This window comes from Netta rufina (genome assembly GCF_964035555.1).
Source record: "Netta rufina genome assembly, chromosome: 2".
NCBI classification, from domain to species: Eukaryota; Metazoa; Chordata; class Aves; order Anseriformes; family Anatidae; genus Netta; species Netta rufina.
Window position 1 is genome coordinate 125,920,379 of NC_140124.1, and position 71,806 is coordinate 125,992,184.

At 40.8% G+C, this 71,806-nt stretch overlaps 2 protein-coding genes across 3 annotated transcripts; one reads left to right on the forward strand and one right to left on the reverse strand.

The window, feature by feature from the left end:
* Window positions 1-17,143: 17,143 nt before the first annotated feature.
* Window positions 17,144-23,837, reverse strand: RPL7 (ribosomal protein L7). The gene is made up of 7 exons (XM_084283251.1): window positions 23,779-23,837; window positions 23,043-23,145; window positions 22,289-22,455; window positions 21,533-21,670; window positions 21,087-21,196; window positions 19,992-20,202; window positions 17,144-17,205 (listed from the first exon to the last, which is right to left on the reverse strand). Exons 1-6 carry the CDS (start codon window positions 23,790-23,792, stop codon window positions 19,994-19,996), a joined length of 741 nt encoding a protein of 246 aa, XP_084139377.1. The 5' UTR covers window positions 23,793-23,837; the 3' UTR covers window positions 17,144-17,205; window positions 19,992-19,993.
* Window positions 23,838-25,186: 1,349 nt separating this feature from the next.
* On the forward strand, window positions 25,187-50,962 carry RDH10 (retinol dehydrogenase 10). Of its 2 annotated transcripts, none has more exons than XM_084306917.1 (6): window positions 25,187-25,662; window positions 25,976-26,208; window positions 45,671-45,769; window positions 47,087-47,232; window positions 47,586-47,717; window positions 49,618-50,962. In XM_084306917.1, exons 1-6 carry the CDS (start codon window positions 25,377-25,379, stop codon window positions 49,739-49,741), a joined length of 1,020 nt encoding a protein of 339 aa, XP_084163043.1. In that variant the 5' UTR covers window positions 25,187-25,376; the 3' UTR covers window positions 49,742-50,962. The 2 variants fall into 2 exon arrangements, with proteins under 2 accessions (XP_084163043.1, XP_084163044.1); XM_084306918.1 differs by having other exon boundaries at window positions 25,979-26,208.
* Window positions 50,963-71,806: the final 20,844 nt, after the last annotated feature.

Here is a 71,806-nt window from a genome sequence, read left to right on the forward strand (position 1 = left end):
CTGTTTCCCTGTGACACAGAAGAACTTTTTTCTAGGAATCCTTCCTAGAATTTCTAAGACACAGATAAGTAGGTACTATTGTACAACTAACCTTAAACTATCTACGTTTAAGGATTTGACTTAGCCAAATGGTTGTAGAGTGTAGTTTTGATTTATAGGCTGAATTTGATTCTTAAAAAGGTGTTTTTAATGCTACATGTTAGCTGTGTTGGCATAATTAAAAGCTGATGGTTTTAAAATAGTTGCTATGTTGTAATTCATATAGACCAATGGAAAGGGAAAAAAAAAAAAAAGAGAAAAAAAAAAAAAGGATAGAATATTTTCCTACCTTTCTTGATGGAATATAGAAAAATGTACAGTTCTGAACAGCTGTTTTTCAATATTTCAAGTTCTAGTTGATTAAATTGCTGTTCAAGAACATTGAAATTATGGCTTATCTCAAGAAACTAAGCAATATGCTGCCTTATTTGGTAAAGAGTCATGAGTATGTAAAAGCTGGAATTAGGTTCAGCCTTAAAATAAATATGTAAGACTCCAAAAAAATTTTAATGATTTTAGTTTTATAATATGCTCACAGCTCTCATGCTGATTCTTTTGTTTAAAGAGCATTCACTCTAGCTTCATGCATAAGTGCTGTGGCATGTCTCTTATTTTTTTCTTTTTTTCTTTTTTTCTTTTAGTTAAACAAGGACAATCTAGAATTGATAGACAACATCCAAAAATAACTTTTCCTTGTCATTACATGAACTTTTGCATTGACCTATACTAGGCAAATTGTTTTTAAAAAATGCTTTAAAATGCTTAATACATTTTAACTGGTGAAAATCTGGTCAAGTTCAGCCTATCAGTTTCCCTGAATCTGTGCCAGATGCATGAACTGAATGTTTCTATTTTGAGCTATTCCCAAATAAATAACTGGCAACAATATTTAGATTTAGTTGGGTAAGACAGCAAAGTATATTAGAAAGTCACCAATACTTCAATTTTCAAAGCTCTGTTTAAGTCTTGTGACTCACTAAAGAGAGAACGATGTGTGTGAAACGAGAAAAGGTAGGAAGAGGTGCCAAAAAAAAAAAAAAAAAAAAAAGGAATTTTTCACTCTCAAGTTTAGAATGTGAGGGAGAGAATGCCTGAGATGGAGGATCTTCAGGGAATGTGTATTTAGAAGACAATCTCATGACAAACCATCCTGAACTGCTTTTGTTTGGCTTCCGCGGTGGTGGAGAGGAACATCAGGTTGTGTCTGCCTAGTCAGGGTCTTCTGTCAAAGATTAGAGTTCAGTTGTTTGAAATAAAAATTATCTAATTGTCTCATTATCTCAGACTTTAAATAAAGGAAAAAAAAAAAAAGTAAACAACTGTTGGTGTTCCATTTTGACATTTGAATCAAACATTACATGAAGTATTTTGGAATCCTATATGGAAAAAACAAACAAACAAACAAAACCCGTGAAGTTCCTTTCTCCTTGTTTCATAACTTTTCTCTTCCTGTTTTTTTTTTTTTTTTTTTTTAATCAACAGAATAACACACCTCAACCTGATTATCCTTAGTTACCTGTCTTTCACTTTCTTACATTATAACTTTTCTGTCAAGATTGTTTTGTTGTGTGGTTTGTTTTTTTTTCTCAACATGTATTGATATGTATTCTTAATAAATAATAGCTAGACAAAGTTTGTACTTATAAGCTCATCTTAAAAGGAACTTCTTCCAAAGAATAATATGGGGCAATAGCAGGATATCATAGTTGGGCCTGTGGAGCTCCAGAGATTAACCTGTTGATAACCTGGCCTAACAGAAGCATATTCATACCAGCACAGTTCTGTCCTTAGTTAATAAACCTTGGTAGTTTCAGACAGCTGTGCATTTGTCTGTGGTACAGTTAATCTGCAAACCAGAGAGACTACTCAAAGATAATTAAGAGGTTACTTCATATCTATGTTCATTCTTTCTTGCCAAATCTATAAAAAGTTGACTTTGCTGTGTCTTGCTTTTGCAGAGGACACATGCTGGTCTCTCCTAGATAATGAGTCTTGAGTTTATTGGTATTTGTAGCTTTTACACACACGGATTTCAGTGAAACATCAGTAATATCAGCTGGTAACAAAAATAGGCAATATTCATTACTCAGCCTTCCATTATTGAGTTTATTTATGGTGTGCATTTTAACCATTCCCCAGATGTAGAAATGGCTTCACTAAAATCTAACCTATTTCTGGCTGTGCTAACTGCTGCAGCACTCACATGAACTAATAGAGGCGTCCGTCTTTCATTACTTTCTTTTTTACAGATTTAGCATAGCTTTTCCTTAGCTGGTTTCATGCACAGCTGGAGAACGATACTGCAACGGCAGGTTTGATTAATGCAAATGGTTTCTGCATGAGTCCAGTTTGGTGCACTGCATTTTAGTAGGTCAGTCTCACCATCAACTTGCTGGACACCCAGGTGGGAGTTATCCAGATGCCTCCAGGCTGTTCTTCTCTGGCCTTCAGGTTCCCAGAAGGCTTATTTACTTGTTCCTGACACTGTGCAAATTACTGAGAAAACCCTAGTCTGGGATTCTGCACAGACTAATAAATCTTCCCCAGAGTACTGGGGAGCAATAGGAAGAGCCATTAGAGTCACCATACAACACCTACTTCCAAGTACCAACGTTAAGCCAGAATTAACACAAAAAAGATCAAGCTCACCTCAAACCACTTTCTTGCACTGCTACTCAGGGGTTTCTGCATCACACTCTCTCTCTTAGATTCCATGTTTTCAAAGTTTTTGTCTCCATAATTGGAGATAAAGCAGACCCTATTACTGTATATACACAGAGGTCATTGTATATCTCAGTACAAAAATTTGCAAATTTGCAATTTTGGAGGAGTATTTAACTATACTGTAAACATTTAACATTTCCTGTGTAAAGCAATGCAGTTTTCGAAAGAAAACACTGAACAAGCAAAAGGAGTTAACCTGATTCCACTGAGGGAGAATCTGCCTGTGAGAAATCTCTACAGCAGACTGAAATCTAGCTGCTGGTAGTTTATTTGCTGGAAGAAAACCAGACCATCATTTGCCCACATCCCAGAAAAGAGTGTCTGTGGGTGTTCTCTCTTCTTTCTCACCAGTACTAGAGATAAAATCTTGCAATAAGACCTGATTGTTAAAACAGCTACCTCAAGCAAACTGTTGTTATGGAAAACACTGACATCAGCCCAACTTCACTGTTGTTGTGCTTGCACCCCTCTTGTGGTGCGAGAGCATTACAAACTGGGCTGCTTCTTTCTTGGAACAAGAAATGCAGCAAGAACTGCTAAAGCTAGCTCTAATTCTTTGCTGCATTATTTTGTTTGCTTAAAGCCTTCTTTATCCTAGCCTCTAATTATATTTATCCTGAGTAAATACAGATTGGAGCAAAAAAATCTTTAAAAACCACTGAGATCTCCAGGAACATGTGGTATGAAGATGATGGGAAGTGGCTTCTCCTACTTGTATTTGTGTGTCCCAAAAATAAAGTATTCCTCTGTTGTCAGAAGAGACATTTACGGTTGGTATTCTTCCTTCGTCACATAGGAGAGGGAGCCATCAGAGACACTGCAGCACTTTGACCTAGGGTGCTAAAGGGTGCTTAATTCATGAGTCTTTGTAATACTCATTACAGTAGTCGGGTACCCTACATCAGCAAACAAGTGCTTTCAGTCCCTGCCTTTGAACTGTTATGAATCCATTACAGGGGAAGAAAAAAAAAAAAAAAAGAAAAAGAAAAAAAAAAAAAAAAAAAAAGGAGGGGAGGGAAAAGCAACAACATAAACAAGGTTTGTATTCCCTCTATAATGTGTTTTACTTCCTATTGTTAGAAAAGGCCAACTTTAAGCTATCATTGCTATAAATCCTTAGAAAAGTGTCCACTTTCAACTCTAGCTGCACTGCACTTAGCTGGTTATCACTGCCCACCATTTGGAGGTCACTACCTCTACACGTTCTGCAAATGTATGTGTGAGAGTGCTCCCTACTGCCTTGCCAAAGTCAAAGAGGTTAGTTGAAACTGCCTTTGCTAATGGATTAAAATGAGCTGGTCCACTTTGCCTGGGGTGATAAAGGATCACTTCCTTGTATCAGCAGGCTTCAGGGAATGGTGACAAAAACTATTGTAACAAAATTTTCATCTATCCCAACTTCACAAAGCAGCTATCCCTGTGGGTAATTTGATACAGACTTTCTCCTCTATCCATGAAGAATGTGTTCCTAAAAATTGCAGTTATTAGCAAGTCAACAGATAGCAAAGCAATTTTTTTTATCCCATAAGAATGACTGCAATAGAAGGGAGATGCATACAGGGACTTAAGTATGATTTAAATACATGAGGACAGTGCATATGGAGTGGGAGTTGGAAGAGACAGAAGAAGGGTCACCTGGAGATGTTGGTTTTGGGGAAGCTGAGATGTTTCAGAATGATCTGTCACATAGCTTGTATTAAGCAATTAATATTATAATATTATTGTACCCCTGTACATCATAACTTTGTTTTTTCATCCTTCATCCTTGATAGAAAATTCACTCAAGTTGGAGGAAGATGATGACTATGATGAAAATGTAACCATTCAGAAATAGGCAGCAAAAAGACAGAAATAATTTAGGTCAGGCTTTTGGCCTCATAAAGTGACAATGTTTGACAGATGTTTATGTTCCAGAAGAGCTCAGACACAAACACCATCCTCCTGAAAGCCAGCATCTCCTCCAGATGACAAGCCTGATGATCTTACCGCCTTCTTTTGAATAGTTATGCTTTCATCGCTGTCCTCTTCCTCAGATAAATTAAGGTCAATAAAGTGTGAAGGATGGAAATGGGTAACAGAGGTTAGCAGGGAAGGCTGTTAAACTATTAGCAACGAAGCTCGGAAACAACAGCTAAAAAACCAAAAGTGCAGGGTGTTGCTGTGCTGCATACTGAGGAAGTGGCATGAGACACGCTGAGGTTGGTCTGCATTTAGCAAAAAGGCAAAAGTTTTCCTGACAATACTTGTGGTGGGAAGTTTCTGTCTAGTTTAATGTCTTCATAACATATTTCCACTAGAGTTTCTATCATGGAAGTCAGGTTCTTCCTTCACTGACCCTTCGAATAAGCTATTAAGCTGTCATATCATTATGCATTCACAAGCTTTTTATTCAGCAGCACTCTTGCCTCATTTGGAGTAGTGGATGAACAATGCTCACTTAATAAACAACAATTCAGTACTGTTTTCCCTTGGTTACTCAGTGTGTGGCCCTCAAACTGATTTATTGCATATTGTTTTGAGGACAGAGCTATGGATTCTCTTAGGAATTTTCCATGCTAGGGTGCACGCATGTGTCTCACAAAGCAAGTTATTTTACTGTTGTTATAGATGAGGGGCTACACCACAGAGAGATTACATTCAAAATTATTTGCTGGTTTTGGTTGCCTAATCTGAAGCATTCTGGATTTGGTTTCTTCAAAGTATTTCCAATGAATAGCCCTTCATATGCTAAAATATAAACCCCACTGCTCTTACTGTGAGTTCTCAAGGCTTTTACAAGTTATAGGCTGAGATCTCTAGCCAGGCACATAGAAAATCAGAAAGCATGTGGTTACAAACATATAAATGCAGTGGAACTAAATTCTTTAAGGTGGAATGAACTGTGACTTCTTTTCTCTCCCAGCACCCCCATATCTTATTTACTGTCATTAAACTTCAGCAGTAAAACAGATACTCATTCTAAAAACAAAAATGAACTTCTCAACACCAACTTGGTTCATTCTTAGAGGCAAGGGGTACAAACAGACTAGAGGGGTTAGGAGACAATTCACAGGGAAAACGGAGAGGATGCCACAGAACAGAAATCTCAGCTCCCTTCAGCACACAATGTCAATCACCTGCATGTGATCATGTAATTAATACAAGCACAATTAAAAAGCCTTTGAAATCAAGGTATATTTGTGAGGTGACCATCTAGGGTAAAGTGATGTGATCTGTCTCCCTAGTGTGGGGAGTTAAGGCTAGGAGGTGCAGTTGTGAGATGCTGAGGCCCATCCCAGGGCAGAACGTGGGAGGATTTAGCCATACAGGTTTCAGCTGGCAACCAGTGCTGGGTGCTACATGCCAAGACCAGGGCTGGGGCAACAGCAGTGTCATCTGCTACAAGTGTGCCCTGGTCAAGTCACCAAGGAAGCCACCAGGTGAAGGAGTAAGGGAGGAGCTCAACTGATTGTAGCCTCAGAGAGGATAAAAAAAATGGGACCTTAGCAGAGTTGAGAGCTCAGGCCCCACGTTGTGCAGAGGGAGGAAGAGCTGGAAGCTCTGCTTCTAGCAGAAGGCAAGGTGGATACTGGGATCTTGTGACTCCTGGAGCAAGGCAGAGTTCTTTTTCCAGCTGCAGTGGTTTGGTTGGTGACCAATTACAGGACCCTGAGACAAGAGGAGGCAATTGGGCCAGCCATGCTTGACAGATAGAAACCAGTGCAAATAGAGAAAAGAAAAAAAAAAAAAAAAAAAGAAAAAAGCAAGTAATGGGTGATAGTGCCTGGGGGATTGCCTTCTGGGGGAGACAGAAGTACTCATCTGTTGCACCAAGCTGCTGTCTCCAGAGGGTTGCTGTTTGCCTGAGGCCTGCATTTGGTGCACCGTGGAGACCTGACTGACTAATCTTGGTTTTGGTCTACTGTGCTTTGCTTCTCATCCATATCTACAAGGGCAGTAACAATACTATACTGCTAGTGCAGACTTTGAGCAGTTCTCTAGGGACAAGATTGAAAGGTGTGGAGCTTCAGGTGGCATTCTCCTCAGCCCTGCTGGTCAGGAGAGACAGTTTGAGCACAAGTGAAAACAGCTTCATACCTGTCTGGTGTCACAAGAGCTTTGGCATCCATGAAGAATGAGAACTGACAAGGAAAGATAAGATCCTTGCCCCAGAAAAAGAGGGGCAAGGGCATATTTGCCAACAGACCTGCTAACCTAGTGATGAGGGCTTTAAACTAGGTTTAAGAAGCATTTCTTCAGAAAAAGATATGAGGGTCCTGGGGGACTTGAGCCCATAAGTGTGCCACTGCAGTAACGAAAGTTAACTGCGTATTCACCTGTGTTAGCAAGGGCATGTCCAGTAGAACGAAGAAAGGGATTATTCCCTTCTACTGGTGAGGCTACATTGGGAGTTCTGTATTCTTTTGGACCTCCCAAAAAGTATGTCAACAAAGTGGAGAAAATCTAAAGGAGATCCACTGAGATATTCAAGAAGATTGCATACATGATGAGAGACTGGAGGAACTGAGTTTGTTTTGCCTGGGGGAGATACTAAAAGAAAAGAAGAGGGGACTCTGTCTCTAGTTAGAACCTATCTAAGTGGATGGACGTTAGAGAGAAGATAAAGCCATCCTCCATCTTCAGAGAGGCACACAGCAAAAGCAAAATAAGCAACTGCCATAAGGTGCAAGGAGGGAAATTCTTTACATGAGAGTAACTGGGTAACATGGAGAGAGGCTATAGCACCTCCGTCCATGGAGAATTTAATAACCCTACAGAAAAGGCTATGAGCAGCCTGAACTAATTTTGTGATTATCATGCTTTGAGCAGGTGATTGACTTCAAGAGCTCTTGTCCAGACTACTTTTTTCATCTCTATTATCTATCCAAATTCTCATTTACTTTAAAATTAGCTCCTTGTCACTACAGAGCACACTCTTTTCTGCTCTCATAAATCATGTTTCACTGTTGCTTTCAAGCCAGAGATAATGTCCTACTATTTGACATTGCACTATGAATGTTTATCTGCCTCGGTGCTTTGCCAGGGATCATGGAGGAATGCTGTGGTAGAACTAGAGCTGCCATAACATTTAGTGCAGTTATCCACGCTGAACAGCAGATAATGGCAAAGATGCTCTCTGTATACATTTACCACATCTACCTCATTCTCTCTTCTCAGCTCTCTGTGATAGCAATAAATCACTGAAACAGAACATGGCTTTATTAGCGTGACAAAGTTCCTATAACCTCTTTCACATTTTGTGCTGAATGGACACCTTTCATCAGCAACAGCCTGAGCAAAGACAGTTCTGCCCTGCAACTGAGTGTGCAGAGAGATGTACATGCTTGCAGTTTTCCTTCTGTCACATGCTAAGAGTAGGGATCATCTGCTAAACTGAGCAAAATGTTTCTGGGACAATCTGAACTCTTTTCAGGCAATAGTATTCACGTTATCTCATGCAATAAAGGCAAAAATAACATGAGAACTTCTATCTGAGCAACTAAGGGTTACTTGCAGTCTCTGCCAGAGCCATTGCTGAGGATTGGTTGCAACATCACAGGGGCACTTATCAGGAATTAGTGTCAGCTAGGTTCCATGCAAAGCGATGCTCATCATGGTCACCTTGCTTTACTGGATTCTGCAGTATCTGTGAGCACAGTCACTGCTGGGATCTTACCTTTTTTTGGCAAGGTAGGAAGCAATAGCAAGGTTGGGAGCATCCACTAGAGACCATGCAGTCTGGGCAGTCAGTCAGACAGGGTCAGCGCAGAAAGCTATGGAAGCTATAGATTTTTCTTAGTCTCACACAATGTGGCACAAGATCACTGTGTTTTGATACAGAATTGGCTGGAAAGGCCCTGTTCTATAGCGCAGCCACCTTCAGCTCCAGTGGAATAGGAGGACAGAGGAGAAAAAAGATGCCAAAAAGGTGATAGCTAAGAAAATTATTTACTTATTTTTAAAATTCAGTCATTTCTAATACAGATGCTTCTCTATTTTTAGTATAGATGGTTCTCTGCTTTTCCAGATGCAGCACTTACCATTGTGACTCTGTAAAACCACACATCTCTACAAGGTTGTGTGAGGAAAAAATAAAAGTGAAAGCAATTTCAAACAGTCTCTTTATTACAGTATGGTCTATATTATGGAAGTAACTGACAATAGCACATACAAATAATCAAGGGTTATTTTACTGAGTATTACATTTGTACTCAAAAATTTCCCTTCTCAAAAACAAGAAGGCTTTCAAGCATTGCTCTGTAATAAACTATCAATAACACCTGTGGCAACAGCACTGCTGGTGTTCTTAAAACTCTGTGTATAACATAGCTGGCAAGTGCTTTCCTAAAACTGTGCAGGTAAATGACTGGCAAACCAGACGTGACACCATAAACACAGGACCAAAATGCAGTATGTATGACTGGCACTTGTCAATACTGAAAATTCAGAAAATCATTAACGCACAAGATATTTGAGGAGCACTATGAGATTATCATTCTGGTTTTGTATATGCAATGGATGCAAAGGTGCAGACTTAGTCTGAGACGAGGGATTCTATCATGCCACTGGCAGTTAATGTGTAGTAAAGTGCTGTGATATGTAATTGCATTTGTGAAATGCAATTGTTCAGACTATGAGCACTACAACACTCTTGGGTTTAAGGGCTTAAAAAATCAGAAAGAAACCTAAGCGACTTTCAGGTGCTTACAAAGATCATTGTGAAACTAGATGTTTTTTCATAGCTGTAGGTCTTTCAGTAAAAAATCTTATGGTCATTTTTTTGTCTGCAAAACTCACACATTAGATCTGTTTTGGCTCCATCTAGAGATTCGTTTACAAATTGACAGTGGTACAGTCATCTGCCATACCCATGTAGACTTTGTGTAAGACACCAAAAAAGTACAGGAAGCCGAGTACACACACACACAACTATTTTTAATGCTTAGATTACAGCTGGTTCAACAACACATGCCATCCCTTCAGACTCAACAAAACACAGTCTTAAAAGGTAGATTTTTTTGTCCAAGAGAACTTTTAGAAAGTGACTAAAACTTTCTGCAGAGGTTATAGCTTGACATACTCTGAAACATCCTACTTCATAGGTACTCAGCAGCAGCCTACACTGTAGATTACCAGAACCCTACATCACTTTTGAAGGCTCAGATGGATAATGGGTAGTTTTTGGACTGAGGCTATTCTCTCTTCCCATCCAAAGTCTTCTCTGGATGCAGTTCTACTGTACATCCACAAAACTCATAGTGTTTCTGGGTCTTGGTCAAGACACAATTGTTTAAAACAAAACAGTTTCAACATACTACAGCAGTTGCCTCTTTGTAGCCTTTGGCAATCTGTAGCTTTGTACCATGCTGTTACTGGGAGGAACATTCCCACATCATGTTAGCACAGAAGGAGGAAATCAGCCAGAACTATCAGTACCATGATCTTTTCCATCTTGATAGGACCCTGAAGGTCTTAAAGACCAAGGAACGACTCATATAGTAGAGCAATACCATAAAAATACACATGGAAATTCAGCACTTCAAGAGAAAACTTTGCAGATGTTTAAGCAACACAAGTCCCTGACTGTCCAAGCTGAACTCTTAACTCAAAAAAATGATCTGTTGAGGTATAAATTCATTATCCTGGTTCCCAGACAGAGAAAAGTCCTGTCTTTCCTTAGGGATAAACAGACTTTTCCTACAGATCTCCCTTAATTTCCCATGTACAGCAACTGTTACCTGAACATATCTATTGATATTGTTGAAAGCCAAATCATGTAAACAATCAGAAAAAAAAAAAAATCTCTAAATCTCTCTATTTTTTTCCCAGAAGTGACAGCTTACCATTGGGAAAAAAAAAAAAAAAAAAAAAGAAAAAAAAAAATCTATATTCACCTCAAAAGATCAGCTTCTGAGCAGCAGTTTAGAGAAAAGCATTCCCATTGCAAAATTTTAGTTCAGAAACACAGATTAAAAACATGATAAGAAACTAGGTAGTAGAATCAAGATTTACATTCTGAAAAGCATAATTCTGGCAGAAATAGCCCCTTTTGCTCAAGCATGCATGTTTTGTGGGATCCAGTTTCTAAGAGAAGCAGACCGGGGAATGAATGAAATCAGTAATAATCTAGGCCTTTAACAAAACTGCATTTAAATGTAATTACACATAAAGGTTTTTAATGTAACGTGGTTCACTAAGATTGTATTTTAAAGATCAAAGGCCAATACTCAATTTATAAACCCCATTCATTTTAGTTTGTTTCCTCAGTACAATACTCTTCCAAGAAAGTGTTAGTATCTATGTTACAGCATTCAGAGCGAAAACTGCAAATTTGTCTGAGGTCCTGGCTACTCCCACAAAACTGATTGCTAATCCAGATTATTTGTATAGTGGGGAATCAATGGGCTTGGTGAAGAAAAGAAAAAAATAGCATGTTAATGGGAGGAATAGAAATTATTGCATTCCCTTTCCTTGTTTTCCCTGTTTTTTTCACAGCTTCAGTTTCATGGAACAGAGGAAAAACCTGCAAGAAAATAAGCCAATTTGAATAAAAACGATCAACTAGTGACTTTCAAGAGAGGGTCTTGCTCATTTGAACATATGTAAGAAGAGCAGAGCTAAGACGGAGTGTTCCAAGGACAGTGCTCCTCTGCCATTCCAGTCCAGCCCTCACTGCAACTGAAAATTTTGCTGACTCAGACCTAGTTCTGGATCCAGTCCTTTTTTGAAGGTAGGTGCCTGAACTGGTATTTAATGGTATTTAATGGTAGGTATTTAATATTAAAATACCTACAAGCTCAGTCCTGTAGAACGGTAGCCAAAACCATCTCCTAAAATTCTCCTACTGTGCTTGTCCTGAATAACGAACATTTTGGCAGGACAAAGAAACTCAATATTTATATAAAGTTTGAATTTACTTAATGGCCACAATAGATGTCTATACACCAGAAGATATTCAAGCCAGTAAATTAACTCAAACCATATGTAACGCTGAGTTCAAAAGAAAGCATAACCATTACTCAGAAATACTCACTTTTCTAAGAAGTCATCTGTGCTGCAAACTGATAAATGTAAAATTGAACCTATCTCTATCACAGAAGATTACATGCATAGGGGCAAACTTTTTCCAGGTAAGTACACAAGGCTAATCTGTTTTAAAAAGCACAATCCTTTCCGGGTTCCTTTGAAAACCTAAGTCAGGCTTTCACGTTCAGGAAGACTAAATCTGGGACAGGGTTTTGGATGGTGAGCCCCAACCCTGCCTGCAAAAACAGTTCAGCTGGGGAGCTGTGGGGTGGGAGAAAGCATTCACAGCTTTATATTTTATAGGTTTTCAGGTACACCACCCCTCATTTGAGATCGTAGCTTCAGAGCCCTCCCTGGTCACTACACCAGCTGGCACAAATCCCTTTTATAGCCACAGCCACCTGCTCCCTGGCATCACACAGAAGCTTAATTCCAGGCTGTAGATTCCCCTCCAGCTCCTTTGGAATGAGTCTTGGCTCAGCTACTAGTCTGACAGGTAAAACTTGGCAAGTTGTTCTTTCTGTGTATGTCTTGCTCTTAGTAGAAAGAAGATGGTTGTCAGTAGTGAAGTACTTCAAAGTCTGATAAGAAAAGTACTGTCACACACAGGCTTTAGCAATGGAAGCTGTGAAGCATAGTTAGAAACACCTACCATTCATTTCAGAAAGCCAGTGACTAATTCAGGAGTAGAAATGAGCACCAAGACAGTAGAAAGCGAGATGTTAGGGCAGACAGGCTAGGAGACAGTTCAGTCAGTCCTTCCAGGCATTGGAAACAAGCTAGCTTGGAAGCACTATTCAAAATACATGCCTCTGGAGTCATTCGCTGAGCCAGATAATTTGTATTATATACGGTAAATAAAATAAATAAAAAGATTGAAGGCTTGGTTTTGGTTTTGTTTTAGAACTTTTCTCTATCAAAACACGTGTGATCAGTAGTTTCAGAGGGGGTCATGAGAAGTAAAATAGCAAAGATCATGCAGAAGTCCCCAAAGCCATGAGGCTGCAACCTAACAAAGCGATCATTAAAACAGAATAATAAGAAAAGTAATGCAATCTCCTGGTTAATATTGTACCTAAGGAAGAGCTAAGACCCCCTCACCTTCAACACTTCGGGTTGTAAATAAATGCAATGTTTACATCCTGACTCATCTAGTCTTCTAGAGTAAAGAACGTTATAGAGCTAGGCACTACCAAATAATTAGGTCAGTTTCTTCTTAACAGCTAATTAACACTTCCTATGCCTAACTAAAACCAACCAAACTGCCACTCAGTACTTCGTCTGATTTCAAACTTGCTGCCTTCTCCTACAAAGGCTCTATATACTGATAGACTATCTATACAAAAAAAAAAAAAAAAAAAGCCTCACCTAATTTTCCTTTCACTAAAGCATATTCCGGTAGCAGAAGATAATAGCGAAATAGTAGTAAAATTAAGATTATGATAGATTGAATAGATCGGCACACACACAAGTATAGTGCCAGTATCATGATTTAGCAAGTTAGACTTGTTCTGCAATTCGGTTGTGTTAAATAATACCTGGCAAAAGAAGCAAAAAGAAAAAAGGAAAAAAAAAAAAAAGGAGTCCACCTGTTTTTCAAACTAAAATTAGAGATGCTTGGAGCCTTGCTTGAATCCCATTTTCCTGCTTTTCTTGGCTCACTATAATGTATTTGTTTCTAACTTGGAGGCCTTATTATAACGACATGTGATATACAATATTAGTATCAAAATTTGAAACTTGCATTGTGAAGAAGCTATTAGATACTGATGTGGTATTCTATATATTAGATGTTGAGAGTGATCAAGACTTAAAAACTTGAGTTGAATTTTATTGTGAAGAAAGAGCACAGTATTTTCGGTAACAGATGCCCTCAGACATGGCAGTGTGGTCATTCCCACATAGCTGCTAACAAAGTGCAGTAGGAGTGGACACACATGCTACAGGTAGAGCTCAGAGCACTGCTGCAGTGGTGTTGGCCACGTGTTTGCCATGAGATGGTGAGTGCCCTAGGCAGACTGTGAGGCTGGTTGAGTTGTACCAACAACTCTGCTTGGTACCTCCAGAACAGCCCAGCATGATGGGAAGCATGTAAAGCACATCGTGTGCTGATTTGTTAAAAGGGATTTACAGCCCCTCTGCACTGCCAAAGCAGTGCTAAGCAAGTAAAGTGTAATACTGCTGCTTATACCTCCCTCCATATGCTCCCTTTTCCTCCTGTACCCTAGGTACTACTTGACATGTAGTTTCTTCCCCATATCCATCACATGGCCCCATGACAGGCAGCACACTCCCTTATTTCTCACTGTTTTCCTCCAAGTTGTTATTTCATAGTGAAAGACACTTGGTGCAACAACCAGTTTATATGAAAACATACCAGATAAAAAACTGCTTTTGTGGAGTCTGTTATCTTTAAAAAAAATAATTCAGGGAAAATTGCTTACAACTGTGAACCATGAAAATGTGCTTGCTTGCAACATGACCCAAGGTCACAAGTACTCCTGGTTTTCATGAATAAATGAGACTAGAAATGGCTGGTGTACTCATCTAGGGACAGGCTCAAAAATGATGGAAGCTTTGCGTGGAAAATTGTTTCTGAACATCTTCATTCTTAGCACCTTCAGTTCATGAGTTTAGCACTTGATGTTTCAGGCTCTTCTGTCATTAAAACTCCACCATATAAGAAGAGCCTGCTTCAATCAAAAGCTGTATTTAGGCAGATACTTTGGGGATCCAACATGCCTGTGGTAATCTGGTGTGGTACAGAAGCTTTGAAAAGAAACAAATGAGTGAAGAAGAATGGGAACTACACAAAAGACAACTGGAATGATGAGTTTAAACATCCCTGAAGATAAATTCCCACTGCAATTTGCACCTAATTAAACTAGTTGAGCAGAACATTTTTCCCAGGATTTATGAGACTTGACTGCTTTTAGATTCATATTATCTGTCCACTCTGTAGTTTCCAAATCTAAGCTAAAATCATGATCATCTCCCTGCCATAACTTTTCAATAAGAAGCAACGTGCAGATTTTCTCACCTGCAACTCCGTAGAAAGGAGAGCCTTGGGGAACGCGGGAGCAGGCAGCAGGAATGGAAATGGGCAGAGGCTGCAAAGCTTGTAAGAGGTACATGAACACCTACCCTCCCTCTCCTGAGCCCTGTCTATTGCTAAGACGTAGATAAGTCACTTCCTGTTGTGTGCTGCGTTGTTCCAAATCCCCTTGTGAAGAATGGAGCGTCCACCGCTGCAGTTGAGTCCCACTGTGGGTGGCCAGACATCTGAAAACAGGGCTCTAGTACCCTTTGAGTACCTAAAGAGCCTGCACTTAGTAACTTCTGCTGAGTAAGGAAGGCTCTGTCACTGCTGTCTACAAATCTCTTGAAAGTACAGCATATGTTTTAAGGGAAGAAAAAAAATAAACTTCAATTTAGAAATGACCACTGACAAAGAACCTGGCACACAACTGGTTAAGTGTTCCAGCGGCTAATTACCTTCCATTAAAATTGCCTGCTTGAAGCCAAAAGTTATCTGGCTTCAATTGCAAGACATTTCATCCTATTATAACTTTGATAAAAGAATTCTTTGATCTAGCAAACTATTTTTCTCCATAAAGGTAATTATAGGTAGATAATCATTTCATAACGATGTCTGTCTTTAAACTGAATAAATTAAGGTCTCTTAGCATTATAGGGCACGTTCTTGATTCTTGGCACAAGAACTGGATACTACATTTGGCACTAGTGTAAGCACTACTGGAACAAAAGTAATATTATCTCCCCCATACCATGATATTCCCTTTTTAATGCATCCAAGAATTGCATTTGGCCAAGTGGGAGCTTACGTTCAGCTGACCATCCATCACATCTCCCAACTTTCTCTCAAAACACTGATTCCTGGGATGGGCTCCCATTCTGTTTCCAGATGTATGACTTTACACTGGGTGATAGTGAAACAGGCTGCCCGAGCTGGACACCAGCAAAGGAATACCAATTAACTGTAAAGCCTATAAACCCTAGCATGCCTGAAAACTTTATAAGCGAGTTGTTAGCGTTTCATAACTGTCTCCTGTTGCTTCTCCAATAGCTATTAGGTAAAGCTTCTGGCTCCAGTTCTGAGAAAAAAAAAGGAAGATGATTGCCATTCTGAAAGAGGATAAGAGTTCACAGAAGTTTTATTCCAGAACGTGTCAGTCTCTGGCAGTTATGAAGAGTGAAAAAAATAACAGAACATTTGCAAGAACTTGAACTTTATCATAAAATGTTGATAAAGGATTTGCATTATTTATCGTTTAGGGACCAAGTGATTTTCTTCAACAGCTACATTTTTAACTCATATTACTTTGTAAGTGCTCCAACACGTATTATTCATGTGTTGTGTAAGTGGAACGTGCCTCATTTCCAGCGCAAATTGACCTCAACTATCCAATCATGAGCTGTTTCTGTAATTGAATGCCATAGGACATGCCTGAAGAGCAAAACTAAAATCCTCAAAGTCACGCCAGTATAAAAGGTGATCAACTCTTCTAACTACAACAGATTAGACTTTTAACATAGCTATGCTTTTAATACTGGTTTCCACACCATGTATTAACATTTTGAAGTTATCTGAAAGTGGGTTTTAGAGGCAGGTTAAGAAAAAGGAGTTGCTCAAGTACCACGAAAACCAAGTCAAGTTCCTCCTCACTAATGTATGTATTCTTTAAACAAAAATTGGGACCTAACGTGCAATGTTATTGGACAGCAGATAGGTCTGACAGGAGTGTAACTTCGGGAGACAATCTTTTATCCTCTGCTTGTACCTTGCATATGAAGTTTGCTATCCATTTGTTTTGCTTCACTACATGTGTGCAATGCTCTTCTACTAAGAAGCTAGTATAGTAGAATGCGTGTAAGGGGAAAAAAATGAAAATAGTAACAGAAACTGTGTTGGCAGAGTTTTTTTTGTTTAAAAAAAAAATCTTAAGTTGTTCAGAGCTTGAAGTAATTACTATGATGTTAAAATCAGGATCTTAACATCTTAAGAACTGATCTAACCTTGACTCTACGTACAGAAATCTCACATTAAGTTTCTAGGGCACTATAGTGCACTATATTCTAGTGTACTAGAAGTACAAATCTTACCCCCACAGCATACAGCTCAGATAGCTGAGCTCTTAATTCACTCTACGTTTAAAGCAACAAAATTACTTGTTGGCACTCAAAAACTAATCCCTTGCCTGCCCAGGACCTTCACCAAATGAAGCTGAAACAGTATTACCTGTATAATGTGAATTCGAAGGCATTTAGAACTTGAAAGAGATTACCCCAAACTTAACTTAACAACTAACACCACTGTGAGAAAGCATCATAAAAACAACTACTGAGATGAGACTGTTTTGTGCAAGATTTTATTAACAGACCAGATTTTGAAAGACTGCAGCTGGGCATCTGAATCTGAAAGGAAAAAAATATATACATCATTAGACACATATAGATCTGAAACTACTTTGGCCACCCAAAGAGTTCATACACTTCCATTTATAATGTGGGCTGAAAATATTGACTATTTCACCGTATTTAAAACTTCACCAGTCAGCGTACAAGTTACTGTGTGCAAGACATTTCTTTACTCAAAACACTGATCTCCAATGCCAGAACTAACAGAATAAAACAGTTCTATTGTTAAATTACTGGTACCTATTTCTCTATTTGTATAAAAGCTTAGCAGGAAGGAACTCAGTATCTGAAGACATCTGAGGCACTACACATACTCTAACTCCTTCTGCAGTAACCCTGTTTTCAGCAAGTTTCTTTCAGGGTCTGTTTATATACAAGAACTAAAACAAAAAGCAAACTTGAGACAAGTTCCTTTTAAAGTTTGAGGGCTAATGGAATTCAGTATCTTGCCAGTTACGAGTTGTCCAAAAAATCAAAATCAAGCAGTATGCCCTGATTTTTTCCCAAGCTAGACGAAGGACTCTATTTGAAATTACTGCTAACAAAGAGACAAATAGCAGGAAGTCATCTACATATTGAGAAAAATGAGTAACTCTCCTTCAGATAAATGGCCCTTCAGACAAACAGTGCCCAGAATACTGCCATTATCTCAGCTGAGTCTACTGTTCCAGTTTTCATAACCTCAGCAGAAGCTATAACATTCTTCTCTTCTCTACATACAGGCTCTTCATGTTTTAAGCACACTCAATTCTGAACAGCAGGAAAATAACTACAGTGGAAGTGCAGGAGACAAGACCAATCAGCACCCTAGCTTTAAACCAGAAGTATGTTTGTTTGCAGTCCAAGCTGAACAAGTGCTTATAAGCCAGAAACAAGAAACTACAAGCTCCAGTCTTAAAAACTGACAGATGTGGTTAGGCCCTGCTATCTGCTACTTACATGGGGTTCTGAGCTAGAAGTACAATGAAAAAAATACAAACAGCCTTAAGTATTCCTAACTCTTCTGCCAACATACTACTTGCCATAGGAGTTTATAGCCACTATAATAGTGAACTAGAAACTGACCTCCTATGGAAAGGCTCACAAAAATTGAAGACCACTAGAAAACTTCAGATTCTTATCAATGGAGGGAAAAGGACCCACGCTGTCTGAAGAGTTGCCAAGTTTCAATTAGATACAGTAGCTTTCATCTAGTGCTCAAGAACCACATAGGAACATGCAGTGAAAATAGCTGTGCTCAATCTTTATCAAGACTCTTAAGGGAAGCATCTGCCAGCGCTGAATGTGTAGCAGTTTGTGCCACCAGCAGCAAAATTTCTACAGAATGCTAGCACAAGTAACATAACATCACCCCGGGCATCGAACACTGAGCAGCTTTGCTTCTCAAAATTACCCACTTCTTCCTATAGACGAGCTATATAGCTTTATGGGAACACTGTCACCAGTAAGCAAAGATTTTCCTCAAGCACCAACTTTCCACATGCCGTGTAATCAGTGCTTTAAAACTCCACTGCTTCACCCACAGAAACAAAATGGAATAGGTAAGAAGCTCAGGGGAATGGGAGCAGAGCCTGCTTTATATTTCTGCTGCAACCAAACAACTCAGTCAAATGGAAAGTTATTTCATAGGTGGTCCTCGGACAGGGAGTAGACATGACTGAGCTGAACAAAACCATTAAAAAAAGGCTTAAGGAGAAAAAGCAGAGGCTTCCTTCTCTGCAGAAGGGTAAGTTTCTGAAAAAACTCATCCAAACAGCTTCTATTCATATTTTAAGCTCTGAAGTCTCATGACTACCTGCTGCAGCATTAACCAACTCTGGAAGTTACTAATTCTTAAGCAAACTGAACATGTCTGATTTCTGCAGTAAAGCCTTTGGAGGAATCAGTTTGAGAAAAATTGCTTTTGCCCACTGTTTTTTCCAAGCATCCTAAAACAAAGCTTTCTTAAATTCCAGCATATTTGTCATAACAAAAAGACACTTATCCTTGATGGAAAATTGATTCAGGCAACACTGAAGCTAGTTTAGTGCGAGAATGCTGGAAAAAAAAAAATAAAAAATCAATGGGAGGTCTGAGAACTCTGAGGTTAATTAAAAAGTTTTAGTTTTGTCATCAAATGGCACAGAATTCTCAGAACAGGAACAGCAGGAGTGACAATAGAAGACATGACATTGTTTGAAGCAGACACTAACTTCAGGACTCAGTTGTCACTCTCAAATTGCTTTAGGTCAAGTGTCAACTTCACTTTCCCATTTCTAAAGGATAGTTTAGTCAAATGGGCAAATTTGACTTTCAAAATGACAATCTTACTTAACAAAAACTTCAACTGAATTCTTTTGAATAAAGATCAAAAAAGCTGGAACTTCAGACCATTAAAATGACTTAAGTTGAGAATTTAGTTTATCCCAAACTTTTTTTTTTTTTCAGAAATCAGACAATCTGGAGGAATATTGTCCTTACAAACATAGACTTCAATTATATGAAGAATTCATAAATGACTTAAAATTGTAGCCAAAAATCTCAAGGCTTACCATCATAAAACATAAATGTTTTGAAACAAGTTATCAGTGGAAATGGAAAATAAACTACCAGGAATGCTTACAGGTCATGAAAGCATCAGCTGTAAACAAGATTTAACTCCTTCACAAGTATCTAGGCTGCTCTAAGTACCACTCAAGCATGAGTGAATATATACTAAACATGAATCATCAACCACTAACAGCTTCAGCTTATATACCAGAGACAGAAGAGGGGATGCTACTAACTAGAAAGTAAGATCTTACCATTAGTTCATTCTCCTTATGAGTCTGTTTATCTGATCTTCTCTGTTACCAGCATCTCCACCCTCCACAAAGTGGATCGTTTTCTTCTTCATTCCACCCCGAGGAGAGGACAACTTGAAGGGCCAAAGGAAGTTGTTCACAACTTTGAAGTTCTTGCCAACAGTGTAAATCTCATGGACCACATCTTCCATGCAGATGATGCCAAGTTTTCCTAAAATTCAGAAAAGTTGTTTTCAGAAGAGCTACGCAGTCACTACCAGTGACTAGTAACAATGTTATACCTATTTAGCTTGATTAACTTCAAGTAAGAAAGCATCCACTTTATCTAGATATCCCATGACCAACTTTTCCAATTAAAATTCATCAGCTGCAGCTAACTCAACACTATTTGATATTTGCACCTGAGGCAGCAAGAGGAACAAGAAAATAACTATCTAGTGGACCTCAGGATAATAAAGCTTTTCTTCAAAGAACACAGCAGGTTAAACATACTTAAATACTAACTACATGTAGCTCAGGGAAATTCACTCAACTATTTATGCTGTTCAGTAACATTGTAACGCATTTTCTTAATGCCTTCCTAGATTCTTCATTGACATGTTACAAGCGAACTGTTTGTAAAATACGATGCCAGAAAGGTACATCCTTGTACCATAATGCTTGTACCTCTACAGTCTGAAAAAAACAAACATGACAGTCTGATCTGAGATTTAAACAAGAAAGATCTGCTTTTATTCCCAGCATGACTGGCCAAAGAGGAGCCTCCTAGATCAGTCTGTTTCCTGACAAATGACTGCTGTATTTTGCTTTTATGAAGTAAGCTCTTTACTGAAGGATCTACTGTCCTATTAAAGGTCAAGTTTACAGTAAACATTTGGAAGTGTAAAATCCTAGAATTTGATTCTTGACATTTGAGTTTTTATACTTTTTAATGAAAGTTACTTCCAGTGTGCTTTGCATTAAGACCAAGATAGATTTAATTAACTAATCACTACTATTCTCCAGAGACAGATAAGGAGAGACAGCTGTACAACTTAACACTAATCATACAAATGCAACAAAACAGGTTTGGTTTTTAAGCGAAGTTCTACTTACCAAGGCATTTCCGAATCAGGGAATTATCAGTCAGAGCAATGCGCTTCTTGTTGATCTTGCCATAACCACGCTTGTAGATCAGCTCATGCACAGACTTCAGGTTTGGGTAACTGAAACAGTCGAGTAAAAATTAGCAACCCTTAAATTCCACGAACTGCACTCCAAATGAAGTTTTAAACAACAGATAATTTAAGATCATTTCAGCATGTCCCAAGCATAAACATAAAAGCAACACAGGAGCAAACTTTACTCATACTGCACTTCCAAGAGCCTACTGCAAGATCATAGCAAGCACTGCCTTAACCGTGTTTCTGTGTCCTTGTACTTTCCCTGCTTTGCACTGAGAACACTTTGAACACAGGAAAACCTGCACATCTGGGGTAGCAAAATGCAAAAGATACTCAATATTTGTATCCCGACTTGACGGAATTGACTATTTCACTCACCCCCATGCAATATAGGGTTCAACAATCCGCAGCATGTTGATAGAAGCTTTGTTGAGCTTGACGAATGTGCCATTAAAAATCTGACGCAGGCGAAGAAGCTGCAACACCTTACGGACCTTGGGGCTGACACCATTGATGCTAGGGAACGCAGAAAGAGACTCAATTATCAGTACCCCAGAAAACACAGGTATCACCAAAGTAGTAACAGGTAAAAAGAAAACAAACAGTATTGTTGTCCCATCTTAAAGGTATTACTATTTCACCTATTCCACAGAGCAAGATTATTATGTTATTTATTATCTCTATGTATTTCAGTATTAAGGCAGATCTAACACCATGAATCACACTGAAACAAAAAATACACAGCGTAGAACTAAATATCCTTGTGCTCTCCTGCATACAGTTATTAGTTTTAACTCTTTCACCAAAGCACAGTTAAACAAGCACTTCTGACAACATTCAGTACAGAATAGCTGCATTCAAAGTTAAGTGAAACAGAACAGTCTGCGTATATTTGCAGTCTTGCCTTAAAAAAAAGATTCCTAAGGCAGCAGACATGCTCAGAATTAGTGATTTTACATTTAAGCCTATAGTGCATCCAAAATATTACTGTCAGTAACTTTCGAAGCAACCAGCTGAAGGCTTGGATTTATTTATGAAAATTTAAGCCTTCAAAACATGCAAGTGACTACAAAGGGTATTTTCAGTGCTTATGAAAATAAAAACGCATTATTCTACATCTGTATTAATTCTTACCCTCTTATCCTGATCACAAAGGCAAGCTTGGGTTCAGCTGGAACGTAGTAATTGCCGGCTTTTCGGGCCATCCTGGCCATGCGGATCTCCTGCCTATACATGTGCCTGTACTCCTTGTGGTAAGCTTTGGCTCTTTCATAGATGACTTTTCTTTGTGCCTTACGGAACTGTAATTAATCAAGCATCGCTTAAGATTATATAATGCCTTTTAATACATGAAAAACAGATTCAAATAACACAGCCTATTTTCAAACTCCCCAGTTACCACAGATTACAGGATCATCTGCAATATGGACTTTAAAATAACTATCAGTTCTGCCACATCATGATAGTGCTTTATTTTGAACAATATTTATAAGTATTATCACACAGTATTTATCTTTACAAAGACCCTTTTGAGTTCAAGGAGAATTTGAATAATGCTCTGAAACAGTTTGATTCTTGGGTGGTTCTGTGAGGAGCCAGAGCCTGGACTCGATAATTCTGTAGGTCCCTTCCAGCTCCGGATACCCAATGGTTCTGAGACAGTTGACTAACCATAGTCTTATGGAGAATCACACACTTTGCCTTTGCTCTGCCCAGATCTGGTGTATTATACGTTATCTTGATATGGGGGAGTACTATTTCAGACCTATATATTAAAGTACTAAAGCTAAGTAAATACTCTGAAGTTATTCGTTGCTTTAATATTACCAGTGGTAGCGTTCCTCTGACCTGCCTACACAACAGCCATTCAAGTAATCATGACATTCACCTTTTTTTGAGCCAACACCCTCTTCAGACGTCTGGCTTTTGCAGCTGCATAAGCCTTCCGCCTCTTCAGGAGGCTTTCTGGTACAGAAGGCACCTTCTTTGCTCTAAACGACAAAAGAAAGTACTCTTAAAAGGCAAGTTCCTTTTAAACTACCAAAAAGCAGCACATTACGAATACCAACGCAAAGAGGCAGGATGTACACGCAGGCCCCACAGCCTCCAACCAGTTTGTATGTAACTTAGCTCAATTATTATCAAGCTACAATACAGCCTCCTAAAAGGATCACCTTTTACATTGAAACAAGGAAGCCTAACATTCTTATGTGCTCTCTGAACGCCGATTATGGCTAATTAACATTTCAACAAACACTTTAAGAGTAAAATAAATAAATAAATAAATAAAAATACGGCTCTAACTAAAAGCCTTATTTCGTAGCTTTGTAACTTACCGGAATTTAAAGCTATTAAATGCTTCGAAAGCTGCAATACCAGCGTTTACAATACAATAACGACTCCCTCCCTCTCTTCCACCTCACCACAGGCCACCGGGGCAGCCACCGCCGCCAGCAGAAGCGACGGGGCGGGTTGCGGCCGCATCCCCGCCGCTCCCCACCCTCCTACTCCTCCCGCTCGGTGCCGGCAGAGCCCCCGCGGCCGGGCAGCGTCCCCCCGTCAGCCCAAAGGAGGCCGCGGCCGCGGATGGCGGCGGATGGCAGCGAGGCGCCGCGGGTACTCACTCCTTGTCCGCCATCTTCAGCGCCGGAAAAGAGAGGGCGGGCGCATGCGCAGGGCCGCCTAAAGCCTCCCGCCTGCGCGGCAGGGCTTTCAGCGCTGGCAGGACCCCGGCTTTGGGGTGGCCGCGGAGCTGCCTGATAGCGGCGCGGAGGGAGGAGTGGCCGGGGAGTGCCTGAGTGGGTCGGCGGGGCACGTCGCTTTTTTTTTTTTTTTTTTTAATTTATAAAGTTGCTTCTTACTACATACGTTGTTAAAAATGCCCTTGGAGGAACTAGTCCTGGCGTACGTATGCAGGAGAAGTGGCAGAACTTGGAGTAGCAAAGAATTGTTCGGTGTGGTAATAAAAGAGCGGGCAGCCGGGCTGAGGGCGTTCGGCATTTGCTGGGGTTATTTGTTGCCTGCATACAGAGATGCCGGATGATGTTCGTAGAATAGCGTTGTTTTATTCTAAGACAGCAGCTCATATCATTTGGTCTCGTTAAAGCTGTAATGAATGGGGTGATTAAAATCTATCAGGTCACAAAGAGATAATAAAAGACTTAAAATATCTCAAGTATAAGGAATTATAGATTCATAGAATGGTTTGGGTTGGAAGGGACGTTAAAGACCACCCAGTTCCAGCTCCTGCCATGGGCAGGGCCACCTCCCACCAGCCCAGGCTTCCCAAAGCCCCATCCAGCCTGGCCCTTGAGCACCTCCAGGGATGGGGCATCCACAGCTTCTCTGGGCAGCCTGTGCCAGGGCCTCACTGCTCTCTGAGTGAAGAATTTCTTCCTAACGCCTCATCTAAACCTCTCCTCTTTTAGTTTGAAACAGTTCCGCCTTGTCCTGTCATTATCCGACTGAGCAAAGAGTCACCCTTCATCTTTTTTATAAGTCCCCTTTAAGCACCGAAAAGATTTTGCACTCTTTTAAGGAAGAGATTTCACTTTCTCCATCGAGAAACAAATTAAAAAATAAAAATAAAAATAAAAAAATAATAATAATAAAAAAAAAAAAACAGATCAGGACGCGGGCACCCAGATCTCTCTAGGAGAAACCAGACCCACGCCACCGCACCTCCATCTCCCCGTCAGCTCCCCCAAAACCCCACACCCCGAATCTCGCCTCAAGATGGCGCTGCGGCGGGCGGCGCGGTGCACGCCGGGACATGTAGTCCCCGAGGCGGGGTGGGAGGGGGACACCGGCACCAGCTCCGCCTCGCAGCCGCCGGCCCCCGAGCGGCGGGGCTGGGCTGGGCTGGGCTGGGCTGGGCGGGGGTGTGGGGGTCCCGGGAAGGCGGAGCGGCCCGGGGGAGGGCCGGGGAGCCGGGGAGGAGGAGCCCTCCCGCCCGCCCGGCCCGCCCTATATAGGGCGCCGAGCGAGCAAGATGCTCACTGCCAGCAGCGGGGCCGCGGGCGGTCGGGGCGGGCGGCCGGAGCCGTGCTGGGGCTCGTTCCCCGGGCTGGCTGTGCGGGGCTGGGGCGGCGGTGCCGGGCTCCGTGCGGGGCGGCTCGTCCCGTCCCGTCCCGTCCAGTTCCGTCCAGTCCCGGGCTCCTGATCGCAGGCGGGGGCGGCCCCGGGTGTCGGAGCCGCGCGGCGGGGGCTCGGGGCCGGCAGCATGAACATCCTGCTGGAGCTCTTCGTGGTGACCTTCCGGGTGCTCTGGGCTTTCGTGCTGGCCGCCGCCAAGTGGCTGGTGCGGCCCAAGGAGAAGAGCGTGGCCGGGCAGGTGTGCCTCATCACCGGGGCGGGCAGCGGCCTGGGCCGCCTCTTCGCCCTCGAGTTCGCCCGGCGCCGGGCGCTGCTGGTGCTGTGGGACATCAACACGCAGAGCAACGAGGAGACGGCGGGCATGGTGCGGCACATCTACCGCGAGCTCGCCGAGGCCGCCAGCGCACCCAAAGGTAAGCGGGGGGGTCCCCCATGATGTCCCCCGCAGCTCACCTGTGCCCTTTTCCTTCCCCTTCCCTCCCCCTTCCCGCAGCCGCCGTGCCCGAGGGTCCCCCCCGGGCATGGGGCAGCTCCAGGAGGGCACGGAGCGTCCTTCAAACCTGGCAGCGACAGCCAAGCGCTGAGTTCTTCGTTCTTCCCCGTGGCACCGCTGTGCCCAAGTTTATTGAGCCCGATGGAAGCCGGCTCGCGCTTTCCGCTCAACTCTCAGTTTGACTCCTGGAACCCAAGTAAGGCTCCTGTTGTTCTCTTGTCTGTGTTCCTTAGTAGATGGAGAAAAAGATGCGCTGCCCCATTGCGGCTTGCAGGTTTACACGTACACCTGCGATGTGGGCAAGAGAGAAAATGTCTACTCGACAGCGGAGAGGGTCCGCAAAGAGGTTGGCGAGGTGTCCGTCCTGGTTAACAACGCCGGCGTGGTCTCTGGGCACCATCTCCTGGAGTGTCCCGATGAGCTTATCGAGAGGACCATGATGGTCAACTGTCACGCACATTTCTGGGTAACTATAAACTTGTTTATGCTGCCCTTTTTGTCACTTAATTTTAGGAAATTAACTGTTGTTGCCTAACTCCTGTCTTCTTGGGTTTTGCACTTGTTCCCTTTAATCTGCAAGCTGGCTACTTTGCAGGTTTCTTATTCTTTAATTTAACTTTCTGTCTAGCAGGAATGGTGGGTATTACAATTATTAATAAATAGCCCTAAATCAACAATGTCCTCCTAGAATCTGGAGTTTAAAATCTCATGCCCTCTTATGTAGTCCTGGGCATGAAGTCTTTTGCAACCGTAACCTCTGAATCTGCTTAAAGGTTGTTACTGTTAATGAATGACTTCACTCCCCTCCTCCTGTAGCTTTATACTAGTATGTCAGTAGCTTTAAAATGCTGTTTTAATAATAGTTACAGTAGTGAACTTAAACACTTCTGGAGAAAAAATACTTATTAAAAAATCTGTTGGAAATCTTGCTTAAATTGCCTTGGAGGCAAACCCTTCCTTTTGAAGGCTGAGAGGAAAGGCAAAAGATCTCTCAAGAAATCAAGCCAAAAACACTCTTTCAGGAATTCTGCGTATTTGTCCTCATAGCTCTATCCTGGGGCTGCCAGTAGAAGTAAGAAAAACCTTTAAAGTGGATTCTGAGGTGATACTGTCTTTGTAAGTAGCAGTTACTAATTAAGGAGAAGTTATCTGATCTCATTCTTCTTTTCTACTTAAGTCCTGTTTTCCTGTGTGTTTTATTTTTAAGCTCACTGTAGTGTGGAGTTATATAAATTGCTATGTCGAAGGAGGGCACAATGCACACTTGGGTTAGCATTAGCTGTCAGATCGAGCCTATTGTTAGTATTAGAACTGTTCTTTGGTCCTTCAAATATGGTTATGAAATACACTTGCATAACAATCAAAGGATTAGGCAATCTGAAATATACTTCAACTTGAGCTTTCTTGTCTGTTCTTACCTTTTTGATAATAAAATTCTGTATAATTCCTCATCTTCAAAACTTAGAAGGACCTATCAGACCTGGGTTTCTAATGTGGAGGCTTCAAGCTGTTTCATAACCCTAAAGGAGCCCCCTTCAAATCTGTTCTGTGAAACACTTAATGGCAGAGCAGTCTTTTTCCAATGTATTGTAAAGCATTGCTGAGAGAATGCTTAAACTTCAATGCACATGAGATTGTGTTTAGAAACTCCTAAACCTTAAAGTATGTTTTAAGGCAATTTGGAAAGTGATGAAAATGCTCATAGGACTTCCTACAACAGCTAAAAGTTCTGCATGTTCCCCTTTATAAAAGTTAAGCTGATGCTTAAGCAAACAGAGATGTACACTAGACTTAATGACTATTATTGATGTGGTTTAAAAGCAGAATTGACAAAGTTTCCAAGAATTCTAAATTATGACATCACCATGAATTAAAATATGGGAGGATCCTAAATTTTCCAGCTGTTCTTCCTTCAGGCCGAAGTCATACACTTATTTATAACATTGTTTCAGAGACCTTTATAAAGCACCCTGTGTGTTCTGTCTTTTTACAGTAATATAAAACTAAACTTGGTCTAGGATCACTGTGATTGTTTTTCCATAAGTTTCATTCATCTCTAAATGTTAGTGTAAAGTGACTTTAATTTTTTTTTAAATCCAAAAAGGTATGGTTAGATCTGAACTGTGAAAATTCATGTCTTGGCATAAGTTTCTAAGGAGCAGTCAACACCCTTTATATTTACTTGAGGATCTGTTCATACGTATGCTTCCTGCAGATCCTGTGTCCTGCTTTGCTTTTTCCTTTTATTTATTTTCTTGCTGCTGGCAAAGCTTTTTTCCTAGTCTTCCCCTTCCTGATCCCAGAAAAGGTTGGCTTGACCAACAGTGGGTGGACTTCTATTTAAAAAAATAAAAAATACTTAATTCATAAGGTATCATCTGAATCAGCTGATTTGAAGCCAATTTTTTTTTTTGCAAGTCAATGCTGACTTAAATAAAACAATGTGTCTAGATGTGTGAAGTCGTATGCAGCTAGACTTTTCCGTGTCAGCTAAACTGGTGGTCCAAAAGCAAAGTGAATGCTCTGGAGTATTTTGTAGACTTTTAACTATTCTTGGAGGGTGTTTCATCCAAAAAGCTGTAAATGGATTTCATAAAGACAAGGATCTTCCATGTAACATTGCTCTGTATTTCAGTGTCTGTGCTTCCTGGATCTTGTTTTTCTTCTCCTGTATAATACAGGATTTTTTTTTCCCTTGATCACTTATCAAGCCTCCATGTGCTTCTATATTAAAAATGGCAAATGGGACTATGGTGTTGTCCTCCCTGAACTCTCTGAAATGAGGCGGGTTGCCTGCTCTGTGTGCAGAGTGCAGGTGAACCAAACTTGCTCTGTGTTACCAGCTACATGTATGATCCAGAGGCTGCCCAACCTCTGCAGCAGACAGCAAGACAAAAGTCCCACTGGCTTGCCTTGGGGACTCTGACTGGGCTGTGTACCGTATCCCAAACTGGCAGTAAGGAGAGCTTTAGCAGCATGCCACAGCCTAAACAGATGCTTTCCATTTTGCTGACATCCATGATTTGTGTAAGCCTTCCTATGTGTGTTCTGTATAAACATGTCGCCACTGCATCATGTAGCAATTTCCACAGCATAAAATCCATTGCAGTATTAAAAACCTGTTATTTCATGCTGTGATAACTCAAATGCTTCTGATATTGAAAACACAGGGACAAAATCCATTCTCAGTTTGAAACAAGCCAGCTCTGGTTTATACTATAATTTGCAGATGCATAAAACTGTAGCTGTAATGTAACAGTATCTTTCCTGCCAGTCTGTTGTGAGAATAATAAGTTACTTGGCTGCACTTGTCAATTACTGGAACTGAACTTCTGCAGACCACAGAGTTCTCTTCCTATATGTCAGAATCCAGATCTAAAAAAAATGTTAAGAGTGTTAAGTTAGTGCAAGATTAAATTGTTGCTTAATGAATTTTAAGCAAAAAAAAAGAAAGATACTTCTGTTTGTTCTTACAGTTTTGCAATAAAGCTTTTAAGTGAAGTACCAACTTACTGTGTTATAGAGCACAGAACAGAAAAGCTATTGTACAAATTACTTCAGAACAGATTGAGATTTTGTACCTATTATTCTTACTGAACATAAGGTTTTAAAGCTACTGCTGAATAAGTAGATATTAATATTATACATCAGCATAGTTCTTGGGAAATTCTTCTAGAGTCAAATGTTGAATAGGGGCTCATAGTGGGGGATTAGGGGCAAGGCAATGCAAGTCAGGCACCACTGAGGTCAGTGATATGAAGGTCCTTCTGTACAGCAGATCTTTAGTATCCAGCTCTGAGAGAACAGTGGTATCACTTCTGTGTTTCCCTGTCATGTGAAGCCTCTAAAATTCTCAATGTGAAGCAATCTTGCTAGATGAGTTCTCTTCAACTTACCAAAAGGGGGAAGCAAAAGCATTTAGCACTAGCTCTGTCATATTTAAAAAAAAAAAAAAAAAAGCGTAGTGAAAGACTACAGCCCAGACTTGTGTACTGCTGCCTTACTCTGAGTGCTGCTCATTCACTTACAAACTACTCTATTCTTGAAGTTATGCCTATACATTTATCTTTGCAAGGATGTAAAAAGTCTCTTTGGCAGTCTAACGCTGATAACAGGAAGAGATAAATACTGAGTAAAAAGGGGAATATTGCTAAAATAACTTAGATATTTTGGACTATGTAATCCCCGGAATTTAAATGTACCTTGGAAAGAAAAAGTTAATGGAAGTTGAAGGATTAACTAAATCAAATACATATTCATGCAACTACTGTAGTTGTCAGTCTAATTAGACTGAAAGACTTGCTAAAACCTTGGAAAAATAAGTGGCTTATTCCGTAAGTAGTGGTGTTCTAACCTCTCCAAGTTCCCTAGTCTTCAATAAATCTCCCTTATATGTGTAGTTTTTCAGTTTAAATGTGGAAATGTTGCACATTGTGTGCATGCTGTCACTTCTACAGAAGAGACAATTAGATCAAGTTATTATCTGAAACTAAACCAGGACAAATCATTTGTAGACCATTGGCACAGCAGTTTGGTTTGTGTTCATTTTGAGAATTCTAGTGTTTATGATCAAAGGTACACACAGTACTCTACTAACGTGCCAGCTAGCTGTACTTAGCATTTCGGTTGAGTTGAATTAGCTGCTTTAATTTGTTTTAATTTCATTGTAACGTATCCAAAGAAGCATAAGTTTACTTACGAAGTTTGAGTTTTTTGACTTTTTTTATTCTTTGAAAAATGAGTTGGATCAAGTTCAAGCCAAACCATGTGTATGTGATCCAAAAAGTGTCATCAAAACTAACTCTTCCCTTGCAAAATGATTCCAATTACATGCCACCAGTAAATTACCCTAGACAGCACATGTGTTTCATATGATGTGGTAGCATGCTGGGTAACAAATATGAACCAAAAGCAGTCTGTCTTCCCTATGGAAATGGGTATTGGCCATACTTACAACTTGCAGCTTCAGCATGGTTCTGTAATTCATATGTTCTTGGGTTTATTTCTCAAGGAAATTTTTTATCAGTTGAGGAAAAATACTGTCTTCCAGATTCATGCTCTAGAAAACTACATTTTCCATTCTTATGTAGCAACGCACTTAAGTTTTAGAAAATGTGTGGAAATAATATTTCTGAAGCTTCAGTTGGCATGAGGCTGGCTTGGAGCTTTCCTCATAGATGTATCTTATGGACATGCTCCTGGTAGACAAGCACAGGTGTTAGCAACTTGAAATCTTCTGCTTTATAATTATTGATTACCTGTATATCACATCTGTAATTCAGCCTTGTAGCCACATTTATATTATAGTGATCATTTTCAAAAAATGAGCCTCTTTTACTGAAGGTCTTGCATTTTTCTGATCCTTTTGGGGAAAACAACAACAACAAAAAAAGCACATCTGATTCAGGCACCTAGATATGTAAGATTTGGGAAGGATTTTACATCACTTCAAGAGTAGACACAAGTAAGGATAAAAATGAGTCTTCAGACAGTGTAGTCATCTGCAGAGTCAGCAAGCATAATTAAGCACGTTGGGATGGATAGGTAGGTGGGTCTTAAGTCATGCAGTGAAAAAACAACCCGTAGTTTGCCATCTGTGGGAATCGTGTGAACTCAAGCACAGACAATTGAAAATCCAGAGTGCTGTCAGCTGAGCTGTAGCTGTTCCACAAATTACTGAAGTGTACTCCCTGAAGTCTACTGAGCCTTTTCAGACATGGCTTTCCATTGTCTATAGTATCTTGATGGTAAATGAGTAGACCCGTGTCAAGGAGTCTGAATGAACCAGCTTATAGAGCTCTTGAATTTTAATTACCAACACTTCCATCAGGGTAGCGGGAAAAGTGTATCAAAGATTCTTTGAATGTATTACAACATCAGCTTTCCTACGAACACATTCCGTGCTAGGCAATCTTACTTGCATGGTAGAGAACACAGACAGACCTCTGTTCAAGGAGCAGTTGATTTCATGCATTTCCTTTCTCTGTGATGGTGTAAAGTGAACCACCTGGGACAAAAATCGGACACAAATCTGAAATGACCGTTCAGCAGGTCTTCCTTCAACTGCTTCAATTACACCGAGCTCTTGTGGCTGCGCTCAGTCACGCTTTGGAAATGAGTTTGCTGCATCATTTGAAAGGTGCGTGGAACTTGGACTCAAACAACAGGAAATAAAGATTCTCACATTGCAACCTTTGGATTGTTTGTCGCCCGTAGGTGAGTGCCTGTGACAGTAGCGTGCCATGGGGTCAGCCAGTTACTTCCAGGTGCTTAACTTGCTGAAGGTTGCAGAGTTTAGATGAAAGCAGTAATATATTTCACAGAAAAGCAATGGGAAAGTCCAATTAAGTAAGGGGAGACATGAGAGAACATGCCAAGACTTCTTAAACTATTTGAGATGTATTCAAAGTATTAGTCAATTATTAGTGGTTTGCAATTCTACAGTCTTCTGAAATAAAGATGGAAGTGTTATATAGCTTGCTAGAGGTCAGGCACTTGGGGTAATCTCACAACTTGTCTCCTGTGACTTTTTCTGAGGGTTAGAGACTTGTCAGCAAAGCGTATCAGTGCTTTCAGGATTGCTAATCTGCTCTGAAGAAACAGTCCTGGGTGAGCAATCAGTGTGGTGATTAAATTCCTCCTTCTTACAGAATGAGTTAAGTCAGCTGAATAAGCAAAAACCTCTGCACTGACTTTGATCTGATATTATAGTGTTACACGTGAAGAGTTTGGGGAGGTGGGAAACCTTGAATGCAGCAGTAGTGTTTGCCATGATGGTGCCTAACCTTGCTAGAAGTGGAGAGGTACCTCTTCACTGTTCCAAAAAAATACCCAGTATAAAAGATGATGTATGTGTCTTCCTTGTCCTATGCAGAATAGGACAGCAATGGGGTGATCAGGTACAAAAGAGTTTAAAGTTCCAGAGTCCTCTATCTGCAAAGAGCATCTTTAATTTTACAAAAAGCAGCTAATGTTAATGAGATCTTAGTACGTTATTACCTTTCTGTAATAACCGAGTGACTATAGCACACTTCTAGAAGAAAGATGGGTTTGTGTGCTCAAATATAGAGAAAAGCAATCTTAATTATGATGTGCCTAAGTGTCTTGCTAACCCAGTCTTTTCATCATTGCCTCAGCCCTGTCTTAAATGAACTGTGTGGGTTAGCAATCCTTTTTGGTAGTTCCGAGTGTCATCAGTTACCCTGACTAGACAGGTCGAGGAAAGATGAATGTTGTGTTTTCTAGCGCCATCCCTGCCATTTTTAGCACCACACTTTTAAAATCTTCTCTACTTTTATCTTTATCAGCTGGAAAGTGTTATTGTTTCCCAATGCTTCTCATGCTTTGATTTCACTTCTGTGTTTTTTGTTTTGTTTTGGTGGATTTTTGTTTGTTTGTTTGAGGGGGAGCCTTTGTTATGCATCTGTAATACTAAATCTTTCTACAGCGCTCATTTATTTGATAAACCATGCTCCCCAGCCTTCAGGGGTTTCTGGCTATTCATACTAATGGTAAAATTGAGTTATTGAGACCTGTCTGTCTTTTGTGAAAAATGGTACAAGTCTTTCTGCATAGAGAAGCTGGTGAATTGCATACGATGCTATGTGCTCATACCTGTGGTCTTCGTAGCCTGCTCATTAAAGGAAAGAGAAAAAGTCTCTCAAAATAAAGTTACAGTGTCAATGAGTGGGCATAGACTGGTAGAATCTCCGTTCCTGAGGGTTTAGTTTGAAAGAAGATATGCCACAAATGGGGAAGAGATTTACATCGGTGCTTAAAACTTCTGAATGAGCACTTTGTTCTTGTAAATAATTGTATTAGGATAATGATTTATATGCCGGTCAAATTAACACTTGACACAAGTGAGTTATCACGATTGGGAGGGGAGGGCGTTATAGGCCAAGGAATGCAGGAACAGCTGTGGAGCAGAGGTGAGTGCCGTGGCGTGAGCCTTTTGAAATTCAAGTTTGTTTGGCTGTTGAATTCTGCACCTAAATGTGCCCTGGTCACTTCTGCCATCTGTTTGAACTTGCGTGACAGCTTCTCAAGCACTCCCCTCACAGCATTAGTTTGTAAAAGCACTTGAGCATATGCTTGTAACTTGTCCAAAATTTGTGTTGATTTATGATGAAACTTCAAGGGAGCTTAGTGGTGGCAAGCTGACACATGGGACCATCCCTTAAACCTTCATCTTACCTTGCACTGGTTTTGGTATTCATCTGATCCTTGGGTGAGCCAGTTCAGCTTGCTAACCTGTCTAGAGGGTTCAGGGGAAAACTATTTGTTTGCTTGGTCAAGCTGATTAGTATTTCTGTTTCAAGACTAGAATCACCTCATTAGGTGTTGGGGAAAGGGTGGGGAGGAACAGAATAAAATTGTGTGGCAGTGGACAGGATCTCTACAGCTGTCTAATGAAACCTCATTCTTAAAGAGATTTTCTAGAACAGATAAGATTTACAGGTTTAAAATATTTAAATAGGCATTAATGTTTCCAAGCTGTAGTAAATCTGTCACCGTCATGTCTGAATGTTACGCCTTGATTTCTAGAGAGAGAGCACTATTTTAATTACTATGAAAAACCCTTAGATACAGGTAGGTTAGTTTTCTGTTGTGCTAACAGCTCTAGCTCATTGCCTTGCACTGATACTGTCATTGCTGTTGCGTACCGTAGAAAGCAATGATCTCTATGCCTCCTGCACTGTTTGTCTACTCTGGAAATCAGTTGTGCTACTACTGTTTCAGTGTGGGAAAAACAGGCCATAGCTGTGTTTCAGCTTGTGGAAAATGAGCTTAGTTTCCAGGGAAAGGTGAAGAAAGGAAGTAAATCTCTGCTTAGAAAGTGAGTATCTACTCCCTCAGAAAGTGAGTAGTTTGCTGGTGTTTTGTATAATGCCCGTGCAAGTGGAATTTTTGAAAGCTGTATTAGCCACTGTTTCCGTCACTGCATTAGCTGCAGTTTTTGTCTTTGTAGCATTTATTGGCTTATGAAGCAAAAATTTACCTGCTAAGACTTTTTTTTTTTTTTCCCCAAACCCTTTTTTTGGGATAGTAGGGAGAAGTGTTTCCACTCTCTATTATCTTAAAAACCTCCTAGCTCTGTATGTTTTAAAAGTGTTACTCATTCAACGAGTTACTTCACAGTAAGTTGGAGCCTTCTAGTAGGGTCTTACTGGTTCCTAAACACACTTTACAGCTAAATTTTAATTCTATTGTAAATGCTTCTTTATTTTTCTGGTGCCAATAAGTAAGACTATTAAGTGAAAAGGGAAGCTCTCCTTCTAATCTTGTTCCTCTTATGAGATATTGGTATGGCATAATCACTTTCCCTTTCATAAAGTAATTGATTTGAAACAATGACTTAGTTACCACGTTGGGAAGGATGAGTGAAGTGACTCAGCCTTCGTGTGCGTGCAGATACTGCTTAGCGATAGCAGAACTGTGGAGGTACTGCCTTAAGGTGTCTGTAAAATTCGAGACAATTTTTTTCTGTTTAGCCACTTCTTGAAACGCCTGTTACATAAATTGTAAAACATGAGTGATGACTTCATATTTTCCATAAGTAGTTCTGACAGTACTGTTCTCTAGTAATTCCTTGGAAACATGCAGACTAAAATACTAAGCTTTACTAAATATTCCAGAAGATGACTAAGCTTATGGCAAGCTGGAGAAAAATGTGTATTTGGAAGTTGGATTGTGTTCTTGTTCACTGAACAGAATATTCTGAGCTCTTATCTAATAGTTGTGCTAAAATGAATTTATGTGGATTTTTCACTGACTCATAGAGGCATGTTTTCATTTTTTTGTCAAGATTATCAAATAGCTGGCAATAAATAACTTCTCTCCAAATGGTTGGACATTTGCTACAAACTTGTGCTAATGAAGGTGAGGGACTAACGTGTTTGTTACACTAATGTCAACATTGCTCTGAAACACCACAAATCCTTTGACTCGGCCATTTGTCAGTATATAAACAAAGTAGAATTTCTAGTCACTTGACTTCAACGGGACCTAAAACCAACTTCTGCGGGAAGGATTGGCCAACTGTTAACTTTTTATTTCGCTTGATGAGCAAACTCTAAAGTAATTCCAAATTTGACGTTTGAATAAATGCAAATTAGGTCTTCTTTATTTACTTGACAGATCTGCCTGTGGAAGAATACGAGGTTGGAAGGGCTGCCTATTGGGATTGTAACTTAAGTTCCTTAACTTCCAGGAGAGTATTTGGGCTGTCACGGTGGTGTTTGGAGGTCTGCATTAATCTTGAGTATATGGAAAGCTCGAATGCTGACATGATCCAAGTAGAAGGATTTGCTTTCTTTAAACTGCATGTTACTTTGCAGTGGCTGCTGCCAACTGTATAGTACTTGCTTTAAATTGAATAGTAATTGTGGTTTGGTAGCTGTGATACTCTGAGGGTATAATGAGATGTTTGCAGAGAATAAACATCAGCTCGCCTAATAAGATATCTTTAGGCAGGAGGGAGGAGTTGAGCTTTTGAGCATGATTACTTTGTCTGAAACCTTCTGTTCTCATGCTTGGTTATGCCTTAAATTTGTGCTGGCTAGAGAAGTCTGCTTGTATGCATTTGTTCCTGAGTCCCACTTCAGACTAGGCTTGTATCATGCTTGTTTTGCAACACAAGGCAGACTAAACACATAGCTGAGCCTCCAACAGCCCACTTAGCATGGTATCTAACCTACTACTAATCCTTCTCTGCCTTTAAATTTTAGTTTGACATTTGAAGTACACAACAAACGCCATTGGCAACTTCTGTTTGGTTCTTCTGCACTGCTTAAGCAAATACAGTGTCTTTCCCCCTGCTCATTGCTAGCTTTTGTGAATCTAATATGACTGTACTGTCTGAGCTCTGCACTGCCTCATTGGACTCTCTCTTTCCATCTGAAAGGTCTTAAGAGCTAAGGGGAAAGAGTGGAAGTAGAACAGGCACTATTTCAGACAGAGCAGGATAATTTATTACAGTCAAAAGTCTGCATTGGGCAAATACAGGAGAGAAGTGACATAGGAATCAGCATCCTTTCCAAACATCCAAGCTGAGATTTTTTGTTTATAAACTTGCACTTAACATAGAGATGAAGAATGCAATGTCTCGGATGGCTTATGAACTTCTTCATCTGCAAGAGGCAGAGAAATGGTCTGTTGAACAGGGAGCTGACTTAAGCAGAGAAGGTGCTCCATGTTTCGTAGCCACATGAAATCAAAGATTTACAAAAAGTGGAGGGAAGAGCCCTAAATATATAATTAGTGATTTAAACAATGGTATATACTGATGCATGTATGTGAAGTTATACAAGCTGTTGTCTGCCAAGTGCAGATCTAAGTAGGTAGGTTTATGTGCACGTATGGTAGTATATATAAAATCATGTCCATTAAAGGTAGCTAGACGCTTCCACAAGAATTATTCGTGACATAGACTCATTAGAAGGATCAGACACTTTTTAGGACGGATCTGACATCTGCGGGTGGAAATAATTTTAAAAGCTTGAAAATCTAAATCTACAATCTGTTTCTTAGCAGGAGGAGAGAACACAAAGATTTTAGGAGCAGAAAGGTGGACACTGCTTACCAGTACCTCAAATGCTCAAATTTCCATTTGCTGTTATAGAATTAACAAGGGCAGTTCAGTTTGAATGCCTGAGCTTCTTCATGCCCAGAAAGCATATAGACCAGTGGCCTCTCTAAACAAAAGTGAAATATTCTTAAGGAGAAATCAGGATTACTTTTAGCTGTGGTACATGTACTTACATCCCTGCCCTAGGTAAAGGTGCACTCAAAATCAGTAGCGTTACTGTGATGGTGAATGAAAAAAAGGCTTTATGTGAAACAACTGGGAGTTTGATAAGCACTAGATCACCATAAGTCTTAGGTAATGATACCTTTTCCATCTTGACTCTCAAGCAGAAAGTTTCTGCAGCAGGAATTGTATTATTTAGGTAGCATGTTTGAGTACTTACCTGCACTTCAGAGCAGGGGAAGAACAAAGCTGTTTGCTGCTCTAGTCCTAGTTGCACAATTTGGGGTAGGATCACAGGAAATGAAGGCCTTAAACGAAAGGGGAGGGGGAGACAATGTGGTGACATGATAAGGCAGTAGTCCCAAAAGTTTCTGTTGCAATGTCCTTTCCTAACCACTTTTCATATTCCGCTCTCTGTAGACACAACCCTTTTTCAGCTAAGCCCCGTTAACAAACTATACAAAAGACAATTTAGCCAGGCTAGGTTCAGTTGCTGTAGGCATGGCGTAATTAGTTCTGGTAGTAAAGAGTGGAAAACAATGATTAATGTTTGGGAGATAACTAGTGGTATTAGTTTCCTGTGCCTTTTTTTTTTTCCTTTTTTTTTTTTTTTTGGAATAGCATTACTTATCTTATCTTTACTGTCTACGCATTGTAAACAGCTTTGTGGCACTAAGTTCTGGTTAAGGAAAAGTACTTAATTCAGTTTCAGCTTTCTTCTGATACACTCAGCATGAGTTTACTCAGTGTAAGAGGAACGACTACAATAACCGAAACATTCCCAGGAAACAATGGTAGCCATTATTACTGAAAATTCAAGAAATTTTATAATTGGACCGTAAATACTACAAATGCTAAGCAATGTAGAAATGTAAATTTTGTCTGTAACATACTTTTTCTTTAGCAAATGGCATGACAGACGTAACCTACTTATAAACTTCAATAAATAAAGTTTAACCTACTTTTGTACAACTTCAATGCTTCTCAGCTGGCTAAGTACGTCTCTTGAGAAGCAGGGGATTTTGTGTGTATGGATCAGCCATGAGGGAGGAGAGAACAGGAACGTTAATTACTGACATGAACTAATAATGAATTAAAAACCAAACAAGTGATTCAAGTAATAGCTTATGTTTTTACTAAGTGAAGACTCCATGTACTTCAAAGCAGTATTTCACGCAGAGGTGGAGGGAGGAAAAAAGATGCTTTTTTCTCTGTAAATCAAATACAGTTTTAAATTAACTGGTGTTGCCTTTCATTGTGACTTAGTTCTTCGGGGTATTTACTTTATTTTGTTACCTTCACCTCTTAACCTGGATAGATCTTATCTGTAGTTTCAGTCTATCTGCAAATGTAGGGCATACGAAGTATTGGTGTGTGCGCGTGTGTGGCTTTGCTTCCTTGTTACTTGTCATCGTTATAGACTTCTGTTTAAGTCTATCTTGTTCTTTCATGAGCTTCTGGTTGCAAGGCAACTGGAACGTTATTACTCTGTATGTATGTTAAGCATTAACTGCTGTAGCAGTTCAATATTAAAGGAATCCCCATGGCCCCAAAACAGTGGGTTTTTATGTGAAGGACAAGCAAAGCTTTAGTGAGAAATTGAAGGTTGTATTGCCTGCCAGGAGCTATATAACTAAGGGACTCCTTTCAAAATGAAATATTGGAAGCTCTAGCTTTTTGTTTTGAACGCAAGACCTGTTCAAGGCACACTTGAGGGCAATCCTTGAGTAGTTTGTTTTCATGCTTTTAATACAGCTGTCTCTGGAAGCTTGGCTTGCAGAAGTCATATGTACCTCTTGATCCTTTTTACTACAGAAGGATCCGGGTAGACCCATGAACAATCCAGAGAAATGCATGGCTTTCTTTATTTAATTAATTACTTTATAAAAACTGAATAATTCTGGCCTATTTTTCATTACGGCTTCTTGAGAATAGAAACTGAAGATCAAAAATAGTACTGATTTCCACAGCTATTTAAATATTTACCTAGACAGTGATTAATTATCCAGAGGGGACCCAGCCCTTCTTGAAAACAGCCAGCCGAGACATTTTTATGTCAAGGCACAATTTTGGTCCCTTACCTTAGCAAGGTCAATAGTAGTTGTAGACTTCTGTCTACCTTCTGTATTCAGCATTTTATTGACAGAGCCCTGTCCAGTGTGCTGTGCAGTCTCTCTAGTGACCAACACAGTACTTGGTATTTGAATGTACTCTTTGCACAGTTACTAATCTCACCTTAAACACGTATTTCAGAGATGCTTGTATAATGAAATTTAAGAAGGTTCTGCAGATAATACGGAAAAAGTAACTGAGATGATAGTGCAAATGTCCAATTATTATGCTCAGTTCTCATTGGAACCAAATCAAAACTGAAAGGAGAATAAACAGTTAAATCCAGGCTTGTAATGGCATGCTTTGGTGTCTGAGAAGGCATTTTGGATGTTATAACCTCTAGCGTGATTAAATTCTCCTTTGAGAGCTACACAGTTCTAGGGTATACTTTCAAGACCTCTTCTAAAAGTATTTGGCAGTGACTTTTGCTGTAATCCTGTAAACGAAGTTTTACCCAGGGTTTTTAAAATGTATTTAAAGTGGTTATCTTCTGAAATAAGATGAGCTGTGTGACTGTAACTGAAAATAACTTTAGTATATTTACCGATAAGCTTGCCATGTTTTTTTTCTGCCTTTCAGGCACCTCTCTCTTGTTTTTTTAACATGCAGGAGTGCATTAGTGCTATTCTACCCAGTTATGAGAAACCTACTTTAAGGGTTAGGCTGCACAGCCAGTATGTGGAAGAGTTAGAAGTGTTCTTCTGTCAGACTTTTGTGCCTAACTTCCCAGTCAGAGGCATGGAAAGGGAAGTCAAGGCATGTGCAATCTCTGAATTTTGGTACGTGGTGGAGTGAGCGACCGTGCACTGTCCAACGTGGAAGCAGGAGAACCTGCAGTGTCCTGATGTGATCCATGAGGAATGGGAAGAAAGGGAATGTGAATGTCCATGTGGGGTAGAAAGAGGATGTAACGTGCATTTTAGACAAAAACTGGAACACCATTTTCTTGTCACTGGCTCCATTGTTTCATGATAATACTATCATGGCATTAGCCTACATGCGTGGCATCAGGCCGTTATGATTTCTGGTACCTTAGTTCCAGGTTTAACCAGAGCTTTCTGGATGAGTCCTTGACTAATCACACCAATTTTGCCTCATGAAGATAAAAAAAAAAATGCAGTTACCCAAATGTTGTACCCTTTCACATGTTCATGCATCTGGCTGTTCTGGCAGTCAGGAACAGCTTTGGCTTGGGGGGAAATGTCATATCTGGTATAGCAGCGTGCCACTCTTGTGGAATAACAGTGATGTAAAATCTCAGCTCTTTTGATCAGCCCCTGAAAAACAACTGTGCTCCATCCACCCTCCATGAAGGAGCCATATGGAAAACGAGCTATTCTTTTGGCATAAAGGAATTTCTGCTTTAGAGTAAAGCAGCTTGTTTATGCCATCAAAATAGTTTTAAATGGCTGTTGGGCATTGACAGAAGGCAGAAAGTGTGAAAAAAAAATACTATATTGAAAAATAGAAACATAAAGGACCTTACGTGTTGGTACCTGCTTTGTTTGTGTCTTTGATATAAAGACAAGTCTCTAAACATGAGGCAGCATGTACTTTTTCACTTTGGTGTGCTTTCTGCATTCAGAATTCATTGTCTTGAGCTGCATTACATCTAACATTGTTTTCTGTGGATGCTTGCTTTCTACTTGAAGAATAATTACTCCAAAATTTAATTAAAAAAATCACTTTCCCAAACACAGTATTTCTTCATATTCTCATTTGCTGTGTTTAGACTAATTTGTCTTGACATTGCAGCTGTGCTGTTCTTTGTGTTGCACAATCTTTTGAGTTTTGTTTCATTAAGAATGGAACGGAAGAATTTGGGGAAGGGGAGGGAAGAAGTGCTAGACTGTTAGAAGTTAATTTGCCGTAAACCAAAATGTTGAGAACAGATTATGAAAGCTATGAAGTGACATGTAAACGCTTGTTCAGTTTCACACTTATGAGAAATAAGTCATTAAAGCTGTGTGCGTATGAAATACGTTTGGTTACAGCTACTGGGAACTGTTTGTTCTTACTGGTATATTCAGAGGCATGGAGGAAATTGCTTAGAAGGTTTGGAATTGGTCTTTAGGCTCCATAAAACTTAAAGATCAGACCTCAAAAAAAAATAGCTCTGCTCTCTATTCAGAACTGCTTCATATGTCCTGTCTATCTAACCTACCTGCTTTATCTAACCTGAAACACGGGTTAGAAATGACATATTTGTGCCATGCTTATTTTTTTTGTGTGTGGGGGGGGAGATAAAGAGCTAATTCTGAATAAAGAGAATGCTTAACTTCAATTTCTTGATGTTAAACACTCATATCCTTCCTGATTTTTCACAATTCCTTTCACTTACTATACTCACTGTTTTCTCCTCAGTGTTAAAAAGCGTGTGACGTTTGTCATTAATAAAAGACCTACGTACTGACTTTAAGTACTTAAATGTTTTAGTTAAATGTCTTCCTCTGCAGCTGTGAAAGGTAAAACCAAAATTAAGGGATCAAACCCGAAGGCAGATAGCTTGATTAAATCACTTGAGTCGATTTGAATTATTCTGGGGCCTGGTTCATGACCTCTAATGCCATGGACAATACCACATTTCTTGCTTGGCATCTTATAATACTTTTTTTCTGTGGAGGATTAGCAGGTCCATGCATCACCTCGGAAGACTAATGTGGGCCGTGCTACCTGTTCAGACAAACGCCAGATGGGAAGGCCACCCAGGAGGCATCTTGCCCCTGAACCAGTCGAACTCTTAACTAGTTTCTGAGCAGCACAGCAAGCACGCAGAAGACTCCAGGTCTGGTAGGCAGATGTAGCTGTAGCCGAAAGAAGCTAGAGACAAGAAACTAGGTTGGTCTGGTTTATGTAACAGGCAGAAAAACTGGGGACCGGAGTATGGAGGAAGCTGCTTTGATCAAGGAAGGGGGCTGTGCCAGGAGCTCAGTAAGAACACTGATTTATTTGGGGATTGCTTATACCACGAAAGAGAATAACTTCACTTTGGGATTGTTTTTCCCAGCCAGAGGAGGCTGGGAGGAGCAGTGGGCAAGCCTTTACTCTGAGACTGGAAATGTGTCCCCCGATAGGGTGTGTCTGCCTCTTACAGCGCTTGTTTTTTAAGTACTGGCTCCCAGCTGTAGCAGATGGCTGGAGGATGGCAGCAAAGACTTTCTCTGTCATCCATTTAGCTGAGACGTTCATAGTTGGCTGCTAAGTTTTGTACGTAAGATAGTGCAACTATCTTTATAGGCTGCCTTAGCTTCAGGTTTTAACTGGATTAGCAGGATAATGTCCCATGACAAAGTACAGGGCCCTGCTCTGAATGGGCTGTTTCAGAACAGAGAAGTTTCATGCGAAGATTTCCATGAATTGCTAATTGTCCACAGAGCAGAGTGGCTGCATTTTTTCCTTTGCAGCTGTAAAGGGCCTCTGAAGAGATAAGTTGCATGAAGTGACCATAGTTCTGCTGCTGGAAGTTATTTGGTTCTGAAGACATCACCCCAAAGGTCCTTAACAGAGTTCATTCGTCATGTGCCAGTTTGCTCTTGACTGAAAACGGGTGACTTTAGTCACAACCTCTGAAAACTCAGGCTCTGTAATCATTATGCTCCCTTGAAGGGGCGTTGCACAGTTAAGAGTATGCTTCCTGAGATTTACTGCTCTGCAGTTGTTTTGATTATTTCCCATGTCTATATCTATGCCTGTGAAAGTTCTGGTCATCTTTAGCCATAGGTAAGTACAGGTATTTATGGGCACAGTTATAGAACAACATATTTTCCTCCCTCCCTCCAAAAAAAGAAAAAGAGGGGAGAAGGAATAAAGGCAGTGTTATAGTGAAGATGACAGAAAAACAGCCCAAAGAAGCTTCGTGCACTTTCCTGCTGTTTGTTTAATGGAAGAAAACAACGATCTGTGGTTTGGAAGTGGTGGGGAAAAAAACGTGTTACTGCTGCTTTTCCTTCTTTCTCCCCCCCACCTTCTAAAGAGACAAACTCCAAGGCAAGTGGCCCATCCTTTCTGTACTTACTGTGCTTTGCAGGCAGAGCTTCAGCCTGCATTATCAAGCTTTCTGGCAGTGTGGGGTGGCAATCAGTCATTCCAATGCGATGTGGACAGATAACTGAGACGTAAGTGGAAACTGCCGAGGGAGCTGACTAATGCTCTGGAGGGGAGTAAATTGTTAGCAGGACTGAGCTGGGAGCACGGCTCTCTAATGAGGATGGTGCAGAAGATCTGGGCCAACGCAGGCTGGTCAGTGTCGGGGGGGTGTAACGCAGGCTGCAGAGGAACGATGTGCTGTAAAAGTTGAGCAAAGCAAAGTTTTGCCTCTTTGCTCTTACCTTTTTCAGACTGTGCTGCCCCGGGATGGCTAAGCTGCGTTGCCACGCAACCCGGGAAGAGAGGCTGAAACTTCGTGTGCCTGGCACAGATTAGTTTAACAAGTGAACTAAATTCTTTTCCAAGGCTCTGTATAAGAGGTTTAATGATCCCTGCCACGAGGAAAGAAACAAATGCAAGGCGGTTTGCTCTCAGATTATTTTTTATAATTAGCTTCATTATGCGGTTATGACAGAATCTAGGAGTTATATGAATCAACAGTAGAAAAGGCAAGGAGTCAGGAGGTCTGTTAATCTTCTATCATCTGCCAGCTGTCCAGTGAAAACAGTCTTTTGTGTGGTGTTAGGAGGTCTGGATTAGTCATTTAACACCTGCAGGCAAAAACGTTGTACAAGAACATGTGAAAATCATTAGAGCAAAACTGTCCTGACGTCTGTGATTGGAAAATGCAGACAGCATAAGAATGGAATTAGATGGATTCAGCTGTAGCTTGCACGTCTTTTTAACAATGCAGCTGACACGATTCAGACCAACAATTAAGCAAGCAGCAAATACTTCAGGGGCATTTGCCTGCTTCGGGTTTGGATCCAAATTAGATGGGAAGGCCTGGTTTCTGGAAGGACGAAGCATTTGTGGTTCCGAGAGAGTTAGAATAATAGCTCTGCCACGAGATTTATGTATTAACTAGACACATTTGTGATTAACAAGCATTGTTTGAAGTTCTTTGGCAGTTTAAAAGTAATCTAGTGTAGTATGCTGATAATCTACAAGCCAAAGTAAATCGTAACTAAACAAATGATTTTACTACTGAATTGTTCTCTAGCATCTATGTTCCTCTGTTTGGTTTTTAAAAAGAAAGGATTGAGTCAGCTTCAGAAAACAGATGACAGCTAGGTATTCTAAGAAAGGTGATCTTCTAGCAACTGCCTTCAATTTGTCACTTAATTTTTTAAAGGTGTTAGCTCTGATTTGGTTGTTTAAACTAAAACAAACTTTGAGATAATCAAAGCATAAAGATTGGTGGTTAAAATCATTCATAATTTCGTCTTGACACTTGAATTTGTTTTATCTTTGAAACCCTTTTAAAATATGGAATTAATAATAGAAGTGTCCATCTAGTTTTAGTTAGAGCAATGCTTATGGATACTAACAAAGATGGAAAGCGGTTTAAACTATTACATCTTTAGTGTATTTTATGTGGAAAAGGTAACATTAGCAAAACCTCTGTCTCCAGTACTTCTTTATTGTAAAATGTAACTACTTCTTTATTGTAAAAGTTGGTAAGTGGTTAATACCAAGCATATCTAACTGACAAAACATGCTGTCAATAATTAGAACCGGTAATTGGCACTGATCTTAACATAGATGTACTGGATGGCATAATTAAACAGTTTGCATTCCTTTTTCTGTCTTTTAAAAAAAAAAAAAAAAAAGTGACTTCCATTTTAGGGGCAAATTATCTCTTTCTGATAACTAGTTTCTTGCAGAAAAATAAACATGTCTGAGCCCAATTGATCCTTCAATCTTAGGATTTCTGAAGATATAATCCTTGCTGCCTTGCTGTTTGGAATCACAAATATGCTGTAGATACTCTTGGTATTTTTGAAAAATTCAGAAGTTCAAAACCTGTACAGTGATCTTCTAAATTCTTGATAACAAACTGAGATAAAGGTTTTGAACACCTGTAGCTAATGTAGTATGTTCATGGTGTTTCTTTGTTTTGTTTTTTATTTCATAGACAACTAAAGCATTCCTTCCCAAGATGCTGGAAATGAATCATGGGCACATCGTGACGGTTGCAAGTTCCTTGGGACTGTTCAGTACTGCTGGAGTGGAGGTTTGTTAGACTATTTATTTATTTATTTGGTGTTAGCAGCATAAAATGAAGTCAGATCTTCCAAAGATATTTGGGAGTTATGGTGCTCATTACCACATCACCAAACAGCTCCATGTGTGTGGGATCTACAGTGCCTAATGAAAGCCTAGGACAGCTAACAACTTCAGAATGCTGAATTATCTTTGAACAACCTGGTGATTTTTAGTAACCTGAAAAGTGTCCATCTACCTATTCCTGCCAAGAACTGTAGTGCTAAGCCTGAAGCCAAAGGCAAGGATTTTCAAAAATAATGTTTCTTGTTTCCTGTTTCTGTGAGGAAACGGCTGCCTGCCTTCCTTCCAGAACATATGGATCACCTGGTTCACTAGGCTCCAAGTTACGTGTTAGGTCATCTAGTTGCTAGCAGCCATTTGAGGACAACAGTTTCTGTAATCTGTGTGGTACGTAAAACTAAGTAAGGATTAGAGCATATTAGCTTGCATTTGGGGTCATTAGCACAAATGCAAATGGGAACAAAAAGTATTCAATTAGTGAAAACAAGTTAATGAGTCTAATGGAATGACAGTCATATTACCCCATAAGATAGATGTAGGTAGGCTTCTTTGCATATGGCTTAGGCTCAATCCAGGATCTTAACCTGCTGTGTTTCTTAATAGAAATGAATTAAGCTGGTGTAAATAAAAGCTTTTTTAGAGTATTTGTTTTTAGAGTATTTGTTGTCTTGAGAATTCTTGAAAGAATTTCCTAGACTGTGGGTGTGATGACCAGCAGAGGTGGACACATCCAACTGAAAATTAAATGTTACTGCTGTCTCCGCAGTTTTTATTACTTTTATGAGATAAGCAAGCTATAAAATTTTCTGAAAATTAAGCATATACACTCAAATATCCATTATACCTCCTCTTGAAACTAACAAAAAATAAAGCATTTTAGATTTCTACACCTATGCCCTGCCAAATATTCAAGCTTCTTCAAATCTGACCCTAGGTAGTATTTAGTTTCTTAGTCCTTTGTTCCAGCATTTAATATTAAGCAAACTGGTAATCAGAGCAACTTGCCATATGAGCCTGCCTGATTCAAAGACTTGAATCCCAGGTAATCTCCTCCTACGTTCAGCTTTCCTGCTTTTATAGTTCTGTGCTAATTGCCTTAAAAGTGAAGTGATAAATGAGTTTGTTATGCTATATTCAGTGGGTGTCTTTTGTTGTTGCTTTGTAAATCTGTGCAGAATCACATCAAATATGTTTTGGCTTTAAACACGATTCATATCTGTCCTTTTTAAGTTGCCTTTTTTTGCCTTAATCATTGCCAACACAGGATTATTGTGCCAGCAAATTTGGAGCTGTAGGTTTTCACGAGTCTTTGAGCCATGAATTGAAGGCTGCTGAAAAGGACGGAATCAAAACAACTTTAGTCTGCCCTTATCTTGTTGATACAGGAATGTTCAGGGGGTGCAGGATCAGGTGAGCGTAAAATTTTTTTTCCTGTGTATGTAGTGTTGCAAAATATACTTGAAGGTAATTTAACTTTGTTACCATAAGAATATTAAAATAAATATTGTCTGTTTTAATATATGTTAATGGAATCTGTAATCCCAACTCCAGAAAAAGACTTCTGAATTCAATGATTTTCTTTTGTCTTGTTGTTCTTAGCACAAGTTTTGCCTTTTGGCAAGTTGTTGTAACTGAATAGTGAACACAAAAATTGAAGCCTTTGACATTGTTGAGGCATTCCAAAAAAAAGTGGGTTAATGGGCTTCTCTAAGGTTGGCAGTTTTTTACATATATTCTTAATCAATCTTAATCAAATATTTCAGAAAAGAAATCGAGCCTTTCCTTCCGCCCTTGAAGCCAGAATACTGTGTGAAGCAGGCTATGAGAGCTATCCTTACAGACCAGCCGATGATTTGCACGCCTCGCCTAATGTATATGGTCACCTTCATGAAAAGGTAAATATCTGAAATGCCAGTTTGTTGGTAATACAAGCAACAGAATGCTGGTGGAATATGTGAGCATGTCCACTTTCTAGATATAAATGCCCTCCTACCCACATAGGGGTGGCCATAGGTGCTCTTTTGTCATAATTCCTGTCTCTTTCTTGGCTTGCACAACTGTAGGTTTTTTAATGGAAAGCTCCATAAAACTGAGATCTTACGTATTATTATTCGTCCTGGCTTTGCCTTTCTGCTATCTTCCATCCTCCTTAGATTCCTTTTCTCCTCAACAGACTTTTCTTCCATTTTGTGGACTCCTCTTTAGGAATGAGGAAGTTTAGAGTAAAGGATCCTGTAGCTCTGCCTGCAGATCTCCTAGGACTTACAGTGATATGGTAGACAAGCTGCAAATCTGCACATTCAGAACCAATTTGCAGAGCTGTAGGAAAGGATAATTAATGGAATTATCTCCTTTGTCCTAACACAGTACAGGTTTTGGATGGGAACTCCACTTAATCTTTAACTAGGCTTCCATTTCAATGATTCAGGGTAATACAGGAGTTGGCTCAATTCCACTGTTTCAACATAATTTACTAGTTTAGAGAAAACAGTTTCACAACTGTACAGGTTTTTCTGTTTCTGTTTTGGTGTTTTATTTTTTGTTTGTTTTGTTGTTGTTTTTTTAATCTTTAGTGTGTAGGAGGAACCTTTAAAATATAGTGTTGTCTTACTGGCCTTCTGCAAGGGATGTTTGAAACTGAGTGTCCTGGTGATTTTTATTCTACTTACAAGCAGTTGTTCTCCTCTGCTTTAAGTCCCTCCTGGTGGACATGATCACCAAAGACTAGAGGCCTTGACTGCTCACATCTTTCCTGGAAGAGAATATGTATGTGTCCCTTCTGTCAGTGAATTGAGATCACTATTACTGTCTTTAAGAGCTAGCTGCTTTAGCCAGATGCTCAGAGGGTGCTTCAGTGCTAGAAGCAGTGCCTTCTGCAGCAGCAGTGACATCAAAGGCCCTTTGGGTTGTCTTGCATTCAACACTTTAGCTTCCAACAGGGAGATCAAAGTTCCTGCATAATCCGTGCCCCAGGCAGCAGCATTCAGATCAAAGGCCCTCCAGTGGCTACTGCACAAGCAGTACTACTGCCAGCGAAGACACCTGTACCAGCGACATCTACTTCAGTGATTCTTTCTCCTAATGCCTAGATTCTATGTGTTGCTTTCCACTGAATTGAGTGTCTGTCACTGTTTCCAGGGGCTGAGGAAAGCCCATCTTAGTCCTTCACTAGAGCTCCTGAGTAACACCCTTAAAATAAAAGGAATATTTTGTGGATGGAGGAAAGGGGGAGGGTCCATAGCCAGCTATTCATCATGTACTCTTGGAATTTTATCTGTTGGGGGCAAAAAGGAAATTGCTTTCTTTGCTTCAGACCTCTCTTTGAGGATGGATGACTGAGTTTAGAACACGTGTAAAACTTGTTAGACATCTGATAACCTGATAACCAAAGAATTGCATTAACTAATACTAATCCCAAAGTAAAGAGTATCCTAAATGCCTGGTGACTTCTGTTGATGCTGCTTTGAGCAGAAACTTTGGTTTTAGTAGGCTTTCTGTGGTGCAATTGCCCCCATCTCTTTAAAACAAGCCTTTAAAGAAGCAGCAGAACATACAGTCTTAATCTGGAGCCATGTGAATAAATAGCTGCTTCTTCCTTTCTGCCTGCCTCTATGGCTCGGACTCTCTAGAATTTCAGCTTTCTCGGTAAGTATTCCTGGCAAATAAAAATCCTTTAAGACTCTTAGGAAGCCCCCACAATAGCTATTATGGTGCTTTTAAGAAGACCAAGTACATAATACTTGGAGGTTTTGTTTTATACTGTCTTCTAACAATTCTATAACTTCTCTTTTGCAGTATTCTGCCTTTTGAAGCAGTTGTATGCATGTATCGGTTTTTGGGAGCAGACAAGTGTATGTACCCTTTCATTGCTCAAAGGAAACAGGCTACAAACAACAATGAAGCAAAAAATGGAATTTAACACTGGTTTGGATGGACTAAGATTTCTAGGTGAATATGATAATGTTACATAAGTAAATTGTGAAGCACACTTGCATCTATGAGATGCAAATGTCAACATCTTACTGTGGCATTCTCTTGGGTCCTAAACCTGTGTATTGAACTCTAAAAATCTTTTTTTAAATATACTGTAAATAAAACTGACTAGAGTACTTGGAAAATGTGATAGGTAAAGTGAATTTACAATGTAGCTGCCACCATTGTCCTTTAGAATATCACTGTATGTACAGTAAACTAGTCATACTACTACTTGTAGGGATGCACTGTGTGATATCTCTTCCTCAGCCTGCCAAGGTTTATAAGAGCTGTCTACAACTAGAAGATGCAATGTTTCAGAAGCTGTTCATTTTTCCCTATGGTATTTGGGAAGGGAGGGAAATCTTGAGATTTAAGCTACTACTTATGACCTTTTAACAAATTCAAGGACGGTTTCTCAGTTTCTGAATGCATCTCTTCCTATATTATCCCAAGCTCTCTAAAGGACACATGGCCAAATTGTGGTGTAATTCTCTTTTGTAGCAATTGTGTGTGTTCTATTTAAACAAAGATAAAAATAAATTTGTAAATCTCTGCCGATTCAAAGGCAAGTGAATGTCTCAGAAATACTCTGAGCAAACCTGTACTGGGCATCTGGCTTTCTAGGAGTTCAGTCAGTGATTTAAACTGACTTTTTTCAAGTTGCTTGATTTGAAATATGCTCTCTTCTGTTTCCCTCTGCATATGTCAGAATCCAACCTGTTGTTACGGATTATACATTTATTTTCTTCCTACTTCATACTTCTGACAGAGTTTTCCCACCCCCTGAGGAAGCTGTTGTATTAAGTTTCTATAACTGGACTTGTGCCTAAAAGACAAAGCAACTCAGCTGAGATACAAACTGTTTATGTAACTGCTGGTCGTATGCCAACTATTAGCAAAGGAAGAATAGAATAACGCCTGATGCAACTTTACATGTGGAGTATAGAAGGGTGTAAAGATTTTTTTGAGTTGTACTCACATTGTAGAACAGCAAATGACATTTTTACAGTATTTTTTGTAAAGCGAACAATTTTGTGCCTTGAATTTGGTAACCTGTATTAGTGAAGCATTGTAAAAGTGAACTTCTACCTCTGTATCTTAATGTATACCATCCACTTGTAAACTACTATTGGACAATTTGTGATTACTTTTTTAGAATGTCTTGTTAAATAGTGACCAATGCGTGTGGTTATTAAAGTGAGCCACCTTTTCCTTAAAGCAGTGATTGGAATGCTTCCTTGAAAGACTACTTCAAACTACTTTTGCCTGCTCCAGCTCTTTCGTATCAACATTGTTCACATATTTATTGCTCAATTCCTGTATCCGCTTTGTCAACTACATGGTTTACAGTCTAATCTCATAAGTAGATCAATAAGCACTGTGAAATAAGGCTTTAGGAGCTGACAGTTTTCTATCATTTCTAAACTCATCAAAAAAGTAGCTGGTCAAAGAGCTTCTGAAGAGTACCCATTCTGGTTTTCTATAGAGTTTCATTTAGATCTACACAAAATAGTCTGGTGTGGATGCAGCTTTAATGCCTTAAAAAGTAAATGTAGTTTCATTACAACTGCAGTTATTACTGCAAATATATATATAACATACAAAATAAAAAAAAAAATCCAATATCTGTATGGAGAATAGTGTTGTTAACTAAGCCTTGTTTAGAGAATAGTCCAAAGTAGAAGAAACTGTTTACATTAGCCCTTATTCCAAATTCCATGCTCTTTTGAAAAAGACTCTTAATTTGACCCTAGGGAAGTCATTAACTTCATGTTCTTACAGCAAAGTCACTAAGAGTAAGTACAGCAAATTTCATTCCATTACACAGCATCATTTTAATGCACTTTTTTTTTTCCCCTCTAGAATGTCTTAATCTATATTGCTGTCTCAGACTAAGAAGCAGCTTTTCTAGTTGACATATTGATACCCAAGACACTTACTAGCCTGATGGAAATGGAGAAATGAAAAGCTGACCAGTAATATCAAGTTTCTGTAAAGCAACATGACATTTTATGATGGTAATAGACTGGCTTAAGAAGCAAATTTTAGGGCACGTAAGGTTCTATTTTAATTAGCAAATATGTTTCTGTGAATTCAATACCATTCCTGAACATATGGTTCATCTCTGTTCTTGAACTGTTTGACTGGAGCCCTCTGTGACCATGTTTCTAAAAGGGTTCAGACCCTTAACTTTGAATTTCCTATTCAAAAGTCAATTAGACACATATAGAGAAAGGAGGTAACAGATGCCTTGAATTGATTAAGGAGGTTCTCTGAGATTAATTTTATACCTTGAAGACAGCCATGACTATGAACTTAACAAAATGGATGGTATGTCTTGCAGAATGGTAAACAGCTTAAATTCAACTCAAGCCTCAAAAGAAACAAATTCAAAATGTTACTTCTTCCTGAAATGGAGAAGCTGATTTAGAAACAGTCCTGGAATTTCTGACAACTCTAGCCACGCCTTAAATAGCAGTAAGAATGATAGTCACCCATCCAAGATGTTCTTGTTGACGTGGTGGCTTTCCAGTTGCATGGGTGCCTTAGCCAGAGCAGGAAGTGAAGGCTTGTGACTGAGTATGGAGTAGGAACTGGGACTTCCCCCACTTAGATTGCCCTAAATTGTTGCAAATACCACATGATGCCGAGAGCTTCCTTTAAAGCTAGGATCAGAAATTACGAGAATTATTGTGTCTCTTCGGGGTTCTGCCTATGCACAACAAATCAACCAATAAAACTATTACTTCAGCACAAAGCCAATGTAATTTAAATAGCTCAGGTAAAGGTTTTAAGTTAATACAAGTTGTCGTGGTTTAACCTGGCCGGCAGCTAAACACCACGCAGCCGTTCGCTCACCCTCCCCCCTCCCTCTCTGGGATGGGGGAGAGAAATGGAAAGTGAAGCCCGTGAGCTGAGATAAAGACAGTTTAATAAGACAGGAAAATAATAATAATAATACAATGATGATAATAGTACTACTACTAATAATGTGTATAAACAAGTGATGCACAATGCAATTGCTCACCACCCGCTGACCGATGCCCAGCCTAACCCCGAGCAGTCCGGCCCCCCTCCCCCGGCTAGCCACCCCTATATATTGTTTAGCGTGACGTCAGATGGTATGGAATACCCCTTTGGCTAGTTTGGGTCACCTGTCCTGGCTCTGTCCCCTCCCAGCTCTTGCTGCACCCCCAGCCTGCCCATTGGCAGGACAGAGCAAGAAGCTGAGATGTCCTTGGCTTGGTATAAGCACTGCTCTGCAACAATTAAAACATCGGGGTGTTATCAGCACTCTTCTCATCCTGAGCCAAAACACAGCATTCTACCAGCTACTAGGAAGAAAATTAACTCTGTTCTAACTGAAACCAGGACATAAGTAACAATAAGTAACAAGCAATGACACAGGAACATTTTCCTTCATTCTGCAGTACAATGCCACAAAAGTTTACTGTTAAGCCTAGAGGAGCAAATATGGCATGTCTCTTAGTATCTTTCTGTCTTTATCTTGCTGTAACAACCAGGTAGAATATGCAGCTCATTGAAATTTTCACCAAAAGCACCTATGTTAATGATGCCAAGTTTATAGCCTTGTAAACCAGGTATTTGAAGATCATTCTATAGCATTGTGTTTCCTAGCAAGCAGGACAAATCACACCCTTCACTTAGCAGCACAAATACAGTGGCACTGTAGACTTAACAGTCAGTGGAGAGCAATAGGCAGAGAGAAGTAGGCACTACCTGAGTTAGGAACTTGGCTGGGAAGAGAGGGGTTGGCTTGTTTGAGTTGTGCCTACTTGGGGATCAGGCACTTTCACTATGCAGGAGATGGCTACTTCTTTCTCACTATAGAAGATGTCTCTATGACTAGTTCAGATACTATCATCTGGGCTTGGTCAGAGGAATGGTACCTTAAGGGTTTACACGTGTTCTGTTTAAACCAGACCTCAGAAGGTATGAGATAATCCTTTTCCCTCTCTAAGGAGTAAACTTCCTCATGTTTGCCCCATGGTAAGTATATGTGTACAGGCAGTTTCTGCAGTGTAACTGGTATGTCAAAAATGTGTTCATAACCAGGCTTGTGGTAGCTTACTCCTGGGCTTACACTTTGAGAATTTATCCATGTAGTTCCCATGGAAGTGTCTACACAAATAGTTCCTTCGAGCCAGGCTATGTTCAGTGGTGCCCAGTGTCAGGACAAAAGTCAGTGGGCACAAACAGGAACACGGGAGGCCCCCTCTGAACACCAGGAAGCACTTCTTCACTGTGTGGGTGATGGGGCACTGGCACAGGTTGCCCAGAGAGGTTGTGGAGTCTTCTCCACTGGAGATCTTCAAAAACTACTTGGGCATGGTGTTGGGCAACCAGCTCCATGTATCCCTGCCTGAGCAGGTGGGTTGGACCAGATGACCTCCAGAGGTCCCTTCCAGCCTAAGCCATTCTATGATGCTGTGATTCTTCTAGACAAAAAGGAGCCTTGATTCTGGTTGGTAGACATGCTATGAAAATAAGCTAACATCTCTTAAGGTCTTGGCTATGTAGGAATAAAATTTACAGTAATCTGAATTCACATCTCAATGCATCAACCTCCTATATGGACAGTCCCAATGGACAATAGAACCTGGATTAATCTCGTAAATTTATATAGCTAAATAAGAGCCCATAAATGTCAACTTGTCCTCTGTCCCTGTGACAGAGGTGTCTGGGGGAGCAAGCTTGTCTGTAAAATCTGAGCTGTTCTCAAAGTGAGTCTTCATTCTCTTCTATTCCCTAGTCTTTAAGGGAAATATGGGGTCACCAGGCTTCTAAAACTGGCTGTACCCATTAAGTAATTGGAGTGAGATAAGACAAGTTTAGGCTTTAAATATCTTTGCTTTCAGTGTTAGTAATTTCTCATACCAGGTACATGTTGGTTATTTTATGTATTAATTTAGTTGCAGCTTGGAGCACCAAAGTTGGATGTCTAATGTAGGAAAGATTGTTCTTTCCCCCACACCCTGTTAGGCCTGTTCAGGTGGTGAATTGTTAACACACAATAAGTGTGTACCTTAGCTTACATCATATAACTTGTGCAGAGGATCTCTCAGTGAGGTAAGCTAATCAGGAACAATATCTTTTCACTTAATGATGAATAAATAATTCAGGAGCAACCATTGTTCTCTGCTTTCAGACACTGCCACAGTCTGTTGTAGCCTTCGTGTGTAAGTGAACTCTGAAATGCCATCTCTTCACAAGGAACGGGAGAAAATTCAGAGGAACCACAGCTGTATAGCTGATGCACATAAATAAAAGGATTACATTGTGGGCCAGTATGGTTCTGAAAGCATGCATCTGCACAAGAGTTTAATGCCTATAAAAGCGTTAACGTAACCTCTCAATATGATTCCTAATATTTCTCAGTGTCTCAGAGTAAACAAGTCCTAAGCATCTATTCGACCAAACCAGATGATCATAACATAAATGGTAATCCATTAAGTACTTAGCCTCAGAGTCTGTTTCCGTCCTCTAGTGCTTTAAACCTAAGTTTTCTGAGTACAGAAACTTGGGGCTTCACTTACTTTTCCATTGCTGCCAAGTTCATACTCCACAAGCAGGAAATAAAATCTTCTATCACAGAGAGAAACTTTCCCCACAGCCTCCAAAACAGGCAGAAATGGTTGATGAGGGCAGATGATTTAAGGATGACTTTGTCGGGAAGCTCCAAACCCCAAATGCCAGGTGTTCAGTCACACAGCTGCTCCTCTTCCTTGCAAAAAAGCTGGGAAGTCTAGGGACAGCTCCTGACAAAGTTAGAAATGTAGTTACAGGAAACCCCAAAACCTGATACCCTAATTAGCCTGCCATGCTCCAGCCTGGCCATTAAATGCTGACGTAGTAGCAGACAGAATGGCTTTATTGTGCCATCAAAGAAATGAAGAAATTAATACTAACTTTATTTAAACATAGTTTAAGTGGACAAACCAAATATTTAAAATAACTTCAGAAATAACATTCCAGCTTGCATACTTATCTAGCTGCTTAATGCTGGCAATACACAAACAATTCATTTTGTCCACAAGAAAAAAAAAAAAAAAGAAAAGAAAAAAAAAGCTTTTGAGCTAAGTGATGAATGTGCAGAAGTCACGATCAAGTGTTTGTGTGTGTGTGTGCATATGTTAGATCAGCAGGATGTTTGTTTTTCTCTACCTAAACTGGGCGACTGTAGCTTTTAACCAAGGAGATGCAACATTTTTTTCAGAAACAAACTTTTAAGTACAGCCCTGCCCATACAACCTGACCAAACTGCCTTCAAAACATTAGCCTGTTCTGATTGAAATGTTCTCAGCAAGCAATAGGCCCATCCCAGTATCTGTGGCACTAGGATAACTGGAGCCTTTCTTTCCTAATCCTATTACTGATACAGCTGCTGTGGCACTGAGGCATGGGGAACAGCTCAAGCCGAGCCGTTAGCAAAGCCAGGCACTGTGTCCAGGGCCAGGCTTTTAGTGGGGAGGAGGAATGGGGTGCTAAGGTGGCTCTAGGGATTTCTCTTCAGTACCCTGTGTTAGCAGCTCCTGTTGCAGTGTGTGTGCATGCACAGCATCCTGGCCTTGTGCTGACACCCAGCCCTCTCTTCTGCTGGCATCTGCAGCCAGCCATAGCCCTGAGCTCATGTACAGGGCTCATCCACAAACATCCCAGCTCAGAAGCTATTCTGGAATGACTCCGCCTAAGTGTGTGCTTGTGTGTGTGTGTGTGTGTGTGCGTGTACCCTTCTATTTTGCAACCAGCATAAACTGTTCCAGTTTAATTTAAACAAGAACAAGGCTCTGGGGTAAGAAGGTCTGTGCGCTGGGAATTATTCAGGATCATCCAGCGCATGTTGAATGCCTATCATGCTCTCCCCTACATTAACTGTCACATCTAAACAAGCCCTTAGAAGATAATTACAAACTTTCATTGGGACACGGCCACTTAAGCCGTGGATAAGCAGAGTTAGCTTGAACTTGTTCTATTCCTCTACCAGGCAAGAGCATTTAGAGCCACTGTTTAGAAGAAACGTTTCTCTGCACAAGTTAGATCTTTACGTACGTCAGCAGCTAATGGCCAGGCGGACGCGTGCCAGGGTAATTAGGATGTTAGGTTTTCAGAGTGCATCCCTGCCGCTCTGACAGCCAGGAATATTGAGCTTTCCAGCTTTTTTTTTTTTTTTTTTTTTTTTTTTGAAACACATGCCTGGCTAGTTCAACCTCTGGCATGTAAGGTGAGGAGTGTCATGTCAACAGCAAGATTGGAGGCAAGGGTGGAATTAAGGTCTCAGAAGTATCTCAGATCAGCCTAGTGCCAGTGCTCTTGCTTTTGTGGATGTCTGCACAGAGGTTTCGTCACCAGCTCTTGTTGTGTTGCTCCTCCTCATTCAACCTTGCTTCTGGTAGCAGCAGTGGGAGCCCTAATGCGGACACATCTCCCAGGGACCGGTGTTTCCTCAAGGCTTCAGCTTTCCCAGGGCTGGCCTGTGAACGGCAGTGCTTGAAATGCTGAGGATTGCCAGCTTCTCCTCTAACAAGTGCTTGCAGTTGTGGGAAATAAGCACGAGGCAGATGAAACCAAGGCTTCCAGCGGAGGGATCACAAACTAGAACGGTCCAGAAAAAACACTGATACATGGGTTTTCTCATCTCTCACTTGTATCCACAATCCAAACAACCTGATAAGAAATGCCAGCTTTTCTCTGTTTGCAGTGACTCAAAATAAAAATCATTTAAACAAGTGCTCCCTATATTTTATTTCTGAACTTACAGAAGTGACCATTTCTCTGGTTGTTTAACTAACAGTTCTGACATGTAAAAATAATGTGTGGCTCACATAATACATCATCCTCTAGCACGTGCAAAATAAGGCAGTTCGTTACTCCCAGGACTAAACTGGTAATTTCTGAGGAGTACTTGGACGATTATGAAAATTCAGATTGATCAAGTGATAGTTCAGCCTATCTGTTTGGGTACAGTATTCTCTCACATCCTTATTTTATGTAGCAAAGTAAAACAAAGAGAACAGTACTAGATGTGCAAATGTACAAAATGGGGAACAAACTAAGCTCTCTACGGTAATGCCAGGTGTATGAAAAGGTTATAAGCTTTGCAAGTATGTTTTAAAAATAATTTGAAATCTGTTTTAATATGTAATCCTTATGCATAAGCAGAGAATTTACAAGCCATGGCTGTTGGTGAGATGGTGTTTTCTCAAGAAAATAATTTATTTCACCTTCACTGAAAGACAACAGTAGTAACTTTGGTCAAGTCACTGTCTGTCTTGTGTTGGAGCTGGGTCTGGGACAGGGACTGGAGGAAAAGTTCTGCCCAAATTCTCCCTTCCTGGAAATGAGGCAAGATTTTAGCTAAAATGAGCAAGTATAATAGACCTGGAGGTACGTGTTCCCAGAGTCTCCAAGATGCAACTTTTAACTTTCCCTGGCTTTTTGGTATTTTAAATATTTGCAGTCCCCTGTGAAGGTTCTTCTCTGAAGACCTAGAGCATCTAATATGAACAGTCAGGTCAGCCAAGGCAGCCCCTTTTTACTGAAGGGGCAGAACTGCACATGAAATTCCATGACCCTTGAGCTTGTGAGACCCAAGTTTCTTGTTTTCTCAAAAATGCATATTTTCATTTTTGTCTTCCTCCTGATGCTTGAATGATCAGATGTGGAGATGCTGTCAGTGTTCCTGGGATTCACCTTGGGAAGCCGAGCCTTTGTTACTAAATATTTGGAATTGGACCTAAAATTATTCCCTCACTGGGGACTCATAACACAATCTGCTGCCTTGAAAATTCTTACACAGAACAGCTTGTGGGACTGGGATGGCTGGGAAGCGGAGAAACTAATACGGCACTCTGGGCCAGAGGGAGCGAGGCAGAGCAAAAGCTAAAGCCCCACAGGGAAATTCATTAACCGCAGCTCCTACAGCTGCTGTAACTTCCTGTTCTGTCACTGTCTGGAGTTTTTCCTCAAGTCCCACTCCCTGAAGATAATCCCAGTGTCGTGGTCAGGACTCTGAGGTTTCTCACCTGCCGAGGTGCCGAAAACTTGCCCCCTTTGCCTGCTGGGGCACTCAGGTCTGACCCAGAGAGGCCAGGAGGTGACCTGCCTAGGCAACCACATCAGTCCTGAGAGGGGAAAACGGAGCTATTTGTTGCTGTCACCTTCTTGCTCTCGCTTCTCTCCCTTCATATATTGGGAACTTTCAAGCATCACCCCCCAAAAAATGGAGGGAAGCAGGAAGGGGGTGGATCTAGGTATGTGAACAGGAGTGTACATACATGATTATGCTATTAAGCAACCCAATTTCCAGTATTTAAACTGATTTTCCAGCAGCAGATATATCTATTGTCTTCTTCTGCCCTGAAAGACAAAGGACAGCCGTTTCCCACTTCATTACAAACCTGGAGTGGAGCTGAGACCTTTGGTAGGGCTGGCTGTGCTGCTGTGTGGGCTGAGTCTGCTTTGGCTCCCTCTTTCCTTGCAAGAGCCAAGAAAAATATTCCTGACACACCCAGCACACAATAAACACCCAGGCTGGCATTTTGCACTCGCACGGATGAGTCAGATGGCAGGGGTGGGGTGGGGGCAAGTGCCACGTGTCCTTAATGAGGGATGTGGCGAAAAGCTCCACGAAATCCTTGATGCCTCCCCAGGTGGGAGCAAATCTCACGTGCAGCCTTCTTGAGCTGAAAGCAGCCGCAGGTGGGGGAACCTCACCTCCCTCCACTAAAGGGGACAAGCCTTTATCAGCTGGTGAAGCACCACGATGAGCCCTTGCCAGCCTCACAGGTACCCTGGTCTCTGCATGGCATGCTGTGCCCTTCTCTGCTCTCAGCCATGCTTGCCCTCGAGGAATGGCTCCAGACCAAGTTCATCCGCTCCAGATTGCCACCAGGGCTGAACTGATTGCTTTTCAAGGATTGAGGTTGTTAGGCAAGATCTGTCACACCAAGCCACCGCGGCAGGCTCCCATTAAAATCCATGGAACTCCTTGGGAGGGTGGAGGCTTTCCTTATTGAAACAGCCACCATATGTGTGCCTCCTTTTTTTTTTTTTTTTTTTTTTTAATGTATTTACTCTATAAATAGCCACCTTCCTAGATGGCCTGGCAGCAGTTTGACCTGGACAAATTGCTGGCTTTCCACCCAGTGTCCTGCAGAAGAGTCCTGCTGTTGTGCCTTACAGATTTGTGTGTCCTGTGCCAGCACTTAAATGACTGCCTCAGCATAAGCCAGCCTGGAGCCCAGGCTGCAGCTGCAGCCACCCTGGCCCAGCAGAAGAGCTGAGATACAAAGGGAAGGAAGGCATAAGGGCTTGCAAAAGAGTGTCCACAAACAGTGCTATGAAGCATTACTGTGTCTCCAGTCATTAAATCACAGTCTGAGTGCTTCACTATTGTTCAAGGCTACAAATTCCTAGTAAAAAACATTATTTAGATCTCACATGCCACTTAAAAAAGGTTTGCATGTCATTTTAACCACAGTATCATCTTGCTTCTTCACAAATCCTTGTTGCGTGAGTATCTCTGCCTTCTTCCCGAGATAGTTGTGCTGTGTTAGATCAAACCACAGGTTTTCATTGTGGTCTAGGTCTTTGAGTTTGCAGTTTACCTCACTTGGACACTTCATTTAACTACTAAATCAGCCTCACAGATCATATTTGTGGATGTCTAAGCAGTGAGTGTGTTTACAAAGAGCAGTGATTATTAGCAAGCACACACACAAGGCAGACTGGCATTTGAAAATTAAGTTCAAACACAGAGAAACAAAATTTTATAGCTGTCTACCACACATAAAAAGCAGATCCAGCACACAAAAATAGCCCCCTCATTCTTAAATCTGTATTTTGAACTGACTTTCAACCAGGTGTTTCCACTTTAATTTGATCCCCAGCATTCCTAGAGGTGATGTAAGATCCAGATCCACAAGGTAATAATGAAGTCAAGAGTTGAAAAATTATCAAGGCCTAATCTGGCAATTTAGTCCCTTGTAAATCATTGTGGTTAGTTATTGCAGGGCCATTCTTACCAACCAAGTTCTCTTGAGACTTAGCATTAACTTCGCCACCTGTTTGACTGTCAAAGAGATAAATTTACTTGAAGGGAATCTTCCACTCCTGGCTTTATTTACGACTAGGGGGAAGAGGATGGATCGACTGGGAAACTTCAACTGTAAGGGTCTGAATATGCTGAATCAGGGAGTGATGCAATTCATTTAATCTGTTTGATATTACACATAAATTTCCAAATTTTAGTGTATAGGCTTAAGAAATTCTTCTGGCTTGTGTGCTGCACTGAAAGCTCTAATGAAATGTAGTCAATTCCTGCTTCTTCCTCTTTTTTTTCTTTTTTTTTTTTTTTCCTTTTTTTTTTTTTCTTTTAACAATAAGCCCCAGAAGTCAAAAGATCACATCAGAGCCATTCTGTAACCTAACACTGCACACCTTTCAGAGCACCTGTGCTCTCAGTGTCCCAGTGGCTTATTCACAAAAAGTATATCAATGAGTTTGGCAAGCTCCTCCACTGGGAGATAAACAAAACAACAACAAAAAAAGGCAGGATAATAAAAATAGTTCATTGGGACAGATCCTTCAGCTAATTGCCAGGGTTATGGAGCCAACCACGTGACAGCCTGTAGGATCTGAGCTGTGTTAGTGAACTGAGAGGCTTGTGTCTTGAATCAAAGATAGAGGAAAACATTTTTTGAGCTCAGGCTTGAGACTTACACAAAGAGTATGCTCAAATTGCTGCTCAAGCTTTTTTCTTTCTTTTTGTCAGGAAAGTTCTTTCCAACTGCTGAAACTGGAAAGGACTAGAAGTAAAGAATGAAAAGAGATTTTAGGTTTTAAAACTGTTATTTCCTACACATACCATTTGCTTCTGACAATATTTTACTGAGTTTCTTTACTTTGAAATGATGCAGCTAACAGTGTTTGGTATGTAGAGAAAGGGACTGTGTATGGACATGCACACCAGAAAGCTTTCAGCTTCTCTTATTTGGTACCCTGAACCCAAACCATGCATCTTACTCTGGCCAAATCTGTCCACATTGCAAGCAATTCTTTTACTGCTCACATCAGTTTTGCATGTATTTGCCATAAGTGATACCACATTAAACCCAGCCAACTGATGCTGCCTCCGGCAAAAGGCAAGCAAACAGCTTCCCCAGCCTCTCTACCCCACACAAAACAAATGGTGTAAAGAAGCCTCTTATCCAAATTTGTACAAAGTGTCTCATTTGCTAGGCTTTTTAGATGAACTTATGTTTTTATTCTGTAGTCTTGGAGACTGCTGGCTCTGGTGGATGCAAGACTGAGCCTCCATTGGCATGAGGGCAGAAAACTCCCTGTTCCTGTAGACCGATCCACCTGCCAACACAGCGAGAATAACCAACAAGCTGTTTTTTATCATCATTTTTTTTTTTTGAGATTTATGAGAAGGTTTGGGATTGAGGAAGGAGGGGACATCCTTTCAGCCAAGGAGAATATCTTTATTGAGAAATGTAAACTAAGGAGCAGACTGGTGGGAAGGAATTGGCAGAGCTCTGGAGGAAGCCGTGAGCAGAGCTGGGAACGTAAGTCCATCCTAAGGAGCTGGACAAAGTAGGAAAGATGATACAGAGTTGGGGGAATAGTCAGGATATGATCAGGACATGTTTTTTTTCAGGGTGCGAATCCTGCAAGCTCTTCATGTTCAGCTGTACAGTAGTCAATGTCCAGACTATGGCCTTCAGCACTGATCCCTCAATTCCTCCATGGGAAATGGGGGAGAGGGACCAGAGCTGATGCCCTAACGCACCTCTTTTGAGGGCACTCAAAAGGTCTCCACGTGGATGGAAGCTGTTGTAGGCACCTGGGAACAAAGGGTCAGTCGAGCTGTCGGTGAGGATATGCTCAATATCCTTTCTAACGGTCGCTGGTATTTCTGGAAAAGACTGACAAGCGTTCAGGTTCAGGATCCCAGCAGTCCACAGCCCAGAAGACCTTGGGCTGTTTAGAAACCATTCACTCGGTTAAATTCATTACATTACTTTTGATTATATTAATGTTACCCTTTTTTTGACCCAAACTTTAGCCAAGCTTGTGGAGCTGCAGGTGTTACATGGGAAACCAAAGATGGAGTCAGCTGTCTCTGTGAGGCAATCCTGTTTGCTTACAACAAAAAAGTCAGAAACTATGCTTTCCCCGGAGGTCTCAGGCTGCAGGTGACAGTCGTGTTGCTCCCTGTTTCACAATGCTGTCAGCCAGTGCTCTGCTCAGGATGCTGCCTCTCCCCAGGCTTTTCTCAGGATCACGTTTCTGAACAAGTTCAGCAACGCAGGAACTGCACAGACAGCATAGGAAGGGGCATGACACTGCAGCCCATTTTGGGGGAGCCTTGGTGATGCATTTTTTAAACTGTATAATCACTGAGTTTAAAAGGAAAAGAGAGAAGAATGCAGCTGCTTTCCAGACAAGCTCCACAACATTTGGCTGCAGAGCCATGGTCCTGTCCATGCCACTTTGCTGGCCCAACAAGAGCCTTGCTCTGTTCTGGCCCAGCTTCAGACCAGAAAGGCTCTGGGAAGCTGCGTGTTGGGAAAAGCCCTCTCTTGTGCTGGGCAGGCATAGCTTCTACCACTGCTTCCTCCTTCAATTGAAATGGCACAGGCTGCCCAGAGAGGTTGAGGAGTCTCCCTCCTTGGAGATCTTTAAAAGCTGCCTGGACATGGTCCTGGTAAAGCAGCTCTGTAAGGCCTTGCTTGAGGTTGGATCAGATGGACTACAGAGGTCCCTTCCCACCTCAGCCATTCTGTGATACTGTCATTCTGTGACATGTTTTGGGTTTGTTTCCTAAAAGAAAGACCCAGCCTTCGTCCAGGACCCACTTTTCTCTTCAGATGCCTCTTCCACCACCTGATCAGTGTCTCTCTTCCCCCCCCCCCCCCCCCCCAGGCACCACAACACCCTTCCTCTGGAGGAAGGCTGCAGGCAGAGACTAATACATTGCTGCAGAGGCTTGGGCTTTTGCAGAGCATTTGGCCTAGGAGCATTTAAAGCAAGCCTGGGGGGGGGGGGGGGCAAGTGCATTTTGATGCCTGCCGGACAAAGTGTCTTGGGAGAGTGGCTTGCAGCTCTGATTTCTTGGTTGTTGTTGTTGTTGTTGTTTTGTTTTTGTGTGTGTGTGTGTGTTTTTGTTTGTTTGTTTGCTTGTTTTGTTTTGTTTTGTCTTGTTTTGTTTTTTTCTTTTTTTTTTCCCTAACTGAAGGCTCACTAGACCTGTACACCTTTTCCTTCATGTGATGAGAGATCTTCCAATTTCTGAACACTGATCAGCTCAGGCAACCAGATGTCCACAGCTCCCTGACAAATGGCTACAGCACATCAGCCATACTCTCTGCACATCTGTGCGTGTATAGGGTGCCTTGTATGTCTAGAGTTAGAGGTGTGAGAGGCTATGACAAGTGCTTTGGGGGACTGAGCTTGGCTGGCCAGGGTGACAGGGACACAGGAGGACAGGGAGGACAGAGGGAGCTGATAAGGGCAAGGGACAGACTGAACTGGGATCAACCCAGTAGGAGCCATCTCCCTGTACACATGCATAAGAGAAGGGAACAATGTAGTTCAATCAATTAATTTTGTCATTTCTTAAATGTTGAGCCCTTGGATCAGTTTTTCACTGATCCAAGTTTTTCACAATATTTTTCACTGTGTTCATACGAGCATATAAAACATACACATGCTTAAGATATATTAAAATGAAAAAAAAAATGCCCCAGTGCTTCCAAAATAACACTAGTCTTATAGAGAACTAATTAAACCTTTCCCAGTCTCTTTTCCTAAGTGTTATCTTTTTTAAAAAATGAGCAAGAAAGGCTGTAAAAGATAAAGCTGAGAAAGGAAGAGCCAATATAACCAGGCTACATAGAATTTTGGGGTTAAGTCCCACTGGCTATTTTTAAAATATAGCCCTATAGAGAAAAGAGTTTGTGTGTTCAAAGGTATGAATTAAGGCCATGTGAGACTGAACTCTGAATTTCCTGGCTTGTGTCAGTCTAAGCCTTTTTAAAAATGTGTGTATAGGGGTGTGGGTACTTATAATTCTTGCCTTTCAGCTATCTGGGATACACTTCTGTGCTGTTAGTGTAGGAAATTTAACAAAGCATTTTGAAGAACGAAGCCTGAAGAAATAAATCTTCAATTATAATTTGAATACACACTTAATTATAAGAAAAGAGCCAAATCAGCCATTAATTTTCCAAATGTGTGAGTTTAAGATGATTTACTGGCAACTGGGTGTGCACACATGTACATGCACAGTTGCTTGAGTCCAGCTTTACAAGAAATCTCGGAAAATATCCCAGTCTGCTTTACAGGATTACAGTAAAAAGAATGTGACACCCTTTGCCATTATGTTTGCTGCCAGTGATTCAGGCGGGGGTGGTGGGGGAAGGGGAAGGCTTTTGGCAGAACAGCTCAAGGTCCCCCTACACTTGAACTTTGAATAAGCAGTGACTGTATCTTCAGGAGAACTGTGGGTGTTGGAGCAGGGCAGAGAGATAGAGTGAGAGTAAAAATACCTCAGCAGGGGTTTTCCTTTTACTTTATGGAAAATGATGCAAAACTATTCATCAGTTCCTTGTAATGGCAGTGTGAAGGGGCATGGGATTTATTTATTTTTTTTTCAGTTAATACAGACCATGGATTTGTGAGGTCATCAGTCTTAGTCACAGTTATCTCAAAGTGACTGAGCAGCTTTTCTGCCTCCATCTGGCCACATAGCTCATCTAGTGCCATGGCAGGCTCTTCTCCTGAGCAGGTTCAAAAGAGGAGTTTGGACAAGAGGATGTTTTAAGAATGAAGCACACTTCCTTGTGACTAATTCATTTCTGATTTCTTTTGGGTGATGCAAAGCTATCTACTGCTGAAAGTGCGACTGACACTACATCTACCAGTCGCTCCAGGGACTTGCCAATTCATCTTTGCCCTGGAGGAACAGCTCAAGAAATGTCTGAGAGGGTTGTAGCCTTTCCCATCATCTCTGCACGTGTGGGACTACCGGAAAGTGAGGGTTAAAGGGCTGCGTGACCCTGGCGTGATTCCAGGATCCCGACCCTTGTAACATCTGCAGGGCTGGGAGACGTGAGCCCAGTGTTTTGCTGAGGGCAGAGCCCTGTGCTCACTCAGCCTACCCATCCCCACAGTTGGGGGTTTGGCAGCAGCTGGGCTCCGTAAAGGCATTTCGCCCATCCGTGGGGGCTGCAAGCAGTTGAAAAAAGTCCTGTGTTTGCATCGCTCTTGCCCCAACTCATGTCTAGGGCACAGAGAATGGTGAAAACCCAGAAGTCCCCCAGATGTTCGAAATGAGGACCCCTGGTGTGAAAGAAGAAACATTCACATCCGAAGGCAACTGATACTGTCACCTCTCGAATATCAGAGGGGAAGCTGAGCTGCAATCAGCAGAAGGGGATGTTGCCTACTGAACACCCACCTACGCACACAGACACACACCATTTGCACAACCAGAACCTGATGGGCTCTCTCCGTTCCTGCCTGAACTTAGCTAAAAATATAAACTTATTTTACACATAGATTTTGATAAAGATGTGGGCAATTCCAGTGTATCTCATATATTAAGACCTATGTTAGACTGAACCATATAACGAAGTCTTTCCTCTTCAGTGGTCATTGAATCAGACCTGCAACTAGTATCTAAGAGCTTTCTGACTGCCTGTAATTAAATTGTATTCCTGAAATTATCACTAAATCCTATCAAATTCTTCTCATATTTCCTTACAGAGCAACTCTACGCTTATGAGTTGAGAATTACGTACTATGCCTCATGGCAGGTTTTTAAATAACATACCAGAGCTGTGTTTGCCACTTGCTAGCCCTAGTAAATTTGATATTTACACTGTCATCAGCTAAAGTGCATTGGGCTCCTGTTGTGTGACTTTGGGGATTTGCTGGGTTTTCTATAAAACACAGTCCAGCTGCAACAGTGAAGGCAGTTCGGTTTAATAAGCTAATAAATACTTTTAATGACCCTCATTATGTCTCACAGTGATATCTGGTATTAAAGTCCAAGTGTTAGTCCAAGTAGAATGTAAAATAGAAAGTCCCCTGCTGAAAATGTGCAATCTGTGTATGTGTGTATATGTACATAAATACACATACACATATGCATATAAACCCACTGGAAATTTCCTACAGAAGAATGTAGTGGCATTTATTTTTCATTAATTCTTGAGAGATTTCATCTGTCTTTACAGCTCAGAAAGACGAAATCATTTTAAGTTTCAAGAAATCTGCGTAGATGAGTCGTGAGATCGATCTGCCCAAATACAAATGCAAATGGCCACTTGCTGGCTAACAGGCATACTGTACCTATGGCTGTGCCACTGGTGGGTAACAAAAATAATTTCCCAAGGGGTTCCCTGTCCTTTCCAGTGGATAGAATCATCTGAACCCCTCCTCCCCCCCTCAGCTTTGAGTTGCAGTAAAACTGTTCACCAAGTCAATGCTGAGTGTATGTACCAAGAGGCTCCCCTCAGGGCTGGTGGGAAAACAGATCAGTTGGCTTCATTAGCAAAACTTGGAGATAATGTAGGCTGCAGAGGCACCAAATCCCGGTACCCCTGTGGAGCTGTTGGCTTTCTGGGCACCCTCCTCAGAGGACACCACTGATAAACCCCCAGGTCAAGGTCCCCCAAGTGAGTCTCCAGTGGGTGTGAGATGATTGTTCTTCTTTGATGCAAGGCAGGGGGCCACACTAAGGAATCCAGAGCTACTGGGCATCATTGTATTAGTTTGCTTAGCCAAATGTGTATCTGCAGTGGAAAAAGCCAAGCAGGAGCCATGGTCATGAGGAAAGGCAAAAGCTTGCATGTGCTTGCATATTGTACCCACGCCATGCAAGCCACAGCAAAAAGCTCAGAGCGGACACCATTATCCCCAAAGGATGTATCCAGGTTAGACTGCTTCAACTTCTGGACTGGCTTATGTGCAGCATTGGGACACAGAGGTTTGACACTTCAGGCTAAGCTGAGACTAGAAAGTTTTTGAAAATCTCCTACCTGATCAGGTTCATAAGATTGGATGGACAAAATGAAAGAAGATGATGTATTGGAAACAAGCTTGAAGTAACTAAATCAAAATAAAAAGACCAATTCTGAATTAAAAAATAACTCATACTGTTAACTCTACAGCATGTATTTGATGTATCACAATTTTGCCAATCACCAGATCACCTGGACCCAAATGTCAGCATGTGCTCTAGATATAGACATACCTTTCTCATGTCCAGTCTAGGTGGATTCATGAATTAACTGGGTAGTTTGAATTTGAGCTCTACAGCAAGCATGGGAGAAGCTCTTGAGTGTCTAAGAAAAATGAGATTACCCTAGAATTCCAAATATGTCAAATCTTTATTTTTAGTTATTGTGTTAATCTGCTTAGCAAAATCTCCCACTCTTGTAATACCCCTTTGCTTTCCTGCTTGTGGGATATAAAATGATCTTGATTAGAAAAGAATTCTCTCGGGCTTTGCTTTTGGTCATTTTACTGTAAATACAGAAACTTTTCTAAACTTGCCAGGTCAGGCAAAGTACCACCACCATGATTTTCTGATCCAAGCAGTATTTCTGCCACCTTTGTATGATAAAGTGTATCAGAGGGAGCACGGTGTGCATGCCTACGTGCTGCCTGTGCTTGGGGCTCCTCTCAAAGATTGCAGAAGTGCTGGTGGCAGTTCTGTGGTCATTCACTGTCCCCACAAACTCGGTCTCTCCCACTTTTAGGCACCCCAGCTAACTTGCTAGCCCAAGTGGGGAGAGACAGAAATGAGGCCAGGACCTGTAAAACAAGATGGTCACCCAGGGTGAGAGAGGTTGTCCTCATTGGAGTTCAATAACACTGTTAGTCACCATGAAAATATTGGAAAATATAAACTATGAGTGAACTTCTCATGGGCTAAAAAGTTAAGTTGACTCCCAGAGCATCCCCTCTGAACTAGAGATGGGAACAGTATGCAACCACAGGCTCTGAAGTCAGTGACCCACTTCCAGTGACATGGCCCAAGATCTCGTGTCCCCACTCAGAGGCAGGGACTAGAATTAACTATCTCTAACCAGTGTAGCAGTGTTTTCCTTCATCTCACAACAGAATTTAGTGTGGCCGAGTGCTGTGAGTCATACTGGGGATTTGATACTATTTTTCCTAAAAAGACCTGCAGCAGAGAGAAGCTGTGAGAGGCACAGGCCTTGAAGGATCAGAACCTCAGAAGGACACAGAGATCAGCCCATTATAATAACAGTTTAAATCTCATGGTTGTTTTTTTTTGTTTGTTTGTTTGTTTTTGTTTTTTTGGTGGTGGTGGTGGTTGTTGGTTGGTTGTTTTTTGTTGTTATTGTTATTTTTTTTTAAGTGTGTTTTTGTGAGCCCTGTTGTAGTAGTAGGCACACTGGCCTCATTGCTTGTTTTCCTGGTATGTATTTCTGTAGGTGGGCATGGATATTTGCAAACAATTTATTTGCTTCATTTCCAGATACCAGGTGCATGCCATCAGAGGATGATGATGGCATTTGCGGGGCTGATGCTGAGATGCTGTGACTGCTCTTTGGCAGGATGACAGATGGCTGGTTACGTGCTAAGAGGCTTCCAGAGAAACCTTGGAAGCAAGGGGAGCCAAGAAGTGACAACCTCCACATTAGATTTTTCCTTTCACTTTATCAAGTAATGCTCCAAAACACTTCTGACTGTATAATGGCACTAATAATTCACAACCTTCACAACCAACCACTTTAGAGAGTTGTGCTGAGCTGTGTGTAAACTTGTCCCCAGTGTCACTGTCCAGCATGATACCATTGTGATTCATGCCACAGTTTGTGAGTTCCTTAAACACCCCACCTGCTGCAGCATATAGTTCTGTTCCTGTTACTCTTTGTCTCTTTGTTTTTGTTGCATTTTTACTATTTTATTTATTTATTTATTTTCTTTAAAGAGTGTGTTTTCCTTCCTATTGTATTATTACAAGATAGAGATGGGTGTGGAAGGTAGCTGAAATGTGACCTGGTGATGTTAGAATCAGCAGACCAGCCAGCTCATTGCCTTCTATTGTGGGTATTTCAGATTATTTAAGTAATTCCCAAACCCACATAGCCATACGACTAGTCACAGGAGAACCTGTAATGGCTTTCGAGCCAAGTGTGGCCCCAGGAACCATGTGCTGGCAACAGCTAAAAGCTCACCATCTTTGTTGGACAAGGCAGGACCAATACAGACAAATTCACCATCCCTGGGGGCATTTAAGGAAAGGTTGGATGTGGTGCTTAGGGACATGGTTTAGTGGGTGACATTGGTAGCAAGGGGATGGTTGGATCAGATGATCTTGGGGGTCTTTTCCAGCCTTAATGAGCCAAAGATTCTAAGAATTCCTTCATGTGCTGCAAGAAGTTCAGCTGCATTTTCCTGAGTGGAAATATGTTCCCAGAGAGTCCAGGGGAAATGCTACTTAGGGGAGGCTACATCTAAAGGAAAAGGCTATGTTTAAAGAAAGCTGGAAGATGCTGCATCCCGCAACATCATGACAAAGCTGATGTACCTGTTACAGCCTGAGGAAGAAGCAAATGCACATTGGTGAATTCACCCAAGTTGGCAGTGTGGCCTGGCAGTGCTCTTTAGTAGGAAAGTCATTTTTTTTTTTTTTTTTCCCCACAGAAACTTTGAGGGCCTTCTACAGAAAAAAAAAAAAAAAAAAAAAAAAAAAAAAAAAAAAAAGCAACGAATTGATCCACAGGTTCATAGGAAAGTATAAAACCTTAAAAAAAAAAAATAAAAATTCTTGTCTCAGACTGCAATGATGACAGTCCAGAAGGATAGACCTCTAAGTGGCTCCCACAATCCCTGCAATCTTTACTCTGGTAACAGCTGCTCAATTACTTTGAGAAAAACAAAACCATCTTGCTGTGCTTGCTGTGGGATTTCCTCATGTTTTGGAAACTAAAGGTGCTTTTCTGAGCACTTTGCAAGAGAGGAGTCCTGAGCATGTCAAGACAACTGGCTGGGCAGGCCACAGAAGCCCAGAAGCCATGAAACAGCCACCCATGAAAAAGTCAGAACTGGTACGTTTCCATTTAACATTTATGTTTCAGTTTATATATCTAAATTAGGAGAAAGAAAATGCATTTATCTAGAAAACATTTAACTAACTCTGGTGGCAGGGAAGGTGCCACTCTCCAGGCCTCAGCCACAGCTTGGGAATACCAGAAGAAATCTTTCCATTGTCCTCCTAAAGGAGCTCTGTAAATCTTCAGGAGGAGGACACATGGTTCCTCACAGAGTCACTGGATTGCTGCTTCTGGACTTACCATGCATTGCATCATTTGCAGTGGCTTGCTCTGAACAATCTGATCTTTAAAATTAGGTGTCTGGTATTCATGGTGACTAAGAACCAAAGAAGAAATGAGGTTTTTATTACCGCTGCTCACAATGCACTGCCCAGTTTTTATTCATCTTGATAACCTCAGTCATTCTTGCTCCTGGGTGAAAAAGAGTTGGGTGAGTGTAATCAGAACATAGCTCTTGTCACTCCTACAATAGGCTGCACCTCATTGTCACGATGACAAGAAGATATAGGCTTGGGACACATCAAGGGCTGGGAGCCCATTCTTTCACATTAAATGCATGAGAGGTATTTGATTTCTTTTTATTCCTTTGAAAATGTGATTGAGACTACACAGACACAAAGCAGACTCTGCCTACACAACTCCAAATGACAAGACCCAGTGTGAGACAGGTGGCAAAACTTTCCTGCTCAGTGAAACCCAGATTATTTGACAGAAGCACCTATAGAAAGAAAATGGAACTTTGTGCCAAACAGGAAAATCAGGGTGTGAGATATTTCGGTGTCTGGCCTGCCTCTCTGATACTCTTACCCCACCTTAATTCTTCCTTGTGTGCTGTCTGTCTTAGACCAGTATACCCAAGGTGTTGAGGGAGAAGATGTCTAACTGAA

Excerpts from the sequence above, each read along its gene's own strand:
- RDH10 (XM_084306917.1), top strand. The coding sequence starts at position 25,377 with ATGAACATCCTGCTGGAGCTCTTCGTGGTGACCTTCCGGGTGCTCTGG. Across the intron at positions 45,770-47,086 it reads TCAGTACTGCTGGAGTGGAG|GATTATTGTGCCAGCAAATT; the intron begins GTTTGTTAGACT and ends TTGCCAACACAG. Across the intron at positions 47,718-49,617 it reads ATGGTCACCTTCATGAAAAG|TATTCTGCCTTTTGAAGCAG; the intron begins GTAAATATCTGA and ends TCTCTTTTGCAG.
- RPL7 (XM_084283251.1), bottom strand. Across the intron at positions 22,456-23,042 it reads GGGTGTTGGCTCAAAAAAAG|TTCCGTAAGGCACAAAGAAA; the intron begins GTGAATGTCATG and ends GATTAATTACAG. Across the intron at positions 20,203-21,086 it reads CCTGATTCGGAAATGCCTTG|GAAAACTTGGCATCATCTGC; the intron begins GTAAGTAGAACT and ends TCTGAATTTTAG.